A 63,387-nucleotide genomic window follows, 5' to 3' on the forward strand; every position below is an offset into this window, starting at 1 on the left:
AGGAGAATGGCGTGAACCTGGGAGGCGGAGCTTGCAGTGAGCTGAGATCCGGCCACTGCACTCCAGCCTGGGCAACAGAGCAAGATCCGTCTCAAAAAAAAAAAAAAAGAAAAAAAAGAAAATAGAGGCTGGGCTCAGTGGCTCATGCCTGTAACCCCAGCACTTTGGGAGGCTGAGGCAGGTGGATCACGGGGTCAGGAGTTCGAGACCAGCCTGACCAATATGGTGAAACCCCATCTCTACTAAAAAATGCAAAAATTAGCTGGGAATGGTGGCGCACACTTGTAGTCCCAGCTACTTGGGAGGCTGAGACAGGAGAATCGCTGGAACCCAGGAGGCAGAGGTTGCAGTGAGCCGAGATCACACCACTGCCCCTTCCAGCCTAGGCAACAGAGTGAGACTCCATCTAAAAAAAAAAAAAAAAAGAAAGAAAAGAAAATAGAATTAGCACTAGCAACACAAATATAAGGTGCTAGGAATTAATGTAATGAAATGCAAAAACCTTCATGAAGAAAATGATAAGACTGTGTTGAAAGAATTGGCAGAGACAGTTAATGCCCAGCAAAGATTGCAAATGATCTCCCACACAGCACAGCCTCCTCTGCAGTGATGCTGTGGCCTTGTGACAATGGAATATAAGAGCAAGTGATGTTCACTGCTGAGAGACGTCGGTCAGACGCAGGAATCTCATCTAGTTGTCTCTTCTCCTCCCACAATGATCTTGGAGTTGGGGATTCAGTTCAAGTTGGTATCAGCGAGGAAAATGCTGCCTGGGCTGCACAGGACTTTACCTGAGCTGGAATAAACCTTTATTGTCTTAAACCTTGAAATTTGTGGCTTTTTCTGCTGGGGCTGTTTGTGCTCATTAATACAAAGACATTAAAGAAGACCTAAATGTGGCAACAGTTATACCCTGTTCATCCATGGGAACAGACATTTCCACAACAATGTCAATGTAATTTCAATCAGAAGCCCACTGGACTCTTCATGTGCCTCGACAGATTCTAAAATGTCTGTGGTAGCGCAAAGAGACTGGAGTAGCCAAGACATTCCTTAAGAAGAAGCTGGGGGGCCGGGCGTGGTGGCTCATGCCTGTAATCCCTGTACTTTTGGAGGTCGAGACAGGTGGATCACCTGAGGTCAGGAGCTCAAGACCAGCCTGTCAACATGGTGAAACCCCTTCTCTACTAAAAATACAAAAAAAGTAGCCAGGTGTGGTGGTGGATACCTATAATCCCAGCTACTCGGGAGGCTGAGGTAGGAGAATCGTTTAAACCTGGGAGGTGGAGGTTGCAGTGAGCCGAGATCATGCCATTGCACTCCAGCCTGGGTGACAAGAGCAAGATCCCATCAAAAAAAAAAAAAAAAAAAAAGGGACTGACTCTACTCAATATTAACACACTTTATAACGCTAGTGTAACTAAGACAATTGACTGTTTGAGGATAGACAAATAAGCTAAAGTACAGAATAGAGAGCCTCGACACAGACCCAGATATGATAGAGGTGTAACATGGCATTGCATATTAATCAAGCCTCATTCAACAAACAATGTAGGAACAATTGGTTATCCATATGGGGCAAAAAAAAAATTGAACTATACCTTCACACCACACCAAAGTCAAGTAGAGTAAGGACTTAACTGTGAAAAGCAAAACTTCACAGTTCTAGAAAGAATACAGAACATATCTTTATAACATCGGGGTAAGATAGGTTTCTTAAGCAAAAAAGGCACTAAGGAAGTACTAGACAAATATATATATAGCCAAAATTGACCTCATTAAAGTGTAAAGCTTCTGTTTATCAAAAACACCCCTCCAAAAAAAGCGAAAATACAAACCATAAACAGATATTTGCAATAAATATAGTGGACACAGGATTTAGTTTTTCAAAAAGACGTGTGAAGTTCCTACAAATCAATAAAAAGGCAACAGAAAATTGGTCACAATATGTGAATAAATATTTCTCAGAAGAGGAAACACAGCAAATGAATATACAAACAAGCATCCAATCTTACTGTTAATTGGGGATTTACACATTAAAACACAATTAGATATGACTAGATTGGGAAAAATAAGAAGGCCTGATGATTCCAATTATCGGCAGGAATGTGAAGCAAGAGCAGTTCTCATACTCTGCAGGTGGGAGTGGAAATTGTTAGAACTACTTAAAACAGCTTGGCATTATCTTGTAAAGTGAAGATTAATTTACTCTGTGAGTCAGTTATTCCACTCCTAGATATAGAGCCTAGAGATCCTCTTACCCATCTTTTTCAGGAGCCACAAACAAGAACATTTGTAGCAGCAGGCCTGTTAATCACAGAAATGAGAATTGACTGAAATGTCTGTGTTCAGAAGAACACGTATGTAAATGGTGGGCTATTCATATACTGGAATGCTATACAGCAATGAAAATGAATTATCCATGCCTCAGTAGGATCTCAAAATTACAGTACTGAATGAAGAAAACCCAAATTATTAAAACATGCATGCAGCATACCATTGACGCAAAGTTTTAAAATTACAAATATATTCAGTGGTGTAGGAAGATGGTGAGTATGGCCCACCCCTAATGCAGGTAATAAAAAGGCCCATTGCTTGTAAAGAAAGTAATAATAAAACTGACCAAAATCTGATTTTTATTGTCACCATACATCATCAATTCTGGACAATATTATTGATAAAAATTCTTGCCACAAAGTCAGCTACTTCCAATCTCCACTCCCCACCTTGGTGTGCAACTGAATACATTCTTTAGAGTCATTTATTTCTATAGAAAGAGTATCATGAAAAGTAATGATAAAATTCAGGTGAGAGGTTTTCCTTGGAGGGAGGGAGAGGGACACACTTGGGCAACAGCACAGATGCCTTCAAAGTATTCCTTATGCTCCATTCTTTATGTTCCATTCCTTAAACTGAGTGATTGAGACATGGCTGTTGGTATTATTTTTTATATCTGATTTACATAATGTATCTCTTCAGTATGTATGAAATATTCCATCCTCAAGAGAAAGAAAACTAAAGCAGGAAAATCAATAAGGGGGCCAGATGGAGGAGAAGGCATGCTTTGTAGTGCACTGGAAGCTGCAAACCCAAGAAAGAATAAAATGGCCGTGGTCGGTCAGAGGAGAGTGAGGGACCCTGGAGCAGCAGCCCAGGCTGAGGCTCAGGGCATGCGGGGGCCTGAACTGGGGTAGGGGAACTCTGGGAAGCTTTCACCTCCAGGCTGGGGAAGCCACAGGCCTGGGTGAGGTTAACCCCAGGAAGTGAATCTGGAGTGAGTAGACGGGGGCCAAGGCCAGCCCAGGGAGCACCAACCTTTTGGGAGAAAGAAGAGCCCTTCAAGCTGAGGCTGAGCTTGAGAAAGGTGAAGCAGTGAGCAGAGGATGGGGCACCATGCACTGAGGAGCGCCTGGTGGAGGAGGTCACACCCTGCTAAGAGGACAGCAGGACACGGGCTGGGAAGGAGGCCCTGGATTTCACAATGTGGGCAGGTGAATTCATCAGAAATTGTCAGAGCCATGTGGTGGAGGAGGAAAGGAGGACAGGGAGGGGACACAGCTCTCCGGTGGGAAGAGTGAGGAGTAGCGGCTGGGAAGAGATGTGGAGTCCAGGCAGGGATCTTATGCATCTCTTTCAATTGTCTTTTTTTTTTTTTTTTTTTTTTTTCAGACGAAGTCTCCCTCTGTTGCCCTGGCTGGAGTGCAATGGTGCGATCTCGACTCACTGCAAGTTCCCCCTCCCGGGTTCACGCCATTCTCCCGCCTCAGCCTCCCGAGTAGCTGGGACTACAGGCGCCCGCCACCACGCCTGGCTAATTTTTTTGTATTTTTAGTAGAGACGGGGTTTCACCATGTTAGCCAGGATGGTCTCGATCTCCTACCCTCGTGATCTGCCCGCCTTGGCCTCCCAAAGTGCTGGGATGACAAGCGTGAGCCACTGCGCCCTGTCTTCAATTGTCTCTTTAAAACCCCAGTCTGGTTTAGCCCCACTAGGGAGAAAAGGTGCCTTCAGGCCTTCCCACAGCGCCAGCAGCAAGAGCACAGCAGGTGTCCCTTGGGGCTGACGCATAGGGTGCTTGGGGTGGGGGTGGAGGAGCCGTCTGCCCCTGTGCGGGGAGCATTCTCTCACTGACACTGTCTGAATTGCTGGTACATGGTGATCAGAGGAAGCAAACTGACATTTAATCACTTTTACTGTCTTTTTAAAAATTCTCTACAGTCAGCGCACCCTTTGTTGCCTGCACCAGGGCTCTAGTGGGAAGAGACAGATTGAGTCCTCGGCACCTGGGTGTGCAGCCCCGCTCCTTCCTTCTAGCTGACAGGGCTGGCAAATTCCTACCTCTCTGAGCCCCTTTCCCTTTGGCTCACTGTAACTGAGGGCAATTCTGACCTCTGGGGTGGTTGGGCGGATGACAGCAGAGGAAAGAGCCAGGGCCTAGCGCCCAGGAGGTACTTACTAGGTGTCCTTCCCGCATCAGGGAACAGAGGAGACAGTGACTGAGGGCCCCGCAGCGAATGCCCCACCCGCGCCGGCTCCCTCTCAGAGGGACCTGTCCCCACTGCTTCCCCACAGCCCCAGAGGCCAGGCCTGAGCCATTCAGACACCAGGGAGGTGATCGCAGCCCAGGGCCGCGCCCTGCCTCTGCCGCCCCCGGGGTCCCCAAGGAAGCACCGCCGCCGGGCCGCAGAGGGCAGTTGTCATGGGGACGCCGGGGCCCGCTGAGCCGCCTCCTTAGCAACGGGACTCCCCGGCCAGTTGCCATGGAAACAGCATCCCCTGGCAAGCGGTGATGGGGAACGGCTGCCGGGTTTCCTGCCCTTTTCCGAGGACTTTCCCCTCCTGGGGCGGGAGACACGGCACTCCCTATGCCGGCGGGAGCCGCGGGGACTTGGTTTTCCAGTCGCCCGTCGCCGGCCCGGGAGGGGGCCTCTGCCTGACCCCGCGAAATCCCAAGGCCTGGAGGAACCCTCTAGAGACACTGGTGGGGAAAGGGGCCACCCGGGGACCAGGCCTAGCCCCTCGAGCAGGCACAGCAGTGGGGAGTCCGTGCCCTGCCTCCTTCCAGAGGCCCCAGATGCTGCTTCTGCCCTCAAGCCCCCACCAACCCACAGAGAAGCCCAGCGCTGTGCCCCCACCCCTCTGATGCCCTCCCCATTGTCCAGTCACCTTGTGTCTCCAGCCACCCTCCCACTTCTGAGAGCTTACCTGATCACACTAAGCTGGCGTCCCCCTCTTCAGCGTCTAGCTGGATGGAGCCCAGGTGCACATTCACCACCCTCCTCCTCCTCAGCCAGCCCTGGCAGTAGGGAGTGGCAAGGGTCTCACACCTCCCCAGCTCCCGCGTTTCTCCCCTCCACTAGCAAAGGACACATGCCCACTCACTCTCACCCTCCTCCTTCATGATTCTCACCAGTCCATAATCGCGTGCACACCTGTGTCCATAGCCAGGCCTTGCACATCCCCCGTGCACACCTCTACGCACAGAATACAGCTCCATGCTCTTGCAGGCATAGGTTTGCACATACACAAGGGCCCACATGTGCCCTCTGGGCCACGTCCCCTGCCTTCCACACCCCAGTTCCCAGGACTCCAGGATTCCCCAATGACCTCACCCCCACCCCCATCCCTGGCCCCTAGAGGAAGGCAGCATGTGCTGGAATTTTTTTTATTTAAATAAAATATACAATACGGCGCATTTACCGGTTTCTGTTTTAAAAGTGGAAGATTTGAAAATTCCTTGTAGGTGACTGGGTGTGGGAGGGCCCACTGCCTGCACCTGGCTGTCCCAGTCTCTGCAGAGTAGCCAAGTTGGGTCAGAGCTATTATAAAATACATGTGTGTGTAAGTAGAGAAGAGGGTGGTTAGGCCAGGATCTGATGGCAAGCAGCCTCCTCACGGCCCTGGACCCTCCACCTTCACCCCTGCTGCCTCCAGGACAAGACTGTGGGTTTGGATCAAGTACTGCTGCCTCTCAGAGCTGCCTTCCTTAAGGGGAAGGGGTGTGTGCAGAACTCAGGTTGAGGCTAAGTCCTTCCAGTTCTCAGAACTCCTGAGCCAGCACAGTACAGACCGGTACCAGGCGGCATCTAGTCTTTACCTAAGATCCCAGGAACCTTCACCCACTTCTCTCCTGGAGTACCGCCTCCCACTCCCTGCAGCCCATCTATGGAGAAATCGGTTTTTCCCACATCCCAGGATAGCTCAAGGCAAAACTCGATCTTGCCAACATTCTGGCTTGAAGCATGGAATGTTCTGGACGGATAATGTGGGGCCAGCCCATCTCATTATTTAGGGATTGCAGCTATACCTGCTCTGGCCCTATAGGCAGGGGCAGACCCCTGACTTTGCCTCTGGCAGGATCCCATCTGGGAGGAGGGAGGATGGTGCCTCCAAAGGCATCTGAGCTGCTTTCTCGTTCCTGCAATCTGGAACCTGCTTATGGCTCCTAGTTGCCAGGACCAAGCCCAGTCAATCCCTTAGCCTATCACCCAAGGCCATCCCTCTGACCCCTCAGCCTGCGGATTCCCTCCCAAAGCCCTGACCCACCACTCCACATCCACCTCAGGAATCTCTCGGCTATATACTCCATCCCACACACCATTCCCGCCCTCTCTCCCTGTTGAAGTCTTCCCACATCTCAAGGCCTGGCTCCCACCCACCTCTGGCCACACACCTTCCTTGGGCCCTTAGGGAGGCCCAGCCACCTCCTGAGTCCTGAGATTTTAAGTCTTGGAGCCCTCAGCCAAAGCTCCCTGGGCTCTCACATAGTTTGCTGGAGCAATAGGCTGGGCATATGAGGGGCAGAAGAAATGTGATTGATTGAGCACCTACCATGGTATGTGCCAGGCGCTGGGCCGGGCATTTCACATACAGATTTTTCACATCTGGTCCTCATAGGTCCTTGTGAGGCGGTACCATAATGATTCCCATTTTACAAATGAGGTGACAGAAAAGTCAGATAACTTGCCCAAGATCATACAGCTGAGAAGTGGCAGGGCTGGGATTCAAACCCAGGCCTGACTGCTGCCAAAATCTGGTGTCTTCCTTCTGCACCACGCTTGGGGACCATCTACCTCAGACCCCCTCAACAGTTTTCTGATGCAAGGAACACAGACTTGGGCCTCAAGCAGGCGTGGATTTGAACCTCAAATCAGTCCCCACTCCGCCACTCCGAGTTACGTGATGGTGGAGAAATTACCCAGAACTGTTTCTTCATCTGCTAAATGGGGAGAATGAAAGTGCCCACCCTATGGTCTTCGTGAAACTGAAGGAGTGAACGTGTGTAAAGTGCGAAACCAGTGCTTGGCACAGAGCAGACTCAACACACAGAAGTTTCCCCTCACCTCCCGCTGTACAGATGGGTACACCCAGAGGTGGCGGGGTGTGCCTGAGGCCCTAGGAAAGGGGAATCTTCCACTTCCGTGTGGTGAGAGGTCGGGCTGGGACTGGATTTGAGACGAGAGAGGGGGCCTGCTGCGAAGTCCTGGGGTCCTCTTCCCTGAGGACTGGAGAGAGAACATCCCTAGACCATGCAGTGCACAGCCTGCGGGCCAAGGTGGGTTGCTGGGTGTAAGGTGACCCGGGCATCCTGGCAACACGGGAATAAACTAGACCGCACACGTGTGCGCACATGTGAGTGGCTATCTACATGGCTCTACAGAGCGCTACATAGCTATACATATACACATCTTACATACATATACATATATTCATATACAGATCTTGCTGCGTTTACAGTAGAAAAAAATGCTAGGCCCTCAGGGCCCTGGCCCTTTTCTCCCAAGGTCGCAGGCATCTGAGGCTCCCCAGGACACGCCCCAGGGCAGCCCCTTCCTGGGGGCAGAGTGGAGCTCCAAGTTACAGCTAAGGGGCTGATGGCAGCTGTTTCTCTAAATGAACACAATGACACATCTGCTCTAAGAACCCCCAACACTGGCCACCCCGACCCCTGCCCAGCCCCCAGACCCCGTCTGCCTTTCTCTGGCTTTTGCATTTGGGACCTGCCTGCTCCCTCCTCCCTCCCCCTCCCTCCCTCTAGTGCTGAGTATTAAAATAGTCTATAAAAGCAAGTGACCAAAAATCTATAGCTCTAAGAATACCTGGTTATTTTCTGCTGTCTTTTGATTTTCTGGTGTGTGTGGTTTTTTAAATAATTATTACTGTTATTGGTATATCTCCTAATCACAGTTAAACCTGAAGGAAGAAGGAAGGGAGAGAAAAGAAGAAAGAAGAGGGAAGGGCCCAGCTCATAGATTGGACGGCAGTTTGGAGCGCACTGGCTCAGGCCTGGCCCCAGGTTCCCTCTGGGGTCCAGCAGTCACAGGGGGCCCCCCAGAAGAGGTGGCTCTTGCCCCAAACAAAGACAGAGGGGGTGGCAAAGAACCTGAGGATGTCTTCCGAGGCAGAGTGACGTGCTGGCCGGGGATGGCACCATAGGGCCTCCCAGGGGGACCAAGGCCCCCGCTGCTCCCACTGCCCCCGCTGCCACCCCCAGCCCTGGGGAAGAGCGGGAAGGCAGCCATGGACTCCCCTGAGGAGTGCGGGGAGGCTCTGCGGAGAGTCTGTGCCCCGTCCTGAGGCAGGGCTGGCTGAGATGCAGAGATGAGCTTGAGGTCCTGGGTGAGGCGGCCGGGGGTGAGGGGGGGCGTGCCCCGGCGCTGGGGGACCTGGGGTGGTGGGGGGCTGGATGCAGGTGGCAGAAGCAAGGATCCGTGGGAGCCAGAGGCCCGGGGCGGGGCACTTGGGAAGGTTCTTGGGGGGCCTGGGCTGTGGCCAGGGGGGCTGAGACCTCCTCGGGGAGTAAAGCCCACAGGGGAAGCCCCCCCAGAGGCCCCTGCCACAAGGGATGGCGGCTCAGGCTGCCGTGGGGGTGTCTCTGGCGTGCTCGGTGGGCCAGCAGCCAGACCTAGGGACAACTCCCCGGGAGGCTGGCCCAGCTGCCCAGGGCTAGATGATGGGGATCTGGATGAGGGTGGGGGTGGCAGGAAGTGCTCCGGGAGTCCCAGGCCTCCCCGGGCCCCGGGTGGTGCAGGAGGTGGCTGGGCAGCCTGCGGGGAGCGGGCACCTGGCTGCAGCGGGGTGAGCAGGGGAGAGTCGGAGGAGGACAGGGAGCCACCCAGTGCCTTGTGGAAGTGGCCAAACCCGGCTGTGGTGGTGGCGGCTGTGCCAGCTGATGGTGTGGGAGCCGAGGGGGAGCCACAGGCCCCGGGGGGTGGGGAGGAGCTGGATGAGGGCAGGAGTGGGCTCAGTCCGGCAGGGGCAGAGAATCCAGCCAGCTGTTGGATGTGGAAGGAGGATGAAGACGGCGTGTCTACCTGGGATGGGCTGCTGGCGGGTGAGGCGGAGCCCAGCGCAGAAGGGATCAGGGACTGCAGCCGTTTCAGGTGCCTTGGTGTCTGCCCGGCGCCGAGGTTGCCCAGCCCAGATCCTGGGGGAGGGCGGAAGATGGCAGCAGGCAGGCGAGGGTGGTGGGTGAGGGCTATGGCCACAGAAGTGGTGGCAGCGGCAGCCTGCAGTGGTGCTTGTATCAGCGGGGTCCAGATGACAGGCGTGGGGGTCGGGGTGGCAGAGGCGGCGGCCTGGACGCGGTGTGCGCAGTGTGCCATCTCCCGGTCGTGCTGCACAATCTGCTGGATGATCTCGTTCTCCTGGTAGTTGAAGACGCCCGAGTTGAGGTCGTGCTGGACTTTGTGGAGGAGGATGGAGTTCTTCTTGCCTGGGCCACGGAACAAGAGCAGGCACTCAGGGCAGAGCAGGGAAGGAGATCAGGTGCAGACCCAGCTTAGGCATAGAGAAGCCCTGCCCTCCTGCCCCTCCCGCCCCCCGCCTGCCCCGCCTGTGGCCCATCCCCCTCACCGATGCGGTCCAGGCGGTCCAGCGCCACAGTCTCAAAGGCCCTTCGCATCATGGGGTACTCCTCCAGCACCTCATTGAAGTTGTCCACGCTCAGCGAGTAGAGGCGGCAGTAGGTGTCGGCCCTCACGCTGGCTGTGCGCCGGCCCCGTGTCAGCAGGCAGATCTCTGGGAGAGCATCAGGACTCAGGGTGAGGCATGCACAGCCTGCCCAAGCCACGGGGACTGCCCACCCTGACCTTGGCCCTGACTACCTGGCACAGAAACCTTGGCAGGCTCACAAGGCCCTGCCCCCAGACTGTGGCCACACTGGATGCCTCTTCCCCACCAAATGGGGGCTGGACAGTCTTTCCCATCTTTGGGACATACCCTCTGCTCTGGACTGAATGTCCTCCCACCAAAGTTATATGTTGAACCCCTAATTCCAGCATGATGGTATTTGGAGGTGGAGCCTAGGGAGGTAATTAGATCATGAGGGTGGAGCCCTGGTGGATGGAATTAGTGCCCTTTTAGGAGGAGGCCAGGGAGCTGGCTCATCCTCCTTCTGCCACGTGAGGACACAGCGTGAAGTCAGCAGTGCAGCCAAGAAGAGGGCCCTCACTAGCCCCAACCATGCTGGCCCCCTCAGCTCAGACGGTTAGCCTCCAGAACCATGAGACATACATTCCTGTGGTTTACAAGCCACCCAGTCTGCGGCACTTTTGTTACAAGGGCCCAGACTGACTAAGACACCCCTAACCCGGGCTCACAAACACTTCCCTCCAGGCTGTGGCCACGAACGGTGCTTACTGCCTCTGTCCCCTTAGTGTCTCCCCAGCCCATCCCCTGGGAGCAGCTGCCCTGTCCCCCAGGGCCCGGGGCTGCCTCACCTCCAAAGTAGGAGCCGTCGGCCAGCTTGGTCTCCTTGTTGCCCTTGGTGAGCACGCTGACCACGCCGTGCTGGATGAAGTACATCTTCTTGCCGATGGTGCCTTCCCGGATGATGTAGTCCCCAGGCTGGAAGACCTCGAAACGCAGCTTGGTCAGCATGGACGTCACGAAGTTGGGGTCCGCGTTGGCAAACAGTGGCATGGAGGCCACCAGCTTCCGGCAGTTAAAGTTGATGATCTCCTGCCGGACGAGGTGGATTGGGACACGGGAAGGAGGAGGTGAGGGGAGCTGGCTGCCAGGAAGGCCTGGCTCCCCTCCCCGCCAGGCCGCTGCACAGCTCACCTCCCGCAGGGGCTCGCTCAGCTCGCCCAGGATGCTCTCCTCGTCAAACATCTTGCCCTGGTAGCGGTGCTCGTAGTAGTCGTGGATGCGCTGCCGGGTGTCGGGCGGGAGCTTGTGGAAGGACATGTACTGCTCCACCTGCTTATACTGAGGCCGGGAGAAGGGGGCGTCATCTCCGCGCAGCCAGCCCCACCGCCTCAGCAGGCACCACATCCGGGCACCCACCCTGGGGGAATTCTTGGCTAAACTTGGTTCCTTGAGATCTGAGCTCTACAGTGTTGAAATGACCTCACTGTGCTCCAAACAACTGCCCGGGCTCCCAGCTGCTTGGCATGGAGGAGGCGGCCCCACCAGCATCTGGTCCTGTGTTTAATACTAAGGAGGTGGGTGGGGGCAGCAGGGAATGTCCAAAGCCCAGTGACAGGACACCAGCTGTATCGCCAGGGAGGTCGATCACGTTTCCTTGGAATGTTTACACTGGGGACAGGGAGGCCTCACCGACTGTGGGGAAAGAAGCTGTTTCCTCCTAGCAGTGACAATTGGCACAGTCCGGAGGCGACGCTGCGACAGCTCAGAACGCTCAGAGGCAGAAGCAAGGATGCCTGGCTGCTCTACACTATGAATCTAAACGCGGCCTCAGCTGAGACCCCAGGTCACTTCATTGAGAGCAACTCCAGGCAAGGGAAAAGCAGGGTAGACTAATTTGAGGCAACCTGCAAATAGAGGCTCGGGTGCAAAAGATTTGTGAGCCTCAGACCCTGGGGCTCAAATAAGAAACGATCCTGCCCACCCTTGCTGAGAGGAGCGGACGTTGCTCCCACCATCGTAGACTGTGGGTGGACAGTGGGATTCTCAAGAGCAGAACGAGGGATGGGAGGTATTGATTAGGCAACAACACAGACTCCTCCTGGATGGGAAGCAGAGGAAGTCCCTATAACCCCAGCAGCAATCAGAAATGGGGCAGCCTGTGTGCTCCAAAGAGGTGCGGACACAGAACTGCTGCACAGAAATACCCACAGGCAAATGAGGGCTGAGAAATGACATTTCCTAAACTTTGTCCAGCCACCCTGGCCTCTGATTGCTCCAAGTTATGCAAAGTCCCAGGGGACAGTGACTTCCCAGCTGGTTATAGGGGCGGAGGCAGCCGGAATACCTGGAGCTGTGTTTTAGAGAATCCCTACCCTGATCCCCAGAGAACAGGTAGGGGTGGGGAGGCAGGGTCTAGACATGGGGCAGGAGTTAAAAGGTTGAAGTGGTCCAGGAGAGAGACAGACATGGGGATGGAGGGGAGGGAAGACATCTAAGAGAAATTTATCGGGCAGACTTAGATATTAGCCAAAGGAAAAACATTTTAATAAAAGTCTCAAATCAAAAGCCACAGACACCTTGACTCTGGCCCTAAAATAAACTCTAATGCATTTTCTTTTACTTTTTTCTTTTTATTTATTTATTTTTGTTGTTGTTGTTGTTGTTAAGACAGGGTCTTGCTGTGTCACCTAGACTGGAGTGCAGTGATGTGAACACAGCTCACTGCAGCCTCAACCTCCTGGGCTCAAGTGATTCTCCCACCTCAGCCTCCTAAGTAGCTGGCACTATAGGCACACGCCACCATGCCTGGCTAATTTTTGTATTTTTAGTATAGACAGGGTTTTGCCATGTTGCCCCGGCTGGTCTTGAACTCCTGGGCTCAAGAAATCAGCTTGCCTCAGCCTCTCAAAGTGCTGGAATTACAGGCATGAGCCATCATGCCCAGCCTCCCCGATGCTTTTCCTTTTCTCTTTTTTTTTTTTTTTTTTGCGACGGAGTCTCCCTCTGTCACCCAGGCTGGAGTACAGTGGTGCAATCTTGGCTCACTGCAACCTCTGCCTCCTGGGTTCAAGCGATTCTCCTGCCTCAGCCTCCCTAAATAGCTGGGACTACAAGTGTGTACTGCCATGTCTTGCTATTCTTTTTTTACTTTTTTTTTTTTTTTTGAGACAGAGTCTCGCTCTGTCGCCCGGGCTGGAGTGCAGTGGCCGGATCTCAGCTCACTGCAAGCTCCGCCTCCCGGGTTTACGCCATTCTCCTGCCTCAGCCTCCCGAGTAGCTGGGACTACAGGCGCCCACTACCTCGCCCGGCTAGTTTTTTGTATTTTTTAGTAGAGACGTGGTTTCACCGTGTTAGCCAGGATGGTCTCGATCTCCTGACCTCGTGATCCGCCCGTCTCGGCCTCCCAAAGTGCTGGGATTACAGGTTTGAGCCACCGCGCCCGGCCTCTTTTTTTTACTTTTAGTAGAGATGAAGTTTCACCATGTTGGCCAGGATGGTCATGGACTCTTGACCTCAGGTGATCTGCCTGCCTCGGCCTCCCAAAGTGCTGGGATTATAGGTGTGAGCCACCACACCTGGCCCCAGATGCTTTTTCTATATTAATCCCTGATCCTGACCCCAGACTAAACCCTAGCCTTGGTCACACACTGAGCCCTGACCCCACTCACATGCTGAACCCCCACCTCAGTCACAGCTGGGCCCTGGTGCTGGCTCCAGAACGATCCCTCACCTGGGCCTGGGCTAAGCCCTGATCTTTGTAGCTCGATGCCTTCTTTACCTCCCTTCCCGTCTGCTCCCTTCTAACCCAGGACCCTGTGTTCTAGCCAGGCTAATTTCTCTGCCGGCACACCTATGCTCATGCTCATCCTGATGCCTGGCCTAGAGTTCTCTTCCACCTTCACCTTCCTCTGCCTCCCCAGGGTGAGCTCTCCTTCCCTCCCGGCTCTGCAGGCTCTCCTGACCTCTCTTCTTGGCACCATGGGACCTGGACCTCCACACCGCCTGTCAGTCATCCCACCAAAGGACAGTGCCTGGGGCAGACAGGTTGGCAATGAATCCACAAATGCTGACCCTACTATATTCCAGGCATGGGGCATAAAATGGAGAACGACATGCTGCGTCCTCCCCTCATGGAGCCGTGGCCTGGAGAGGGAAGGTGGACGTTAAACAGATGGCTGCCTAGAGTTAATAACGTCATCACCGGAGTGCCGAGTGTGGTGAAGGAGGAGAGGGTGCCATGGGGTCACGTGATGGGTGACGAGCTGGCGGGGTCACAGCAGGCTTCTCCAAGAGGTGGGGTTGGATGCGGAGAGGGTGTCAGGTGGAGAGCGGGGAGGATAGCTGAGGGTGAAAGCCCGCGTCTGGGCCCCATGGCAGGAGCGGGCATGGGGAGAGACATCTGGCCAGGCTGAAATAAAGGGTGCAGGGCCCAGGGCAGGAGCTGAGCACGAGGGCAGAGACCTGGTTTTGCCCCTCAAATGCCAGGCTGGGAAAACATGCTTAGGAGTGAATATATGTCTTCAGAGCAACACGAAGTCCCTGAAGAGTTTTAAGGAGAGGATCAGGCTGATGCGTTTTAGATGCCGCTCCAACTGCTGTGTGAGGCGTGCAGTGGAAGCAGCCAGGGCAGAACCTCCTTAGCTGATAAACACAGGGGAGCTTACTTGCAAACCCCATGGGCTGATGCCCAGTACCACCCCCGCCCTGCAGATGAGGAAACGAGGCCCCACACTGCGGAGGCGCAGGCCCACACTCCAACAGAGCTCGACAGCAGAGGAGCTGGGGTAGGACCCAGGTGGCCTGACTCCAAGCCACAGGACTCATTCTCTATGGTGAGGGGGCTGCTGTTGAGACCCCAGGGAGCGATGAAGCTGGTGATGGGCGAGGGTGGCTGGGATGCAGAGAAGGAGCTGTGGCTTTGAGGTAGGCATTGATGACAGAGAGAGGTCAGGCACGGCTCCTAGTCTCTGGCCTGGGGTCTGGGAAGAACAGAGGGTGGAGTAGAGGGGACACGGCGGACTTCTTATTACAGACAAGAGGGGCGTGACGTGTCCAGAGAGGGATGAAATAAACCACCTGGAGCTGAGAGATGAGCTGGGGCTGCTGATGCTGTACAGGCCCCACTGCGCGAGGATGGGCGCTGAGCCTGCAGGCCTGGGTGGTGAAACCGTAGCACTGGGGCCCCAGACACAGGGAGGGTCGGGGCGAGGCCTGAGCCACTGGGGACTCCAGTGGCAGTGACTGGGAAGAGAAGCCAGCAAAAGGGGACGGGGTAGTGGCCAGAGGGGCAGGAGGAACACCGCGAGAGTGTGGTCCTGCAGAACGACTGAGTGGCCGGGAAGGGCGTGGTGACTGTCAAATGCCTACCGGAGGACACAAGGCCTCAGCCAGGAGCCACAGGCCCCAGTGACACCGGAGATGGGGAAGGTGGGCACAGATAAAAAGACATGTGGAGGTGCCAGGCCAGGGAGCTGAAACTCTTCTCATTTCAGAGGTGTCCCCCTCCTCCTGCTCTTCCCTCACACTGGGAGTCCCGATCCCAGGGGGTGGGAACAGAGCGGTTCCTGCTGGGGGCCCACTGGCTGGCGGCCTGTGCTCCCTCTTGGGAGGGACCAATGTGCAGGCCCTCCCTGGGTGGACTTACCTTTTCCTGGTACTGGCGCCGGGAGGAGTCCAGGGACTGGATGAGGGCAGTGGCGTGGCCAATGAACATGGCGTAGCAGGTGGCGCCCACGATCATGCTGAGCATGGTGAGCCAGACGTCGGACATGCCCACGGGCGCCTGCCGTCCGTAGCCGATGCACAGCATGTGGCTCATGGCCTTGAAGAGCGCGTAGGAGTACTGCTTCCCCCAGGAGTTGTTCTGTGGACAGACGGATGGGTGGGGGCAACGGATGAGAGGGAAGGCCCTTCTCACTAGCAAGAAAAGTCCCTGCCACCTCCTCATCTCAACCTAACTTTCTCAGTGGCTGGGCCCAGGGCTCCCCCACCTTGCTGTTGGCCGAAAGCCTTGGGTGAGGGGCAGGAAGCCCACAGAGGCAGCCTGTGCTGCCAGCGAGTCCCCCTCTTGAGCCTTCCTCTTGCAATGGGGGCAGGGATCAGACCTGGAAGCCCTAGTAAAGGTACGGGAGCCAGCATGGCCCAGCCCCCATGGGGCAGCTTGGATCCTCCTGGCTGGGTGGCAAAGGCCCCGGGCTGAGCCACCCTGCTGTCCTTCCCTTGCTAAAACAGCTCCACCCCCTACCCCCTGAACAGCTGCCAAGTGAAGCCCATTTCCCCACTGACCTCAATTATAAAACCAGATATGCTTCCCCTGGGGGTACAAGCTCTGGCAGACTGAGCCGAAAAACACTGTCCTCATTTTGGGTGAGCAAAAGTTAAAGCTGTGAGCTAACTGGCCTCCTGCGTGAACCCTGTCCGCCTCTGCCAGGGCTGCGGCCACTAGTTCTCCTCCCACTACCCCCAAGGCAGACTCTCCGGAACACACAAGGCGTGGGGACAGGAGGAGGGAAGCTCTTGGCTATTTTTGTCTACAAAGCCAGTCGGTGTCTCAAGGAAGGCTCAGCGTGGGAACATTGGGATCGGAAGGGCCATCTCTTGAATTTAGTGCATGTGTGGGCCTGCCACCCTCACACAGAGAGGACACTGCCCCAGATGAGGGCCAGCTGAACCAGATGAATGCCAGCATCGGCCACTTCCCTGGTGTCTTTCTGTTCACAGGGCAGATGCATGAACCACAGTGTAGAAACCTACCCAGGCCTGCAGAGCACCTGCCGGAGGCCCAGCCCCCACGGGAAGGCATGGGGGCCGTAAGCCTCGAGCCATATTCAAGGTCAGCCAGACCGCCCCGAACAGAGCTGAGCTGGCTCCTTGGGTCTGGTGGCTCAGTCTAGACTGCAGCTGGTCCCCAGGAGTGCAAGGGGCCTGGGTTCCCAGTCTTGGGGAACAGGGGCAGGCCCCCAGTGGCCTCCAGTCAGGGTTTCTGGCCTTTACTGCTGAGCCTCTGGGAACAGGGAATTCAATCCATATGGCCCATTCATTTACACTTAGCTCATCAAAAGGCTGTTTTGTAAAGGCCTGTTTGATGCTGAAAGATGCCTCAGGGTCTCTTTCACCTCTTTCAAAGCCGATTTTTCCTCCCCTGGGGCCCTGGGAATTTGCCTTCAGACCAAACCAAACTGACTGGGAGGGAGCCTGGGAGAGGCAGGGGTTCACCAGAGATACAGAAAGGCTCATAGATTCAGGGTGTCTTCTGTCCTGCCTGGAGCCCACCTTTTCCACAGGGGGACTGAAGACTCTGCCCTATGGCTTCCAAGGCCCCAAGTTCAACTTCTCCCACCCACACTGACCCACTCACAAGGTTGGAGGGATAGGGTGGGGTCAGCCTCCATCCTGCCTGCCCTCCCCATCGGGACCCCACCTCGGACCAGGATATGCTGGGGGTGGGGGCAGCCCAGCTCTGCTGTTGGAGTAGAAAGTGACCACATATGATCTGGGAGTCTGCGTGGGCTGCAAATAGTACCCTCGAAGGCGTCTGCTTTCTTGGGCTCAGCTTTTTGTTTTTTGTTTTTATTAATTTTTTCATTTTGAGACAAGATCTTGCTCTGTTACCCAGGCTGAAGTGCAAGTGAGCTCAAGGGATCCTCCCGTGTAGCCGGGACACATGTGCTTGCCACCACACTTGGCTAATCTTTTAAAAGTAAATTTTATTTATTTTTTGTAGTCAGGGGTCTCCCTATGTTGCTCAGGCTGGTTTACAATTCCTGGGCTGAAGCGATCCTCCTGCCCTGGCTTCCTAAAGCACTGAGACTACTGGTATGAGCCACTGCACCCAGCCTCAGGCTCAGCTTTTAAGGCAGGAGGCCAGGAGCTGCCAGCCCAGCATTGCCACACCTGATACAACCCGAGGCCGCCCAGGTCTTAGTGTCCCTGGTAAAACTAAGATGAAATACTGAGGCTCCCAGTTGCAATGGAGGCTGTGAGAAGGTAGAGGTACCAGCTCCCAACCCAGAGCTGTGAATGGATTCCTGGACTGGAAGCAAGCCATTGGGCCTGTACTCGGTAGAGCTACATGCCCCTCAGCTCTGGGCGGCACTCAGGGTCCCATATGCTGGGAGTCCACATCTCGCCTCTCTACCTCTGGAGAGCCCGCCTATGGCTTAGAGAGAGAACCGGGCTGGGCGCACTCACCACCATGTTGTTGATGGACACCCAGCAGTCATCAGGGAAGTCCTGCAGCATGGGTACCAGGAACTGCAGGCAGCCATCCCAGTGGCAGAGCAGGAGCATCATGCCGATGAGGTTCACGATGCGCACCACGGCGCTGGCCAGGTCATAGGTCATGTGGAAGATCTGCCAGCAGAGGAGGAGAAATTGCCTGGGATAGGTGAGCAGCCAGGAGGACCAGCGGCCCCTTTCTCTGCCCTGGAGCAGGTGGTGGGCACTGCTCTGCACGGACTCTGCAGGGCACCCACTCGGTGCAAGTCCAGGCTGGGGGTGGGGTGGGAAGGCATCGGTCCAGGCCTCGGAAGAGGAAGACTGTAGGCTGCGGGGTCCCAGAGGGACATCTCCTGGCATCTGTACAGATGGGGGGTCCTCCTGAAAGGTCTAGCCATCCGGGACATGTGGAAGGACACCTGGAGCCCCTTGCAGCCCAGAAGTGGGCAAAGAAGCCACTTTCTCAGCTTGCCTGGAGTGTGAGGACGCCAGGGAGAAAAGCCTGCCAGCCTGAGGCTCCTCAGGGAACGAAGGTTGACAGACACACCAGGGGTGTGTTTCCCTAAATCTATCACTAAATTCTCAAGACCCACACAGGGCAGCCACGGAATTGCAGAGGAAGCGGCACAGGCTCACAGGCCCCAAGTTCAGGCAGACCTTGATCCCAAGCCCCGGTACTACCCAGTTCCTAGCTGTGTAACCTTGAACCTCTCTGATCATGTTTTCTCATCTGGAAAATGGTGATAAAGATTCTTATCTGAGTGGGTTGTCAAAAGGACTAAATTATACATATAAAGTGCTTAGTAATGGGTAGAGGAGTGTTCAATAAATTACAAACCATTATTAATTGATAAGTTGTTATTAATAATTAATCTTCCTGATTGGTTAATATGTATTTGGGGTAATGCTCTCCTTTACAGCACCCTTGACCCCAGCCCACTGCCACCAGCCCCTCCCAACTCCTGCAGCTCCGAGTGGGCGGCTGCAGTGTAGCTGGACAGGGCCAAGGTGGGCATATCCTGGCACCCCCCCTCCCAAACTACCATGCTGGGGTCCCCTTGGTGACAGGGCAGTGAGGGATGGAGAGGTGGAGGCAAGTCTAGAGGAAAGTCTCTCGAAGCTCTGGCCTTGCTTCTGTGGCCTGAGAGACTTTGGAGTGGGTCTAGCCACCCAGCCCCCATTCTCATCCCTCCATACTATTCCCAGGCAAAGACACCCCTCTTGGAGGGGGGCTTGGGTCAAATGTCACAGAGACCTAGTTTAAGCCCATTTCAGACACGGAAACTAGGCCCAAAGAGACAGAGCCTAGATATGTCAGCCCCTGTCTACTGGTCTTCCAGCTACGGCCCTGTAGCTAGTGGCAGGATGTTCTGATGCCAGTGACCAAAGATGAATACTTTTTGTCCACAGCTCATCACCTGCAGTCACCCCTACCTGTGGCCCTCATCAAGGGCATGACCCTGAAGGTTCCAGCTGCAAAGCTGGGAGTCTTTCCAGGATGAAGTGGACAGCGAAAGGTTCCAGGATCTGGTAGCTTAAGCTTGCCCCATCATTTCCCCATGGCCCTGGTGACAGAGGGGACAACAGTGCCACACCTGACCATGGACATGAAATTCCACAGCCATCCTCTATTTAAACTCACAAAAATCCTTTGCTGAAGATATTGTTCATCTGTTTTATACCAAGGCTCAGAGAAGTAAAGGAACTTGTCTGAGATCACAGTGGCAGCGAAAAGGCCAGATGTTGTAGCCAGGTCTGCCCAATTCTGAGGCCTGCAGCCACCATATTAGATTGTTAGATTGACCTAGTGAGGAAAAGGTAACTCTCAGTAGTTCCATTTTGTGGATAAAACAACTCAAACTGAAAGTGGCTGAATGACATGCCCAGATTCACATAGCAAGCTGGGTCTGAGGCCAGGCGGGACTTCCCAGCTTCTCGCCTCCCCAGGCCCTGCAAACAGTGCGATGGTGTAGACGGTGCTGTGTGCCCTGCAGCCCAGCACCACCGGGGCACAGACCAGCTCTGGGGCTGTCAGCGTTTGAGCTGCTGGCTAAGCTGACACTGTTCAGCATCTGCCATGGCCTGGAAGGAATGGTGGGCCCTAGAGAGCAGGCCGGTCTGTGGCTGGGCTGGAGCCTGGGTCTATGACGCAGACCAGATCTGATTATGAAGCTAGTGTCTCTGGTCCATTCTCTGCGGCTGGTCGTGCTTAGGCACCTGTATCCTGAGACCGTGAGGCTCTCCCCTGCAGGTCCCTGAGCACCAGAGCCCCCAGCACCAGCTGGGGGGAAGATCCCACTTTTGCCTCCTTAACACTTAGGTGAACGTGACATGTCTATGACCTTGGGCAAATCCTAACCTTTCTAAGTCTTGGTTGTCCAGGATGCCACTAGCTCCCCAGCTCACCCAACTCCCTGGTGTCTGAGCTAAGACACCAGGGGTTTGGGGAGGGCAAGTGGCACAGCACCATTCACAGTCTCAGAGCCGGCCATCGTCCACACCTGCCTCCCCACCACCACAACTCAGCCTCCCCCGCAAACAAGCTAGACATCTGCCCCTGCTCTGCAAGGCTGCTTGTGAACTAAACTAGCTAACAAAGTGCTCTCTGCACACCCATCACAGATGCAAGGGTGGAGTCATTATCATTAAGCTCCTTCACCTCCCAGTTGTAAGGGCTGCACCTTTGTGTCCCTCCCACATTCCTATGTTGAATTTCTAGCCCTCGATGTGATAGCATTTGGAGATGAGGCCTTTGGAGGGTCATCAGGTCATGAAGTTAGCACCCTCATGAGTGGGATGAGCGCCCTTATAAAAAGAGACCAGAGATGATCTCTCTTTGTCCTGTGAGGGCACAGGGAGAAGGCGGCCCTCTACAAGTCAAAACAAAACAACAACAACAACAACAAAAGGCCTCACCAGAAGCCCCCATTCTGGCACTCTCAACCCAGACTTCCAGCCTCCAGAGCTGTGGGAAGTAGTGTTTGTTATTCAGTCCCCCGGCCTCTGGTGTTTATGTTGTCACAGCCTGAGCTGACTGAGACACCAGCCTTCAGAACCCAGCCCTCTGCCACAGACAGGAAAGCTGTGCAGGAGGCCAAGGGCACTGCAGGCAGAGACGGGGGCCCATGGGGGCAAAACGGCAGCCTCCCCGAGGCACATGGCCTAGTGCTGAGCTGGGGTAATGAGGCAGGCCTGCCCCAGGGTTGGAGAGTCCAGGACAAGGTACAAATCAAGTTCCACAAGCCACAGATTTGGATAAAGTCGTAAGTCAAGCCAACAAAGGAGAATACATTCTGTTCTCCTACCTTGACAGAAGGCACCATCATGACGCCCTGGAGGGTCAGGCTTGAAATGAGAACTCTTAGAAAACCACTCCAGGCCGGGCGCGGTGGCTCAAGCCTGTAATCCTAGCACTTTGGGAGGCCGAGACGGGCAGATCACGAGGTCAGGAGATCGAGACCATCCTGGCTAACACGGTGAAACCCCGTCTCTACTAAAATACAAAAAAAAAAAAAAAAAATTGGCCGGGCGAGGTGGCGGGCGCCTGTAGTCCCAGCTACTCGAGAGGCTGAGGCGGGAGAATGACATAAACCGGGGAGGCGGAGCTTACAGTGAGCTGAGATCCAGCCACTGCACTCCAGCCTGGGCGGCAGAGCGAGACTCCATCTCAAAAAAAAAAAGAAAAAGAAAACCAAGAAAACCACTCCAGAGCACAGCCCACCTCCCTTCTCTTCCTTGACTGTGCCCCCAGCAGGGGACCCTGGCCCACAGCCAAGCCACATCCATGCCACTCCTGTGAACAGTCACTTGTAAGTGGGTCAAGGGGTGGGCATAGAGGCAGGATGGTCCCCTCAGGACACAGCCTGGGAAGGGCCCTGCACAGGCCCTGGCAGCAAGCTTAGAGGTGTCTGTGCCAGGAACGCTGGGTACTCAAGTGTGGTCAAGAAAGAGCTGCAAAGAGCCCCCAGACTCCTCACTGTACGAAGAGGAGCCCTCCGGAGTGTGGGCCAGTGAGGCCTTTCTTCCCTTCTTTCCTGGATCTCGGGGCAGTACCCTCAGGGAGACCCAAATGTCTGTGCCATGTCCCCTGGAAATCAGCCTGTCAGTGCCCAGGAAAGCCCCCCTCCCTATGGGGGCCAGGGAGGAAAGTCTTGCCCTTGCTTGCCCAGAGCTCAGAGTCTGGCTGGGGAAGGAAGCCACACCCAGGAAAGGGACTTGGGAACATGTATATAGAAACCCAGCAACAGAGCAAGGCAAGCAGGGCACAATGGGGAGGTCAGTAGAGAGGCTGGTTCAGGTGCTGAGCAGCCCAGATGTTGCTGTGGGGCTGGACAGCACAGCTGGTAGCAGAGCCCACAGCCACAAGCATGCCATTCTCCTCCCACCCCTGGCTTGTCAAGGCAGCAGGAATTCTGCTGAAAGTTTCTTTAGTTGCGGAAGGTATCAAAGTCTAGGGCATCTCTGGAAGCACCCTGAGTGGGGTCTCCCTGGCTAAAGGGCTCCCCAGGATGCAACTGTGTTGCCCCCATCACAAGGGGCTGTGGAGGTCGGCAATGCTCCTCCTCTGCTGGAGGCAACCTTCCCTGTGCTCCTCTTTCAAGCCCTGAGATACCCCAGTTCCTTCCTTCTGTCATGCCTGAGACACACAGGTGGACTCTAAGAGTAACACAAATTGGCTCATATGTCCAGCTGTCTTGGTCTATCTCTACCTGACACATCCAAAACCTGTTTTCATCTCACAACTGGTGCCGCTGTTCGTGAGGCTGAGCAGCAAAAACCCACCAGCCAGCTGTGAGTGAGTCTCTCACCCCTCCCCACATCCCATCCACCAGCAATCCAGGTGGTTTTGGCTCTACTGCCAAAGTGGGCATCTCAAAACCATTTACTTCCCTCCAATCCCAATATGACCCCAATCTAAACACCCCCAAGGTCACGGCCCCCATCTCTTGATGAGGCTCCCCACCCCTCCAAGCCATTCTCCACCAAGCAGCTAGAAAGACCTCTTGGAGACATAAATCAGAACATGTCACCCTCTTACCATAAATCTTTCAATGACTTCCCACTGCACCCGTGAATACACTCCAACTGCCGACTGTGGCCCTCGGCATCCTGGCTCCCAACTACCAGCCTCCCCAACTCTGTCCAAGGCCATCTCTGGCCACAGAGGTGTCCTTGAACGCCCCAGGCCAGTTCACGCTTGCCCCAGGCCCTCGGTACTGGGCTTGCTCTTCCATCTGCTTGCGTGCTGCCTCCAGCTCCTTCTTGTCATCCTGTCTTGGCTCAAAAGCCACTTCCATGGAAAGGAAGGACACTGGATCTCTGTGTGTGACACAGCCAAGGGCCCTCCCTTCCCTTTCTCACCATGACTCTTCGCCCTGATATATTTTCTTCCCAGAGTTCTCACCATCTGAAATGACATTCACTGACTTGCATGCTGCTGCGTGAGGCGGGGCTCTTCTCTATTTCTCACTTCTGTGTTCCTCCATGCTTAGCACAAACAGGCATCAAAAATATCTGCTGATTGCCTGAATAAATGTGGGTACATCTAAATGAATGAGTGGGTACAGTAACTGCTCTTTTGGACAGATCATGCTGGGCCTTAAAGACAGAGCATTGAGGGTGGCACATTTTCCTGCAATGACTTCCTTTCCTACTGTATCACCTTTTTCTTTTCATTACTCCTTTTCTTCTAAGATCAGGTCCTTGTCTAATTTTGCCTTTATCGTGATCTCAGCAATGAACATGGCACAGAGCACGTGGTAAGGTTTCAGGAACTGAGAAGGGCTTCGCGATGAAGGTGAAGGCGATGGTGACAGTGATGAGAATGATGGTGGTCAGCAGGGCTCCTGCTAGTGTAGACAGTGGAAGAACAAAAAGGTACCCGCTCTGGGCAGATGCAGCCCACAGGGAACCTGCCCTCGTCCCTGTGGGAATAACCAAGGTGCCTTCTCCTGCAGGGGACACAGACTTCCACGTCCTACTGAGAGCATGGTGGTGGTGAAGCCTGGGACTGCGGTGAGGAGCGGTGTGGGCACTGGGGTGGTGGGTGCAGGTGGGAGGGCTGGAGAGGCTTGTTTCAGATGGTTTTTAGACACCACAAAGCTGAAGCACCAATAATGCACAGTCTGAGTTGCCTGGGAAGAGCGGGTGGGGGCAAATCCATTCAGGTTAGGGGGTACCCTAGATTTGAGGACACTCACCTCACCTGCACCACTCTCCAGCACCCAGGACGTGGTTGCTGAGAACAAGGCTGGACGTTGCTGGGAGAGGCTGCTAAACACTGGTGTGTCCCCACAGTTGGCTGGGGCCACAGGCCACCTGAGAGTCAGTTGCACCAGGCAAATATTTGCCTTGCTCTTTATATTTCATTAGAACTCCCTCTTACGATGTTGGTTCTGACTGCAGGGGTTGAGCACCTTCATTTCCAGGCCACTGCAAGCTTTGCCAGTCAGGTGGTCCAGGCAGCTCACTCTGCCACACATGGAACTTGGGGAGGCCCTGCTCTCACACTTTCTGCAGTTTCTCAACTGCAGTGCAAGGACAGGACTACACATCTTTCACCTTGGGTGGAAACTGCCTTTTCCACCCCCAGCCTCAGTTTCCTCATCTGTGGAATGGGTCAGTAATTGCCAGCTCTCAGGGCTATCACAGGGGTCAGGTGAGATCATACCCACCACTGGCACATGGTAGGCACTCAGGACATGTTGGTTCCTTTCCTTCCCTCTCTTTCCCAGCCCTCCAAACAAAAAGTTGATTTCTGAGTTCCGAGAGGAGTCCAGAAATGAGAGGTCAGGCTGCTGTTTCCACCAAGGCCTCTTCCTGGGGCCTGATTGAATCCCCTCCTCTGGATTCACTTTCTCCTCATGGAAGAACAACTTCCACCTGTGTCTCAAGAACAAGCGTCTGCGTTGAAGACAACAACCCCAGGCCTGGCAGAACAGGCTGCTGCGTATGCATCCTGGGTGCAGCCTGAAGGCAGCCAGGTCCCTTCCTGGGTGCAGGAGACAGGGCCAGTACCCACGCCCCAGGACCTCTCCTCGTGTCATCACTTCTCGCAGATGCGAAGCACCTGATTCTGAGATGAGACAATCAAGGTCCACAGGATGAGGGGACTCACTGGAGGCCACACAGCAGCCCCAGCTGGCCTCCTGCCTCCAGCCCCTCTTTGGCCACTTCAGGTTGCCGAGGAAGAGAAGAGGCTTCTGGGATGGGTCATTGGAGTGCTGGGCCTTGCAGGGTAACATCCAAAGAGGGGTAACCATGGTTTCTAACAATAGCCTCCATGCCTGGAATAAGCTCACACCTCGGAGGGAGGGAGGGAAGAGACATGGCTGGAGAGGCTCAGGAGGGAGTCTGCTGACCCAGATTACCCAGGATGGAGGCAAGAGGCTGACGTCCTCCAAGATGGCAGTCCGTACCTGCCCTAGACCACTCCACCCACGCTGACTCGCATGACTGTCTGACTGCCACCAACACTTAGGAGATCTCCCGGGGGCCTGTTCTGGGCCCGGCTGAGGGAGGCAGTTGAAGCCTGGGGTCAGAAGTCTAGCTTCTTGCAGCTTCACCAGGCAGCCTGGGGCAAGCTTTCCCCAGTCTGTGGGAGGCAAGCTCCCCAGCCCCACCGCAGGGCATCCTCCTTCACATCCTGTGAGCTATAAGGTCTTCAGGATCAGCTAACGTGAACCTTGCCGAGGCAGATGGGAGCTGGGGACTGGGCCCCAGGGAGCCACGGCTTCAGAGAACATCAGCATGTACCTGACAAGTGGGGAAACTGAGGCCCAGAGGAGGAAAGAGATTCATAGAGGGACTTGAAAGAGGAGATTAGGGCAGGGTTTTCTGTGCTAAATACGTCTCTCCTCAGCTCTCACACGGACCTAGGGCTTCAAATGATCTTTCTGCTGCTGCCTCTGGGTCAAGCGGAGGTGGGATATGCCCCTGGGCTGGAGTGGCCGGCTAAGGTCCTGGAGACAGGGTTCCTGGGGCCAGCTGGGAAACTCCAGTCCAATCTCAGGGGTCCAGTGAGAGCCCTAGGCTGGGCAGTGTGCCCGGCAGAAACTAGCTCAAAGCAATTTTCTCCCCAGCTGGTAGGAGAGAGAAGGGTTTGTGTGTGGAAGGTTGAGAGTCATCCATCTGGCCTCCTGGGATCTCCCTCCTGCCCACGAGATGGGGCAGCATGTCTAGTTCAAAGGCCTGACCCAAGGTGTCCTGGGGCCTCTGCCTCCCCCAGAGAAAGGCCAGGACCAGCACCTGACCAGTTCTGGGTGCCCAAGAGGGTGGCCAGGCCAGGGTGGCAGTGGGGACAGGAGTCCTGGGCCTGACCTCCCAGGATGCTTAATGTGGGGACGTGAAAGACAAGCTTAGCTCCAACCCAGGACTCACCCTGTCCAGCCTCTGGCATCTCTGCCAACTCCTACAAAAGACCACATCCCCCAGGCCCTGGAGGAGTAAGGTTGGCCCCGGGAGGCTGAGGCCTGGAGACACAAATGGATGCCAGTGGAGGGAAAGAGCTGGCATGTCTCTGCTTTTCACGGCAGTCTAGCTGTGGGTCCACGACATGCAGAAGGTTGGGGGTTTCTCAGGGTCTGAGGGAGCCAACCTGGTCCTGTATTTCCACCTGGGACGGAAACCAGGAGACAAGTGTGTCAGGGCATAAGGGGAAACATGCCTCCATCCTTCCTTCACAGTCCCTCAGAGTGGACCCAGCCTCCACCCTCCAGAGTCACTGTCCCCTCTTAGCCCTCAGCTCAGACCATCTGCCACATCTCTGCACGTCTCTGTCCCACAGGCACCTCCAACTCGACCTGTTGCACAGATCTCCTCCCCTGCCGCTGCCCTCCCGCTCTCTGCTAGTGGTCATCCTAGTCCTTCGATCCCAGCGCCCACCCAGGACAGCACAGGTGGGTGCCCGGCAAGCACTTGCTGGACTGAATGAAGTCCAGTCCCCCATGGAGGCACCCCAGCCATGAAAGGAAACAATCATAGAATCAAAGTCACTCTCTTTCCATCTGAGAAAGCGGGAAGGGCATGGAACCGGGAGACCCGAGGCCTAGGCCAAAAGCCCTACCACTGGGGCGGCTGGCCTTTCGGATCTTCAGTTTCCTCACTTGACATATGGGGATCATAAATCTTGCCCTGTTTCTCTTGCCAGCTAGGTGTGAGGAACCAAGGAAATGTTACTAAGACAACTTGGTGGGGAGGGAGGTGTGTGTGTATATGTGTGTATAAATATATATATACACACACATATATGTATATATATCGTAAACATACAGGTGCCCACCACCACACCCAGCTAATTTTTTGTATTTTTAGTAGAGATGCAGTTTCACCATGTTGGCCAGGTTGGTTTTGAACTCCTGGCCTCAAGCAATCTACCCATCTCGGCCTCCAAAAGTGCTAAGATTATAGGCGTGAGCCACCGTGCCTGGCCAGGAGGGACACATATTAAACAGTTCTTCTGCAGCAGGCTTCATGCTAAGGCTTTATAGACATCAGGTACAACTTACACCCATTTTGCAGATAAAGAGACTGAGGCACAGAGAGGCAAAGTGGACCCAAAGCTACATGCTAGGCAGCATGAAGCCAGATGTTAACTTGGGTCTTAAACGTGCCATTCCACTACACCGGGGTGGGACAGCCCACACTATGTGCTGGGGGCCAAGAGAGCTAGCTGGATTCTGTCCCAGTTCTACCAGAGGTCTAACTGCATGACCTTGGGAGAGTCACGGCCCCTATCTGTCAGCATCAGTAATGCAAATTTTCCAAGCCAAAGAGAATTTCTGCCATGGAGTGACGCTGCCAAACTGGTGCACACACTTCTCCCGTGGCACATGTATTCATGACGCCTCTGACCTGAATCTGCCCGTGCCTCTACCATCAGCCACAGGGGCTGCCAGCCGAGGCCCAGGCTGCTGTTGGGGGTGAAGGTGGGGGGTTTCATGTCCTGAGCATGGGAACTTCTGCCCAGGCAAGCAGGGGTCCTGGAGGCTGGGAAGTTAGCCACATGGCACAGGGATGGAGCGGGAAATGGCCCTCCATGGAAGCTTGTTCCACCCACAGACTGCCCAGCCCCAAGGTGGGCTGTCTCACAGAGAGAATGGGCCCTCCAGGCTGGCCTGCCTGCCACTGCTGCCAAGTCGTGTAACCTGGGTGGGTGGCAGACACAGACCGAAGCACTTGGCAAGGTCAGCTGCTCTTCCTCCCAGCAAAGCCCTTAGCTCCTCTGCTGCAGACGACTGCTTCAGCCTGTGAATGAGTGAAGTTTGTTCAGAACGGAGTTGGCCCACCCAGTTCTTTTTCAATGTTTTATTTTCCTCCTGTAGCCAGTGTTCACAGCCCCTAGGATCCCTTTACAGTATCTGAACACAAGACTCTAGCCTGCCTGCGTGATTTCACTCTCTACAGCCAGTGGCCGCACCTTTTGTCAGAGGCCTGCCCGGGCTGCTGGAAACTGCTTTGGCTGCAAGTGCTGAGGGCTAGCAGTGCCTTGAACCAGTGACTGACAAGTAAGGGGATATAAACATTCCAACTCCCTTGCCCTGACTGGGACAACTCCAAGGTGTGGCGCACACTATCCTCGGATCCCACAGGGCTGAGGCAAACAGCCCTCCACAGGACACCCTCCAGTGTCCAACTACTGCTTGGCTTTCTGCCTTTCCCTGTCCCTTTCCCCCACCCCCTTATCAGATTTTCCTGGGAATGCATCCCAAAAACATCACTTTCATGCAAATCTTTGTCTCAGGGTCTGCTCAGGAAGAACCCAAACTAAGATAGTTGCCAACAAAATTTGTACAAAAATCCAGATTTCCATTTCTCATAATGCTGTAGAACTAGCAACCCTGGGCCCATTCCCACTTGAACAAAATTTAGCTGGAGCTGCATAGAGGCCATCCAATATAGACGGAGATGTTCTCTAGTTCTTCTCATCCACCACACTGTCTCCTGTCCCCCAACTGGCCCTTTTCACCCCATCCCTATTCCCTGCCTGTCCCCAACAAGCTTACGGATTTATAAACCCTATAACATAACGCAGTGGTTAATAATGTGGGCTCTGGAGGTGATCAACTTAAGTTCACATTCCAGGTTCACAAATTACTAATCATGCAACCTTGTATAAGTCAGTTAATCTTTCTGTCTCTCTGTTTCTTCATGTGAAAAATGAGTATATACATGTACCTATATGGTTCCCTCTATAACTGTTACAGACTTCACGGAGATACTGCATGTAAAGTATCCAGCACATAAGAAGTCAAGAAATTACTAGTATTTGTCCTCTTAGAGCAGGTGTGCCTGCCACAATCTGACAGCCCATGTTCAATTATCTGAGGTTCCCTGCCGGTTCCTCACTCCCTCTGTGGGGAGTGGCCTTTCCCCCAAGAGGTTTACACTGACCACTCACCTCTTCCCACTGGTGAATATATCGAATGAGGCGGGAGAGGCGTAACAGGCGTAAGAGGCTGAGGATCTTCGTGAAGCGGACGATGCGCAGGGCCCGGGCAGTCTTGTAGACCTCCGAGTCAATGCGTGTCTCCACAATGAGGAAGATGTAGTCCACGGGGATGGAGGAAATGAAATCTACCATGAACCAGCTTTTCAGGTACTTCATTTTAATCCGCTGCGGGTCCAGGATGATCTCTGTGTTGTCCTCCACCACGATCCCTGTGCGGAAGTTGAGGACCAAGTCGATGAGGAAGAATGTGTCTGACACCACATTGAAGACAATCCAGGGTGTGGTGTTCTCATCCTTGAAGAAGGTGATGCCCACAGGAATGATGATCAGGTTTCCCACCATCAGCAGCAGCATGGTCAGGTCCCAGTAAAATCTGCCCAGAGACACAGGGGTCAGTCGCCAGGAGGATAGAGAGGACAAGTTACAGACTAAGGGAGGAAGATCTGAGGGACAGCATCTGGGAGAGAGAAGTCTTGGGAGGTTCCGAGACAGGAAGATAGGCACGTGGGTACCAGGGCAAGACGTGAAGACTGGCACAGGGAATGACACAATAAGAGGCTCTTCATTCACTAAGGATACCCTCCGCGCTGCCCTTCTGTGAGTTCCCACAACCCCCAACAACAAGCTTCCTCCTCCCATCCCCACCCCACAGTGAGAGTCAGGCTGAAATGCAAATCAGTGACACTCAGAGAGAAGCAAGAGGCTGTTTCAGCAAAAGGAGCAGCTCACCCCACACCACCCCAGGCTCAGGCTAGGCTGCCCCATCCTCCCTGAGGGTCAGCTGTGGCTTGAGACGGGCTGTCAGGGAGACATTCCACAGACCATGACCAAAGAGCAGGGGAGGTGCAGACACAACTTGGGAGCCTGGGAGGCAGGAGGCCCAGGCTCCAGCCCCAGCTTTGTCATCAACATGTTGTGTAACATCCAATAAGGCCTCCCTACTCTGGGCCTCAGTTTCCTCACTGTGTAATGAATCCTATCATTCTGATCTGGCCCTCTCCCACACTGGTTCTCTGGCATCCCCCTTTAGTCCATTCCCCTATAATCAGAAAATGTCTGACCATCTCCTTCCCTCAGAGGTTTGCATCCTAACATGGGGGTGTGGAGGGGGAGAGATAGCTTCAGAACAAGAAGAATTAATGGGGGGATTTCAGGCACTAGTGAGGTACCACTCAATGTGATAGAAAGAGATCAGCCCAGGGCCTCCAGAATCATTTCTCCTAAGGCCTCAGGCACCTTCAAGTCATTGGTAGAGGGAGCCTCAGGGCAAAGCCTCGGAGAAGTTGAGCAGCATGAGGAGGAGGCACAATGCCAACTCACAGGTCTGCGCTGGATTTCTACCAACTCACCAAGCAGGGGGCCTTCTGGAGTGTGAAACAACACAGGTGGCCAAGACCCCAATCCAGAAGCCATGGCCAATTATTCCCAGGGACCCTGCCCAAGTACCAGCCATATCAGGGCTGGCCCCAAGACCAAAAACTTGCACTGCAGAGCTGTCTCCCTCTGCTATTAATTTAGACGTTTACACAATAACAGATAAAGGTATTAAGTCACGCAGAAATAAGCATGTCTTCTCCCAGGAGAAATAACTTTCCTACCATCTTTGATTCTTTACTGCTGGGAAGCCGGGAGGAAGGAAGTGGGAAAGAAAGTGATAAGCTTTCCTGGAGTCTTCAGAGGGTCTCACTGTAAACCAAAGTGCCCCTGCCTGCAGAGTTCCAGGTTGCAAAGAAGTTACTTCATAGCAAATTGTTCGTTTGTTTGCCAGACTCAAAATGGGGCTGCGAGTCAAGGAGAGGGTAGGACCTGTTTTGCTGAAGGTGGGTGACATGGCTGTCCTACACCACGCTGCGTGGCGAAGGGCAGTTTCCAGAGAGTCAGCTTTCTGCAGCTCCTTTGAAAGCCAAGCTCTTCAGGGCCTCAAGACAGGGCCTTATGGGGGATAAGGCTGGATGCCAAGAGGCCAACTTCAGCTCCTCTCTATCCCATGACCCACCACTCCTTCCTGTGGCCCCAGTACCCGTATGCCAGCTGAGAGAACCCAACTAAGGCCTGAGGACCCACCCTCAGCTTCAAACTTTACTACAAAGAATACAGCCCATCTGCTAATGAGTCATGGGCCCCAGGAGAATGGTTTCAGCACCTATGGGGTGCCCTAGAGCCATGCATGCTCTACCCAGCCACATGGAGCTCACTCAAAGACAGCTGTGTACACTCATTAGGTGCCACACACAGGTATCCCCATTCACATGCACAGTGCACAAACACCCCTCTATACACTCTGCTGTCATCCCTCTTCATTTAATCTCTTGGGAAAAACAAAAGAAAACAAATTTTTTAAACTGTGCATAGAAAGGCCACTGAGGGCCATGTGGCCCTCTGTACGTAAAGCTAATAATACACCCAGGCTAGAGGAGTTTCTAAAATTAACAGAGCGGGTGCAAGGCGGCTGGGAATGCTGACTCGGGCAGGCCTGCCACTCCAACGGGTTTCTACACTCTCCCCAGCACTAGTTCCCTCAATTACAGTCCAAATTTGAGACAGTAATTAACAGGAGAATGTTTGCATTTAGTGGTCTTCATAAAACCAAATTGCATAAGGCAAAAACACCCATTTCCTCGCACTCTGACTAATGGTTTCAATCTTGAGCTTCCAGATGCTCAGGGGTATTTCCAGCACTCGATCTGGGCTGGGGTCGGGATCCCGGATCATTCTTTCCCACAAACCACTACCCTGGAACATCAGAGAGCTGCTGGACAGTATAATATGGTGGGAGGAGGGATGGGCCCTGGAGTCAGCCAACCTGGGTTCGATTCCTGCTCCATGGTTTACCAGCAAGTCACCTTACCATGCCACACCTCTGTTTTCTTATCCGCTCAATGAGGATAACCACAGTACCTGACTAGCAGCACTGTCATAAGGAGGAAATCAACTGATTTCTGTCAAATGCTCTGACCTATGCCCAGCTATGTTATGAAATGAGTACATATATCATTCAAATCAATAAATTTGCAGGAAAGAGGTAAGAGGGAGGAAGATCAAATCTCCCAGAGAAGAGCCAGAGCAAAACATCTGCTAGGAGTGGGATCACAGAGGAGCCTGTAATAGACCCAGGGGAGCCAGTAGCAAGAGGCAAGGGCTTGCCTTTGAGGCCATATGCACATATATATATGCATGCACATGTGCCCCCAGCAATCAGATGACAGACCTATTTGCCTCAGCACACAGATGCCCTCACTTCCAGAGACTCATGGTCTGGTCAGAGCACAAGGCTTGGATAGAAGGCAATTGGGCAATGGTGTAAGAAACCATCCAAATGAGCCCAGGCATCCATAAAAATGGTATCGTGGTGGCCTAGAAGGGTGAGGCCAGGGAAGTGCTTCTGGAGGAGGCGAGAGGGGTTGCGTTTTGGGAGCTGCCCTTGGCTTCCTGGACTACCTTTCCTTACTTCTTGCCAGATGCTTGCACAGATCTCCCAAAGTCAGGCTCTGCCAGAACCAGATATGACATTCAGCACCACGGACAGCGCCCAGCACACCTGCCAGCCCCGTTCAGTGGGTTTAGCCAGGGGAAGCTGGCAACAGCTTCTGCACTGCATCCTCAGCTTGCTGGCCCCTCTTCATTTCTAATCCTGCTGGTCAGAAGCATCGCAAGTGACTGCTTAATATCTCTGGGCATTTTTATTGGGGGCTTCTTGGTGACTGAAAAGTCTTTATTCATAAAGACTCCAAAACACTTCACATGTATAGAGCACTTACTTTGGTTTTCCACACATTACTTCATTTATCCCTCATACCAGCACTGTGGCTGCTGTTATTTTACAGATGATGATCTTGAGGCTCAGAGAGAAGTGTCTGCCCTAGACTACACAGCTCGTGAGGGACAGATGCAAGATTAGGAGAAGTCTCTGGGACTGCAGAGTTTGAGTTCTTGGGGTTGTGGGTACCCTAGAGGGATGTGGGAGGCAGACACGCCTTTCTGACACTTTTGCATCACAGTGGAAAGGTAGCCTACCACAGCAGTGCGGCCCCTGCCTCAGAGACAAAACAGAAGAGAAGACTGCAAAGAGGATTTGGGGGGCCCATGCTCCTGATGCTAGGGCTGTATGAAGTAGAGGAAGTAGCACACCTCTCAAGTGCTAAAGGCACCTTGGCCATCAGCAGTCACTCAGTCATGGTTGCACATGTCCTACAGAAGGGAAAACGAAGGCTCACAAAGGAAGGAAGAGTAACATTTCCAAAGCCTCAAGCTGGATGCCCAATGCTCCCTTATCACCTGGCCACCCCTAGAATCACTCATGAATAAATCTCACAATCTAGGGTGTGAATCCATGGTGGTCAGTGTCATGCCCTGACAAGGAAGCAAGGAGCAGTCAGGCTCAGATATCCTGGAGTTGGCACATGCCTGAATTAGGGGCCCTAGTCTCTCCAAATCCAGAGGACCCTCCTCCAGCCCAGTGTCCTTTAAGTTGACAGAAGTCCTGCCCAGCAAGACACCAACTGGACTCTGGAAGCCCCAGCAGCCCCAGGCTCCCAGACCTGTCTTATCTCCTTACTTCCTACCTGGACCAATGGGTCCACCCAGGCAGGCTGACACTGGAGGGGCAGGTCCCATAAGCAGAAAGAATGGGGGATAGCAAAAAGTCAAGCAGCCTATTACACTGATATCTGGAAATTTCATGTTTTGGTGTGAGAGGAAGTTCACAGCCTCAAGGGAGCTGAGGAAGACACGAGGAGGTGACTGACCCTGAACTCAGGGACTCAAGGACTAGACTAAGGGCCCTGTCCTTCCCTGGAGGCCAAAGAGGATGGGAAGGGTGACAGAATGAAAGTGGGAAAAGTGGAGGTCCCAGCTGGGGATGACCTCCTTCAACCTCTTCTTGTCCACACACACCCATGCTTGCCTTTGAGGCCATATGCACATATATACATGCATGCACATGTGCACATGCACAGACATGAACATGTATACACACATGCACACCCACATGCAATACCATGAATACATTTTTTGTAAACACACTCTTGTCTTTTGCCCTCCTACATGCATCCATTTTTACACATGCATACTTTCTTGCATACATTTTGGCACAAATGATATCCATTGAGAATCCTGTCAGCTGGAAGAAGAATGTCACTGTTTTGTCATTAAAATATTTTCCACCTTTCAAGCTAGCTCTTCAACTCTGACCACTGAAGCCTCTGCACAGCCTGAGTCTTGGTTTCAGCTCTCCTAAAACACTATGGGCTCCTGGAGGACAGGGGCCTTGTCTCAGACACCCATGTCCCTGCAGTGTTGACTGTAGCCCGTGGGTCTCCATGCTTTCTCCCAGGTGAATAGCACACTCAGTGCCATATCTGTTACCCTCTCCAACTTTACAGACAGCTCCCACTCAGGGCCACTCCCAGCACCAGACCTGCATTCCCACCTGCCTGCAAAATGCATCCACGCAGAGGGCCTAACGACTCCAGAGCTGAACTCAGCATCCTCCTCCTCAAAGCTGAATGAGTCTGTATTTCAATAATCCAGGCCCAAAACTTCCCAGCCATCCCTTACTGCTGCCTCTTACCTCCCACCCACCCCTACAGCAACACCCCCAGCAGTTACCATGTCTAGTCAAGCTGCTTCCATGATGGCTTCTGCATCTGTCTCTCACCTGGACCCTTGCCCCCACCTCCTTCCTGGTCTCCAGCCTCCATTCTCTTTGTCTCCAACTCTTATGCCCTCTGGGTTATCTTTCCCGTTCCCTTGGTTTTCCAGACCAGCAAAGATCCTGATACTGAACACAGTGAGAATGGAGGATGAGGGCAGTCAATACTTTTTGGGCACTTACCCTTTGCCAGGCACTAATCTGAGTACCTTATCTGTATTATTTTATTTAATCCTCATTAATAAAAAGCCCTGTGAGGTAGATACTATAATTATGCCCATTTTACAGATGAAGAGATTGAGGTACAAGGAGTTGAGAGATTTGCTATATTTGGTGGGCCAAGTGTTCAAACCCAAAGAGTCTGACTCCAGAGGTCTACTTTCTAACCACTCCACAGAAATATCAATCTGGCTGGTGGTATTTTATTACTCCCAAACTCGGTGCCTCCTCAAGCTCCTTGTCTCCCTCCCAGCTCTCTCTCCCGTGCTCTCTTCCATGACACCTGCATCCTTAACTTCTTCACTCCCAGACCCCACTTAAGTGAACCCTAGTTGTGTCCTAAGGACACCACTCCCCCAAATCCCTCATACCTCAGGGTCAGGGGTGAGTCAGCACCCTCCCCTCTCCCTACTGCTGCTACCTCCTGCCTATGGTAGAAATGTCTACAAGATCTTTTGGGTATCCTTGTCACTTGCTGGCCATCCTTCCAGCATCCATCTGCCATCCTCAAGGACTTTGGCAATGCTGGCACCTGGTTCACAACCTTCCGTTCCACTCCAAATCCTGCCATCGTCCTGGGTGACTTCTACTTCGTATCATTGACCCAGACAACACCCTGGCCCCTTGGTAGCTTGCCGCCCTGACTCTAACAATCCCACCTCAATGGTCCATTCCAAAGCGCACCCTTGACCACGTCACCACCTCCAGGTACTGTATCTCTGCAGTCCTCTTGTACAACCTGCCCTCTTTTCCTGCCAGCTCTTCTATTCAGTTGCGCTGCACCTGTTTTTCAGAGTACTGGGAATATCCAGTCTGCTGACTCCTCTGATCCTCCCTTGCACATCCTCCCAACCACCCTTCACCCCAGACACGATGGTCCAGCTCACTCGCCTCTCTCAAACCAATGCCTTTACCTCCCATGCCCCTCCTCCTGGCACCGTCATGAAATCTCAGCCCCAGGCAAGGATCAGCATCAACCCTTTTCATGTTCACATGGGGGCTGTGTTAAGAATCCCACAACCTCAGGCCAGTTCTACTAAACAGCCAAGTTTCTTAGCTCCTCGTGCCTCAATGTCCTCATCATGGCCTCATTCACAGCCCTCACCTCCCTCCCCTGATCCTTACAGGAGAACCTAGTAAACTTTCCCATTCCCCACAGCTGCTATTTCAAATTATTTCCTGTCTCCTCAAAGCTCTGAAACCACCACTTTTTCTCTCAGAGTCAGCAGATAATACCACTTTCTACGTCACAGAGAAAAGAAAATTTGCCAGAGTGCCCCTTTCCTCTTTCTCCCACCTTGCAGCATTTCCCCCATCCCATCTCCTCCCAGTCACAAGGGAATCAGCGGTTCTTCTACCTGCCCTCTTGATACCATCCCCATTTTCCTCCCCAGGGACCTTAATCTACAGAAGATTTCCTCTCTCATCTATCTCTTCCATCTCTCCCTCTCCACTGATCCTTTCCCATCAGCTTTTCCTTCTAAGCTCTCTAAACTTAAAAAAAAATCCCTCCCTGAACCCCTGCTGTCTTATCTCTTCCCAGGCTCCTTGAAGGAGGTGTCACTGTACCCACACTCCCGCTTTCATGTGCCTCAGCCAGCGCTCCTCTCCACTCCACTTGATTTTAGCCAAAGGCCAAGAAGCGATGCTGCTCTCCACTCCTCAGCACGTCACCAATATGTACCCTGCTGCTAAATCCAATGGTCACTTTCCAGTCCATTTCCTCCCTGGCCTTTAGCATTGTCTGGCCCTGTAGACCATTCTGCCCTGCAGACAGTCTCCTCCTTGGCTTCCAAGGTGGCGCACTCCACTGGCTTTTCTCTGTTCTCACTGCCTCTCCTTTCCCTTCCCTTGAACAGCCTCCTTTCCCTCAGCATGACCTTTCCATGTTTTTGCTCCTTGGGGCCCTCATCTCTTCCTGCTCTATGCACTCTTTCCAGGTGACTTCACCGACTCCCATGGCCTTGTTATTCTGCTGCCTTGTAAACCATACCCCTCTCTTGAACTCTACACCCATGCATCCACTTGCTGACTATGTGTCGACAACTGGATGTCCCACGGGAACCTCACCCTTGCCATATTCAGACAGAGCTTCACAGCTTCCTCCACACTCTTGTGCCACCACAAGAGAAAATGGTACCACCAGGCATCCAGGCATCCAAAAGTATATCCTAGAAACCTCAGAGTTATCCTCAACTCTTCTAATCTCCCTTGCTTTCCAACAGTTCATCATGTTGGATCCAACGTATCCCATCAACCCACCATGGGGACTACTCCAACAGCTTCCCAGGGGAGCTCCCGGCCAGTCGAGGACCTCACATGCCTCAGGGTCAGGGCTGGGGCCAGCACCCTCCTCCAATCCACTCTCCACACTCCAAGCCCCAAATCCTTCTGCGCTTCCCACCAACTCCCAAGTGAAATTCAGATTCCTCACTGTCATACCCAAGGCCTTTCCTGGCCTGGACTCTGCCTCCTTCTCCTGCCTTCATGCTCCCCATTCCTCTCCTTGCACACTCTGCTGCAGACAGATTCAGCAGCCTTCAGTGTCCCCAACGCATGGCACTTTCTTTGCCTCTGGGCTTTCCTACATGCTGTCATCTCTGCCTGGAACTATTCTCCCACTTGTGCCCACCTATCCCCCTTGGTTCACAAGAGGTATCACTTCTCCTGGGAAGCTTTCTTTGTATCCTATGAAATCCAGTTAACTGCCCCTCACAGGCGCTGCCCTGGCATGGTATTTATAATGTTATAATGAAACTGTGTGTGTGACTGTCTAACTTGCCATCACTGACTCTCTGAAGTCAGAACAGTACCTTTTATACGGTAGGTCCTGATAAATACGTGAATGGGTGGAAACACACAAATGAGTGGATGGGGGATGGGTGAACAGATGCGTGCATGCCATGCATGCCTCAGGAGTGTGTGCCAAAGGCTGAGTGGCAGGGAGCCCAGCAGAAGCCACACGATGCGGGCAGCCCTCAGAAACAGACTCCTTCCCACCAGGCTTCCACAAGTCTCTGACGATCAGGGAAGAACTTGGCATATCCAAACCCCCAAGACTCACAGCAACAGCCCTCGGCAGGTGGCCCCACCAGGTGCTGAGGATCATGATGGAAAAGTGGCAGAGAAAGAGTGGAGGCATTGAAAGTGGGAGAGAAGGCAGGTGGACAGACATGGGCCAGAAGAAACAGGGGGCCTGGGGTCTCTGACAGGATGGGATGAGAAAGAACTGGTGGGGGGACCTTGTGATTAAACCAAGGCCCTGACTGCGTTTCCAGCCTGAGCTGTGCAGGCAGTAGGGGCAGAACCAACCACCCATAATAAGCCCCCTCATTATGGGTGTACCCCATCAGCCCCTCTACCCCACCTCCACCGCAGGGGATTTTAGAGGTTCTCCCTTCGTCCCAAATAGGCCTAGTATCGAGACTCAGGAGCCCTGGGGAGGGGATGAAGGAGGCAACTCCACTGCTTGCCTGGAATCCCCTCCATTCCCCAACCAGACAGACCCAGGAGGAGCCTTAGTGCTCCCCACTACTGTGAGCTTTCCAAGGGCAGAAATGATTTCTCTTCCTTTTCCAAGATGGGAACACACAGTTGGGCAATGAATGGGGAGGAGTCTCAGTAACGTTATCTTATTGTTAAATGGATGGATGGATGGATGGATGGATGGATGGATGGATGGATGGACGGACGGACGGACAGACGGATGGATGGATGGATGGATGGACAGACGGACGGACAGACGGATGGATGGATGGATGGATGGACGGACGGACGGACAGACGGACGGAAGACTGTTGCCAGAAGAAGAAAAGACTGCCAAAAATAAAACAAAGAAAGAATTCACTAAATCATTAACACTGATGATTTCTAAGGGTGGGAATATTGTGACTCTGAGTTTCTCCATTTCACGTTTCTACCTTTTCCACCTTCCCCATAACAGGCAGATATTACCTTTATAATCAGAAACATTCATCTACCTTTAAACAACGGCCTGTGCTGTGAGGGGTCCTCTAACATATGTTGGGGAGAGCACGACCCTGGTCCCCAGACTTAAGTGGTCCTAAATGGTCAGCTCCTAAGTGGTCAGACCTAAGTGGTCAGCAGAAATACGTGGCAAAGCCACTGCCATGACGGGAGGTCAGGATGAGAAGATGTTTTGGAAATCAATGATGGAGGTGGAGAGAGGGCAGTCGTCTGAAGAGCAGGTGTAATAGGCAAGGGAGGATAGCTTATCACATGCATGCCAGCCCATGACACACACGTGACACGCATGAGGATGCCTTTCCTGCCTCCCCTCCCCACACCTTGGTAATTGTTTGAAAGCACCTATTACTCCCTCTCTGCACCCCATACCTGTCTAGCTCCTCTTTGCCATTCTCTGAGGCAGAGCCACTCTCGCCCCCTTCACCATCCCATACCCTAGAAGGAGCTGCCTCTCTGGTGGTGGGGGGAGTGTTTTGTCCCGGAGAGAGCTGGACTCCTCCCTGCCTTTGTCCTAGGACTGGCATCTTAGCCTCCCCCTGTACCCTCAGGGTTGAAATCACCTCCCACAGCCTTCTTGAGCCAGGCTGGGTGCTCAGTTCAGGTCTCTGGAGGGAAATATACCCCCCACCCACTGCCTCCTTCCTGCCCATCCTGCCCTCGCTATTCTTCCCTGACCCCAGGGTCTCCCCACCACAATAGATAAATTGCTGTCTTCCTCCCACCCCGCCTGGCCACTAGGGCTCTATTTTTAACCCACCTCAAAATCTCTGACTCAGAATCACAGGGCTCCCAGGTAGCTGCTCCCTTGGCTGCCCAGGGCTGCCTCAGATACAGTCCGATTTAGAGCCAAGGACATCTGGAGCTTGGTTTATAGGCGGGTTGTTTGGATTTGGGTCTACCTTTATTTTCCAATTTTTCTATGTTTATCAATATTTAAGGAATAAAGTTTGTTTCGTTTTGTTTTTCTTAAAACCCAATTATGACCCTTTACCCCTGCCTCTTCTAAGGTACCTCCTCATCCTGGGCTGAGGTCCTGCCTGTCATGATTGCAGTGAGAGCTGGCCTCAGCCTCTCCCCAAGGAGAAGGTGAGCTATGTGAGGGTGACAGCTGACCCAATCTTCTCTTCTTGGCCTGCGATCCTTCAGCCATACAGCACAGCGCCCCTCACACTGGAATGTGCACACACATCACCTGGGGACTTTCTGAGCTGCAGACTTGGTGGACTTCAGTCGGCTGTGGGGTGGGGCCAACATCTGCACTGTTAACAACCCCCCAGGTGATGCTGAGACTGCTGGCGCCGGGACCACATTTCTGTGTGGCCAGGCTATTATAGATGTATGGTGGCTAGGTGCTCTGCTGTGAGGCCTTGGGCAAATCACTTAACCTCTCTGAGCCTGTTTTCTAATGTGCAGGATGAGAACATTAATCCCCACTTCACAGGAGTCTAGGAAGATCCAATGAGATAATATTTACAATATGCTATATGGCATAAATACTCAATTCAAGTGGGCCATCATCCCCATCATCATCATCATCCTCATCATCATTATTCTATGTCCATTAAGATGCAGGTCCTGGCCTGAGAGGTAGGAGGATCCTGAGGAATATAAAATGGTCCCACCTCAAGAAGCCCTCAGTATAGAGGATGGACAGACGCACCCCACAGGGGAGCTGAAAATCCAGGGCAGCTCCATGGGCAGATGGGGCCACAAGCCAAGGGAAGGGAATAAGAGGGTTGATGCAGAATCTCTGACTCTGTATCCCATAGGCTGGGGACAGCCAGAGGGGAGGAGAAATTCAGCCAGGCTTGCTCCAGAAAGGAGCAGGGGGCAGCATGCCCTGTTGGGTACTAAAGTGTCAAAGAGGAGGCAGGACCCAAGTAGGTCCACTGGTCAGGAGACAGCACTGTGGCTAAAGCCCAGGGGTTACAGGAAGGAGGCCCATGCTATGCGATGGAAGGTTTCCAGGTCAGGGGCCTGAGATTCTCAAGTTCTAGTCCCATCCCTGTCTCTAACTTGCTGTGTGAGCTTGAGTAAGTCCCTTCCTCTCACTGACTTTTCCTCAGTTTCCCCATTGGCACAAAGCAAGCTAGACATCTCCAAAGATACACTGAGTTCCATGAATCTCTGCAGTGCAGAGGCTAAAGAGGTCAGCCAAGGGCAGCTGGCCAGATCGACAGCTCACTCACAGAAGAACGCGCATCTCAGGGAACCCTGACACCTCAGCTCCCAGCTCTGAAGAGAATGTGGGAGACATCCTGAATGCCAGCTTGAGAACTCAGAGCTCTTCCAGGGTATACGAGGGGCTGGGAAGGTTATAGAGGAAGAGAATTCCTTGAGAAAGGGACTGCAACCGTACCTTCTCAACAGCACAGTGAGGACAGGCCTGGGCAAGAGAAATACTTTGAGATGAAAACCCACTGTTTATCTGATGGGCTAATTCCTCCTCTGGAGACCCTATGTTTGTACATGCAGAAACATACCAGTGGACATGTACATGCACATGCGCGCAAACACACACACATACCCCCAAACTGCACAGGAGGGGACATCTGCGCCACAGTGCTCCAAGTTGCCCGGATGTGCGTTCCCTGAGGCCAGGGCCTAACCTCTCTGTGCTTCACCCAGCGGATAAGACCACCAGGGAAGATGGGGGAGCGAACAAGCAGTTGGAGAACTGAACTTCTCAGTCCAGCTTACAAGAATCAAAGAAGGCTCCAACACCACTCCCCCAGGAACCTTCTGTCCTCCCACTCAGGAGATTGGAACCAAAATAGAATATTGTTGTGGAGTAGCATGGGAGCACGCCCTCTGGGGAAATTAGGTGGGAGAGCTCACCTGCTCATGCAGGAAGGCACTGCCAGCGGTGGGAGGACACAGGCTTGAGGGGCAACATGAAGCACTAGAAACGGATTTGGAGCAGAACTCCTTTGTTTTTGGCTTTTTTTTTTTTTTTTTTTTTTTTTTTGAGATAGGGTCTCACTCCATAGCCCAGGCTGGAGTGTGGTGGTACAATCTTGGCTCACTGCAGCCTCAACCTCCCTGGGCTCAAGCCACCCTCCTACTTCAGCCTCTGCAGTAGCTGGGACTACAGGCACACACTACCATGCCCAGCTAATTTTTCTTTCTTTTTTTTTTTATGGTAGAGATAGGGTCGCACCATGTTGCCCAGGCTGATCTTTAACTCCTGGGCTCAAGTGATCCTCCTGTCTCAGCCTCCAAAAATGCTGGGATTACAGGAGGGAGCCACAGTGCCTGGCCTGGGGCAGAACTTCTTAAGGTAGGCAGCATTGGTCATGGAAGGGGCTAACAAGGAGACCATAGGAAGGCTTCCCTATAAAGAGTAGCTAAATACTGACTCTGGGAGGGTCTAACCGTCCCTTTTTGATGGGATGGAGCCTGGGAGCAAATAACAAGGATTCTCTGGGGCATCTGGGGACACAGAGCTAGAGGGAACGTGCTGTGCTGCCTTCTATCAAGGAAAACACAGTCTAACAAGGAAGGTGAGTGGGGCTATGTTCTCTGAGGTCCCTCCTGGCCTCAGAATATTATGATTTTGACTCCTCACAACCCACAAGGAAAAAAAGGTGTAAAAGCTCCCTGGAGAGGGAGGCCTATTACCAATGGGGTTAGATGTTGGGCTAAGAAGGCAGGATTTTACCCCAAGCTCTGGGGAGCCACTGTAGGGTTAAGACAGATCTGTTAACAGAGATAGAGGCCTACAATGTCCAGCTCATTGGCTCCCATAGTGATGGAAGCAGAATCACCTGAGTACTTCCTAAAACTGTACCTGCCCGGCCTCACCCAGGGAGCCCGAGCATCTGTGATCACATAAGCACCCAGGTGACTCTTCAGCAGCTGCCAATTTAGGCTTTGGGATCTTGCTAACACCCAACCCCTCTCTGGTCCCATTTTCAGAGGAGGAAAGCAAGACCCAGAGAGGTGAGGCCTCAGTTAAGTCCACACAGCTGGGCGGCGGCACAGAGCCAAGTCTTCTACTGGTGGGATTCACAGGTTTGTCCCCTACACTCTGTCCCCAGAAGCTGCAGAGCAACCCAATGGGATGATGATGCCCCAGAACCTCTGGGACACGTTGAACAGCTTTTCCTGTTTCCTTCTTCTGCCAGTCCCAGAGTACATGATCCCGCTGGCCCATCCCACAGGGCCCCTCCACCCACAGTCATCCAGTGCGCCCCGCAATCTGCATGAGTCCTCACACCCTGAGCTCTTCTGAGGCCAGGTCTGAGCTTCCAGGAGGGGACTGCTCCCTAGGAGGGGAGGCTGGGAGGAGAGCATGGTAGAGGCCCTTTCCAGGATGGCATTTCAGTTCATTTTCATTAAGCTCCTGCTGCATCACTTCCTGGGAAGGATGCCCCAGAAACAAAGAAAAGAAAGCCTGGCATCCCCTCCACGGAGGCCATGACCTAATGATCCTTCAAGAGGCCTCACCAATAGGACACAACATGCCAGGAAGACCCCCAGCCCCACTCCCCAGGACAAGGGCCAGCAAAGCCTCCACAAAACTTGGCCCCTAGGTAAGAGATCTTCCACGTGTCCCCGGCCCCAAGGGGCTGCAGAACTCTAGGATCATGACTGGCTGGACCTCGGTGACAGAGCCAGAAAGAGGGAGGGAGATTCTCAAAAGCTCTACTGGCCGGCAGCGCTGTCCCTGCCCTGCTGGCTCAATTTGTGCTAATGGGGTCAGGATTCAGGGCTCAATACCTATTTGGTCAATTAGCTCTGCTCTCTTCTCGGCCTCAGACTGAGCCCCAACCCTGGACACTGAAGAGAGGAGAAGAGCTTGCTGAGGTCACCCAGAAGAACAGGATGAGACACAGGAGGGTAAACTGAGGGTGGGAGGAGTGGGCAGTTATGGGTCAGGCTGGCTCAAGATGCAGGACCCAGAGATCCGGGGCAGGCCAGCCCCAACATTGCAGGAAGCCGGGCCCCAGAGGCAGTCTCCCCTGCTGGACCAAGTTTCTTCTAAAAGGTGCTAATGGCATGGATGGGACCTGTGGATCTGAGGGTCTTTCCTGTCTTTGGGGAAGGGAACAAGTGCCCTCACATCCTCTGAGGATACTGGAGGTGGGAGAAGCCCGTGGCTGGCTTTGGCATACAGTGGCTGGGGACTCACATTAATCATTAACAGGGGCTGCTCTAGCCTCCAACGGGGAACTGCAGGGTAATTACTTCTGGGCTCCAGGCCACACGCTCAGTGACATTATTGCAGGCAACACCTGCCTTCTGGGCCTAGTACGGCAGGAGAAGCGAGTCTTCTCAAAGGCTGCACAGCTAGGATGAGGATGCACACACACACACAGGCAAACACACCACACATACTCAGATGGCAGCACAGGCAGCCTGCTCAGAGTCCTGGAGGGTAAAGGGCAGGGACTAAGGAGAGCAGGTTAAAAGAAGCAGGTTCTGAATAAGCAGCCCCCAGCATCTGCCAACACCCACCCCAGCCAGGCGGCCCTCAGCTCAAGTTTCCAAGGAAATGCACAGAATGGTTCTCTCTTTCCTTCAGATCCAGCTCAGAGTCACTTCCTCCAGGATGCCTTCCCTGACCATCAACCCACATTGATCTATTGCTCATTGGCCCTCCCATAAACCAGAAGTGGAACCCTACTCTCCACTTTGCCACCTCCAGCCCCCTTAATGGTGAAAGCAGTCTTGGAATGGGTGATACGGTATTCTGGAGGGCATGACTCCCTTAGCTTGCCTCTCCCCAAGCCCAGAGGATAATGTATTAGCCAGCCCCTATTATGTATTAATTTCTGAAAGCCTCGTTCACGCAGACATAACACATCCACCCACACAGATAAATGCTTAGACAGACACAAAATCATCAGCAGCCAATTATCAGGCCCCCGCAGCTGCCGTGATCAGACCTGGAGGCCCCGCTGCTCGCTCTTCAATTTGTGGTAGCCCAGAGCTGGGGTTGCAGTGGGTGGAGGGAGTCCCTCTATCCAGCTGGCACGGCTCTAGGTCCAGCCCTGACCCTCAGGGTGCCTGAGCTTGCTGCCTGGCTGAGAACACCAAACACCAGCCCCAAACAATGAGAGAGCAGAGTTGGGTGGGGAGCTGTCACGTGTGAGATGTGATGACTCTGGCATCGGCAGCAGTGGCACGGTTGTTTATTTATAATTTGTACTTTACCTCCCAGAGAGGACCAGAGGCAGCTGGCTCAGATACTAAGAGGTGTAGGAGGCCGGGCGCGGTGGCTCAAGCCTGTAATCCCAGGACTTTGGGAGGCCGAGACGGGCAGATCACGAGGTCAGGGGATCGAGACCATCCTGGCTAACACAGTGAAACCCCGTCTCTACTAAAAATACAAAAACTAGCCGGCCACTGCACTCCAGTCCAGGCGACAGAGTGAGACTCCGCCTCAAAAAAAAAAAAAAAAAGAGGTGTAGGAGCTCAGGAAACTTAGGGAAAGCTTCCTAAAGGGGGGCAGGGCACAAAGGTAGAGCCCCAAACCTTGGTACCTCAGGAGGGGCACCGAAATTGGCTCAAAGGTTTTGCACAAGGATGCCAGTTCCCGACCCTAGACCAAATCCTTCCCTTGGCCACAGACTTAGCCTTGAACCCAGCCATGGACTGAACCCCAATCCTGGTTACACACTGAGCCCCAACCTTTGTCAGAGACTGAGTTCTAGCCATGGTCACAGAATGAGCCCTGATTCTGGTCACATACTGAATCCTAAACCACAGATCAACTCCAAATCCTGACTTTTCTGAAGTATATAATGAATAGATCACGTGGCCATTTCTCTAGTGGATCAGAGAAAGATACCACTGGTCACTTACCCCTTCTCCTCTGAACCCCAATCACCCCCATCCAGGAACAGGGGCATTAATGGCACCCAGACATGGTCCCCAAACCCCAAAGGTCTCTAGCAGTCAGGACCTTCCCAGGAAGAGGAGGTGAGCCGGCATCCCAGCCCAGCATTCTCAGAAACAGCAACCCCAGATCTGGGGTCAGGACAGCATGTCTCAGTCACCAGACTCTGCACCTTCAGAAAGGGGAAGACTACCTTCTCATGGGAGCAGACTAAATTGTGATGGGATCCTGAAAACACCTATCATCCCAGAAAGACACGTATGAAGCTAGAGTGACGAGAAAAAGCTCCAACTGACAGGACCATTCAGGAAAGCCTTCTCTGTGAACCCTCTGGCTGGGAAGCTAGGGGTGGACTTAAGCTTGAAGACCTTTGCAGACAGACATTACACCAGCCACTTGGTCTCTGGTTTCCCTTCTGGCATACTCTGTGACCTTGAGCCAGGCGCTCCCCTTCTTTGCTCCTCTGCTCCCCATCTATGAAACAAAGGCTCCAGGCCAGGGGCTTGCTAATGCCTCTCCAGATCTGATATTCCGACACCTGATCGATTTCCTGTGCCTGCTGACTATCCCTTTCTGAGCCCCTCCTCAATGTTTTAATTCTCAGGAGAATGTTTTCTTGAACTACTCATGTAATTAAATTTTTTAAACACTAATATAAAAGAAGGAGGAGTGTCAAATTCCAGTTCTGATATTCATGGCTGCATGATTGGGGGATCTCTCTCTCTCTCTCCCCCCCCCCCTTTCCTCGTCAGAGCCTTATCTGTAAACTGGGGATATAAAACTATTTGGGGGCCATCGTGAAGAATAAATGAAAAGGGAGATATAGAGCTCCTAGCACAGCCTGGCACATGGTAGATGCTTTGTAAATGGTGGTTACTGATCTATGAACCCACCTGGCTTTTAGTCTCTGTTGATTTGAGTCTAGGGCTGTAAACTCTGAAGCCTACAGGGGTCAGGCAGCTAAATGGCATGAATGATGTGGCTGGGTGTAAGACAGTGGCCTTAGCGACAGTTGGGGACCTGTGCAACTGCAGAGCAAAAGCCGACGTAAAGGAGGCAGCCTCTAGTGTCTCCTTCAGCTCCCTGCTAGGGAGTGGGAATGTGGGGCCAGGGCTGCCAGAGTTTCCAGTTTTTCAAGAGAAGCCCAAGAGCCATATTTTCATGTTATATCTTTCCATTTAAAAACATTGGCTCAGATTTGTTATGACACACTATGCTGGCCAAACAGAGCACATCTGGGTGCTGTATTTGGTGCAAGAGATGCTGCTTGGCAACCTCTGATCGAAGTACTGCTCAGTCTTATCTTGAGCGCCCACGGTGACGGGGAGCTCACCACCTCCCTGTGCTGCCTTCCGCCTCAGACCCGAGTGGGTGCTGATGGTACAGTGTCTCCAAGTGACTTCCCAGCCCGTGGCACTGCAGACTTCTAGGGCCCTGGCAATGCTTCCTCAGGAAAGAAGCCTAGCTGGCAGAGAACATCCTCTCCAAAGCCAACACAATGCCCCTGCCGGCCCATGGCCCTCTCTGTCTGGGAAATGTGAATTCTTCAGCATCCCCTGGGCGAAAGCAAGACTGTCTGGTCAGCCTCGGTAGCCCTTCTATTAATTAGCAACTGGCAGTCGCAGCTTTGTAAGAGCCCTTGAGCCAAGTGAGTGTGTGCAGGAGCCGGCTGCCTCCTCAGTTCTATGACAAGCCCCCAGGGGACTGGGGCTGGACCTTCTGCTCTGAGTGAATTCCCCCATGGTGGCCAGTGTTGTGGCAGGCACAAGGGCCACTCAGGCTGCTATGACACTTCTCAGCCCCACCATTTGTACGGAAGTTAATGCTTTTCAGGGTAGGAGGGGGCACGGAGAAGTGACAGGCAAGCCCAGCCCTCAGGGGAGGCTTCTGGGCATAGCCTGGGGCATGGAAGGAGGACATAAGATTGGGAAGAAGGCCTGGATGCCTCTGTCCTCCTCTCAGCTGGCCCCTGTCAGAGTCACTGGCTCCCCTGCTCAGTCACCTCTGCGCTCATACCGACATCTGCTCCTTTCCAGAAATCTCATTGCAATGCAGCAGTCACAGTACTCCCTGCCCCTTCTCCCCAGCCAGGCCCACCCCTCTGGCCCTTTGGATGGGAGAGAAGCTGCAAAAGTGGTGGGACAGGATGGATTAATGAGGGTCGTCTGGTCACCCAGCTTCTTCCTGTTTACACCCATCCCAAAAGCCAGCATGCAGGGCCAGCAGGGTCCAAGCAGCAGCGCAGGAAAGGAGGAAGAGCAAGCTGTGAATTCCACATCCCCACACTGGCAGGCAGACCTCTGTGGCTTGGCTCAGCCCAGTTCACAGACTTCATCCTGCCACGCTGAGCTTGAGGACAGAGGCCACAGGCTCTGAGGCCAAAGAGATAAAATGGAGCTCTGCCCTCAGGGAGATCAGTTCGGGAGCTTGGGCTAAGCATGGAACAAGCGCATGAACAGTAACCTCAATACTCCAAGCATGGTCCTGGTCTGGGCACCAGCCACATTAGCATTCTTTGGGCGCTTATGAGAAATGCAGCATCTCAGACCCCATCCAGATCTACTGATTCAGAATCTGTATTGAACAAGATCTCCAGGTGAGTCGGATGACATTACAGCAGGAGAAGCTGCATTGTAACAAACATAGACCTCCGTCCAAATGCCACAGGGTGGTCAGCCAGGGAGAGATGGATGGCAGCCAGGGTGGCCTGAGAGGGCATCCCACAAGGCCCTGGGGACAGGGGGCCCTAAAGCATGGGAGAGGAGGGTGGATGGACAGGGAGAAAGGTCAGCACAGTTGGAAGCTCCCTGTGTGAGGCAGGCGGCTACCTGGCAGCCCAAAAGCCTCAAAGCTCACAGCAGCTAAGGGAACTGGTGTGGCAGGGCCAAGCAGGGGAGAAGGTAACCCCCAGCCTTATCATGTAGCCACCAGACCAGGAACTTGAGCCTTGCAGCAGGGAGAACCTGGAGCCAAGGTCTCTCTAGCCAGCCAGTATGGGGGTCCTGGCTCTCTGCCCCTATCGGGGCAGCTCCCAGCATCCTGGGAGCACCTCGGTCCTGAGCTGCAGCAGCCCCTGCATTGTCAGGTGGGACACATCTCATCCCCAGAGAGAGCCATGCTGTCCACTGTGCCAGCTGAAAGCACAGCCCAGGCAGCTCACCTTGGAATTCCCCTCTGCAACTAGGCACCCTTCCCCCTCTAGCACAGCCTGCGGCTCCTTTCTGCCTGGCTTTGCACACTGAGAGTCTTAACAACATTCCTGGGAAATGGCCCCAGGAAAGAAGGGGCCTCAGAACCCCCAGACCCAGAGTCAGGCTGCTGCCTCTTCCTCCTTTCCACCTCCTGCAGGAACAGCCCTTCCCAGGACTCAAAGGGAGAGAGGTGGGAGGGGGTAGGACTGAGGAAATAGAAAAGAAACCAGTGCCCAGGCAGAACCCCTTTCCTCCCTCAGGCATCTAACTCTGAGCCCTGTTTTTGTTTCTATCCTGCTGGCAATGGGAGGCCCAAGTCCCAGACTGCAAAGGGACCCCCATTGCCAGGCTCCAGAGAAGGTGAGTGCCTGCCTCTCACCAGGCCCAGGCTCTCTTCTGCGATGGCCTAGAGAGGGGTTCACAACCTTGAGCCCCCCGATGGTCCTCAACTTACGAGGCCACAGACACCAGAAATCAAGTGCCACACTCTATGTGTCTGGATACCTGGGTATCCTTCTGGATGGAGTGAAATCTCTCACCCCAAGAAGGTTCAGAACCCCTGCTTGAGCCAAGGACAGAGGTCCATGTGATCTTCCCAAAACCAAGGAAAGGAAGTTGTGAGGGCAGGGGAGGTGTGGTTCACCACAGCATCACTGCTCCTCTCTCAGCTCACTGCAGCTTCTCACCTCGGCGGGGCGACCATAGCTGTACAATTTGTGCTTGACACGGCAACAGGCAACAAGATTCCCATTTTCTAAATGGGCAAACTGGGGCTCAAAGAAGGCTCAAAACCCATGCAGGGCTCCATAGCAGTCAGGGTTGAGGAGGTGACGGGAGGTGAGTAACGGCAGTGACGGGGTGCCAGTGACCAGCAGGCAGGAGGAAGTCAGCTCAGGACACCCCTGGGACCTGCTAGGCCACTGGCCCAGTTTCCAAGATTTTGGAGCCCAGCTTTTTCTGCCCCAAGGAAAGGACACTTTAAGCACCCTCGCCTTCCCTTCCTCATGGCTTCAGGAGGCTCAGTCTAGGAGAGGGTAGGGACGGGGGATGAGAAAGGCCAAGCTTCTGCCTGCCTCCATTATTAACACTGAGCCAGCTTTGGGGATGCAGTAGCAATTCTGGAACTGACATTCCACATAGGGACTTCCCCACCAGCTTCCACATCCACCCACACAGCCCCTAGACACCCGCTCAGACAGACACCTAGATACACACACCCAGGCTGACTCCCTGAGCCTGACCAGCTTCCGGGAACACAACCAGCTACATCTGCACTTGGGGTTCCATTTCTTTTCTCTCCTCTTAGAAACACAAGATTATCCAGATACTGTTTTTGTTGTTGTTGTTGTTCCAGGTTCTCCAGGACACAGCTTGTGCGGAAGGAAGGACTCATCCAGGACCTAAGAGCACAGCCAGCCTTAGGGAGGAGCCCGGGGAGCCATGTCCTAAGGGGCTGCATCATCCTGGCCTCTTCTCTTAACATACCACAAATACAAGTTTCAAAAGGCAGATGGGGAGTTGGAGGGGAGGGGAAGCCAGAAAAGCCCAGGGAGCCTGGAGGAGCCATGGGGGTAGCCAGGGCATGGCCTCTTTTCTACTGGGGGGTGGGATCAGGGGTAGGTAGAGTAATGAGAAGCAGAGGCAGCCCAGAAAAGCCTATTATTAGCCATGGCCCAGGTTATGCTGGTCCCTCAAAGCACAGCCCACCCTTCTCCTGGAAAAGGCACCCAGCCTTCCTTCCCCAGCAAGGGGAGATGCCGGAAGCAGTCCATCACAGCCAGCCCTGAACTCCAAACCGCAAACTCAATCTATCATGGTTTGCTGGCAATTCTTTATTAAACCAATTCTGCTGGATCAATGCTTCCTGCCCGTCAAAATGATGAATAAATCCTTGACTAGCCTGAGCAATGCTTGCAGAAGCTCTTGTGAAGCCTAAGGTGGGCAATGGCAAGTGGCTACACAGAGGCCCAAGGCCAGTGGCTAAAACTCTAGAGACTGAGGCTGGGGGTGCTGGTCGGGGTAGGGTGGGTTAGGTGGGGTTGAGTGGTGGGTTTTCTAAGCTTAGAAGACTTAGCTAGGCTCTTGCCTCTTTGACCTTCTGAGGATAAGACTAGCTGTTTTGGCCTAGAAGCAGGAAAGGCATGGCCACCACTCCTCCAGACACACTCAGATGGTCTTTCTTGGATTTCTTTCCTTACACCCCACCCAGCTCCAGACAGCTACAAAGTTGTGCAAAGGGGTCGTGCCACTTGCAGCTACCAGTCCCTGTTGCTTGTTGCACAAACCCAAATTCAAAGCCCACTCTGACCCTTTTCCTGTTGCCCATTTAACAATTCTGCTGTATCCCTGCTTCCCTATCCCCCCACCCTCTCCTGCAGCCATGTCCCAGGCAGCCTGTAGTTAGTGGGAGATTCTGCAGCAGGGGGACTACAGACAGACATACCAGAATGGGGTAAGACCAGGAAGGGGAAAAGGATCCTATCCGATGAAATCGACCCAGTCGTCATTCTTCACCATCCAAGGTAAGGGAGACAGGGCCAGGCCCAGCATCCAGAAGGTCCCCAGCCAATGTTTGCTGCTGAGGGAGGCTGCGCATGCCTGGGGTTGACCTCTTGTAGGCTCCCCAGGCAAAGGGCTTGGTGATGAGAACCCTGAACAGATGCTTTCTGACAACAAAGACAGCAGGGACCTGGGCAAGGGAGGGGAGGGCCCCTCACCAATCTCAAGTGGTCGGTACTGGAACTGCCTATCACCACTACTGAAGAGTTGAGAGACAGGAGAAAAAACGCAGGACACCCGTTTTTTAGCTCCTGCTCACTCCTCTAGCTCAGCCTGGGATCCTCAGGATCCAGTACTGGCCAGAGGCAAGTCTACTCTTTAGGGACCTGGCACAGGGAACCTAGCCACCGTTCCTGATGGGAGGGTCCCACATTTACTCATACAATTTGATGACTATGGCTGTCTGTTTACCCTGCCCTCTGGTCTCCCCAGTCCTCTGGGAATGGGAACCCTGGAGATATTAGGGTTAGGAAGAGCAGTCTCTCAAAGGAAAAAAGGGGGGAGGGGCTCTGTTCACTACCTATTTTAAGCCACCGAGTGTTGTCTGACTGGTCATTCCCAGTGCGAGAAATCTCTCTCATTGGATGGAAAATGGCTTTGCTCTCATTACAAACCCAGCTTCCCTGGAGTTTGCAAAGAGGGCTCTGGGTTGGCAAAATGCTCATTTTTATAGGCAGGCAAGCAAGGTAGGCAAGGAAGGGAGATAAGTAGGGGGCAGGGCCCAGAGAAAGAGAGAACAAGAGAATTAAACCCAGCTTGAAAAGTGTTTCCCAGACCTTCATCACAATCTCACATATCAGGAAAGCCCAGAGGGGCACTAGGGAACCTCAGGACCTTGACTTAGGTAAAGGCATCCCTGATCCCAACCCTAGAGACAACCAACAATCCCTCTTTTTGCACAAATATGTCCACAAGCTCCCAGTGGTATCTGCTGTTCAGTGGCATCTGACTCAGGTGATGTGGAAGGGGGCAGGGTCCCTCTCCCTGACTGACAGTCATACCTTGTTTGGGGACCCACGAGTGGCCCATGAGAGACCAAGCAGATGCTGGAGCTTGGGTCTCCAGGTTACGGATGGGCCACTGGACAAGCATGGGGTACAGGACAGTGGCTCATCAATCAGAACACCAGGCATCTTCATCCATCACTATGAGCAAGGTCATTCTGCCCTGCCGCTCCGGATGCCAGCTGCCCAGGGTGCCTGCTCCTGGCCCACCACTCAGCATGAGGAGCTGAGCTCAGGGTTACGGTGGGTGCAGGGGGTTTTCATTCCGGCCTGAGGCCCCAGTGACCTCGGTCCTCCAGGGACCCAGCCGCAGCTTGCCAGGGCACCAGAAAGCAGATAATAATGCCTGCTGTCAGTACCCGAGGAGCTGGCCCGTTGCTAAGAGGTCTGTCTCTCTTCATGGCCCTGCTCTGCTGGCTGAATGACCCGGAGCTGCCTCTAGGATGGCCATCCTGACTCTGCAGCCTTGAAGGGGGAGGAGGAACGTGTGGCTTAAGGTGGCAGAGCCCTATCCTGGCTGCCGGCAGGGGTAGGCCAGGCTCAGAACACCTTTTTATTCTGTCTCCAATGCAGCCCAGACCCGAGAAGACCGGTGACAGAACACAGAGGAAAGTTCCCTCAGCGCGGTGCAGAAGGGGGCCTGGGGGGTGTCTCGGAGCCTAGAGGCGCCCTGCTTCTCTTGGAGCTCCCAGCGCAAGGAAGGAAAGTTAACTCCGGCTGGGAGGCAGGGTCAGGAGAAGGCATGCCTGCACCGTGCAGGGCACCCACAGGATCATCGCTGTGGCCCCTTACCTGAAGTCACTGTAGGGGTGGATAATCCAAAATCCGGCCGACTTGACCCTCTCCTGCTCGCGTTCCACGGCTTTCTGGCTGCCGAACATTCTTAGGGAGAATTTGTTAACCCCGGGTTGGAGCATGGCCCCGAACTGGCGCTGCATGAAGCCGGACTGGCCCAAGCGCACCTCGGCCTCCGGAAGGATCTGGTCGCCGGTGGCCGCGCCTCCCTCCACTTTGATAGCGGTGTCCGCCGAGGGCTGCTCGCAGGAGGAGGAGGCCGGCTGCGGTGGCTGCTGGGGCGGCGGCGGCGAGGCTGCGGGCTGCGCTGAGGCGCCGGGGCGCTCGGGCTCGGCCGCCAGGCCTGGGGGCGTCCTGTCCTCGCCGGGGGACGCGTCGCCCTCGGCGATGAGCCGCCGCTCCTCCGCGGAGTCATGCAGGTGTCCGTGACTGCTGCCGCTCCCCGTGCCGCTGCCGCCGCCGCCCCGGCTGCCCAGCGAGGCCAGGCTCCCGCGGAAGCGCCTGCAGTCGCCGTTCGTGCTGGACTTGCCCGCGCCGCGGGCCGGCCCTTCGCTGTCCGCTGCCCCGAGGGCCGAGCTCCGGGACTCCGTGCCACCCGCGGCCGCCGAAGGCGAGGGCGAGGGCGAGGGCAGTGGCCGCAGCCGGATGCTCCTACGGCTGGGGTCTTGGCGGCCCCCGGCCCCCTCCTCCTCGGCGTCCTCTTCCTCGTCCATGATCCACGCCTTGGCCCCCACCTGCTGCGGGAGACTGTAGAGCCGCTTGCGCATGGACGGTGGCAGCTTGTCCATGGCGCCAGGGGCCGGAGCCGGACCGAGCCGGGGGTAGGGGCGCGGCGCCGCGGACGGGCTCCAGGTCCGCCCGCCGGTCAGTCCGCCCGTGGGGACTCGTCCTTCGCCGCCGGCGTGGGGCCGCCTCAGGCGCCCATGCTCGGGCAGGCTGTTCGCCGCTGGGAGGCTCCCAGTTGCGCTCCGAGTCCCCGGGCTCGCTGCGCTGCGCCTCCTCCCGGGCCGGGCTGGGCGCTCGGACCCCGCGCTCCCTCCTTGCCTCCCTCCCTCCCTCCCTCTGGCGTTCAGGGGCGCGGCGCGCGGCCCGGCTCCAGGCGCCCCGCCCCCGCGGGGAACAATGGGCGCCGGCTGGAGAGGCTCTGCGGCCGCGGCGCTCGGAGAACCGCTCCGGAGCGCAGAGCGCACGGCCCGCGCGGGTCCCGGGCGTGCGTCCCGCGAGAGGGCTGGCCGTCCGTCTGTCTCGCCGCCCGGACTTTGTGGCTGGCTCCCCGCGACCTCGTCTCGCCTCCTCTGGCCCGGCCCCTCTGGCCCGTCCCGGGGCTCCCGCCGCAGCCGAGCGGAGCCCAGCGACCCGCCGGGCTTACATCAGCGGCCGCCTCCCCCGGAGCGCCCTCCGGCCGCGCTCGGGCTCCCGCGCCCCGGAATATTCATGAAGCCGCCGCAGCTCGCGGGTTGCCATAGGAGCGGCTCCCGCAGCCGGGCCTGCCTACCTGGGCTTCTTAAAGGGGCAGCGGCGCACGGGCCGGGGGCTGGGAGGGGGCGGGGGGCGGGCCTGGCGAGGGGCCCGGGTTAGACCCTCGCTAGACCTTCGGAGCCGGGGTGAGAGGTGTCCATACTGCTGCGCCCTTAAATCTCTTTCTTGGGCCAAGCTGGGAGCGCGCCCCAAGTCTAGAGCTCCGGCTTCAGTTGCGAATTCCCCATCCCAAGATGGAAGGGGGCGGGGTGGCTTCCCAAATTCTCCATCACCAAGCTCTGGGCTCGCCTTTCCCTGGCATGTTTGCCCCTCAGCTGGGTCTCCGACTCTTCCTTTTGCGAGGCGACCGAGTCTTCTGGATGCAGAGTCCCGGCCTTCCCGCAACCCGCTTGGGGAGGGGTTTCCGGAAATGCGCCGCGTCGGGGAGGCTCCCAGGGTTTTCCTGTGACATGGGCAGGGGGCGAACCCCGCGCCAGTCTTTCCCCTGCAAAGCCTCGCAGCAGCCAGGCAAGGAGGGCGTGGGGAAACAGGGAGACACGCACAGGGCGCGCGGGTGGGACCCAGCCCTTCGAGGTAAGACTTCGAGGAAATGCGCCGGCAACAGTCACGGATGCGAGATCCGAACGCCGACCTCCGCAAGCGTCTCTCCCTCGGTAGTTCCGAGAGAGGGACAAACCGGCTGCAGCGGGGAGTGGTTGGGCCGGCTCCTCGGACGCCCCGGCACTCTGGAACTGGCTTTGGAGCCCCTTCTCCCTGTGTTCCCATCCAAATTATGACACCTCCTATGTGGACCCACGCTGGGTGAGTTCCTGTTCCACCCAGTGCCCTACCTGCACCCCCAAGCAGCTGCACAGCCCCTACTCCCTTCCAGTCTGCAGCCCAGCCCCTCCCTCCCCCACCCCCCACCAAGGATCCAGCTGTGTGTCCTCTCTCCCAGTCTCTCCCAGTCTCTCCCAGTGTACAGTGTCCGGGCGTATGGACAGATTTCACTAGCTCAGCCTAAGGTATAGCCCTACCCCTCTCCAACACCCTGGGCAGCCTGATACCCCAGATTAGCTCAGAAATGGAGAGGGGGACAGATTGGGCATTAAGGGGAGGGGGTTGTCCATGGAAGGCTGGAGCCGAGGTTAACGCTGGAGCGGACACACAGCAAAGTCTCACAGGAGGGAGGCAAAAAGGTGCCCTGGCTCTGCCATCTCTCTGAGGAATAACATCAAGCTTTTCTTCAAATGATTTTTTTACTCTCATTCTTAGCCCAGTGTAACCACTTCCCCCTCCTCCATCCAGAGTAGGAATTTGGAGGGCAGGATGGGGGGCGGCAGCCTAGCAGGGGCTCTTCTGCTCTACCCACTGAACCACAGGACCTCCCACAGTGGGAGGAATGACTAGGGTGATGACATCACTGGTAGCTGGCATTTTTACTTTTGAGCAGCTCTGAGCTGACAGTTCTCTGCATAGATGCTGGAGGCCTAATCCCTGAGTGTCCTTGGGTCTCCTTGAGAAGAAGTGTTCTTAACGAGTTGTGAGCCCAGCCCGCCCTGGTCTACCAGCCACAGGAGGGAAGACCTCCATTTAACACACTTCTTTGAGCTTCTTTGTCTAGCTGGGAGTTAGTCTGCCTTAACCCCGCTCAGGAAGTCAGCCCATATAGCCTTCCCCATGACCTATGGTAGAGACATCTGCTCCTCTGGGAACCCTTTCCCAGTCACCAAAACCTTGGTCATGTCCCTGCCTTTGGTTCCCATGGTCCATTAGCTCCTGTGACCCTGAGCACTGATTACACAGTGCAGTCTGTGCCCTGAGGGTGAAGCAGGTCCACCTTATCTCAGGCACCTCTCCACCAACACAAGGGTGGACAGAAAGCAGATCAATAAGTTTCAACTCTACAAATGAGTGAGGGACCCTAGAAGTTAGCTAATGGCATTGGAGGGGATGCTTGGAGGAGATGGAGGATAAGACCAAGATTCTGCTTCCTGGGATACTGCTGCCACAGGCTGGCCAGGGGTCAGGGTCTCTTAATTCCTCCCCACCAGCACCTCACTCACCCTCAATTTCGTTAGTGGCACCCATTCACCACCGTCTAGGACCAACTTTGGGTGCAGCAATGACTATTAGATAAATACAGGCCCTTGGAAAACCCTGATGAGGTCTAGCTCCTCCTGTCTCCTTTATGTGGAAATTCTAATGGAGGACATTGATGGTATGCCAGCAGTCCAGGGGACAGAGGAGGAAGAGCCCCAGGTCTTGCCCTTGGTGGGCTTCAAGTTGTGAGGAAGCTAGACCCATTCTCAGGAATAGGGCATGAAAATAGAGCAGGAAAACTGAAGACAGCAAAGAAATGTGTACTAAATCATGTCCCCAACCATGAGAGATTTCAGAGGGAGCTATTGCTGGCCTTGGAATAGCTAGGGAGGGCTTCCTGGAGGAGGGGGCCAGACTTGATGAGAGACGTATATCCAACACTTTACAGTTTACACCTTTTTGTTGTTGTTAAACCACATGAAATTTTGATATTTGTGAGCCCAATATTGTCAAATTTTGGCGATTTCACATAGGTCAACCTAACATTCTTACTCCCATTTGCAGGCAAGAGAACTAAAGCACAGAGAGGTTAAGTGATTTGCCAAATGCCCCGTAGCAAGAAAATGGTGAAGCTGGAATTCCAAACAAGGGCTCCATAGGGCAGGCTGTGCCCTACTGCCCATCTGCTCATGCAGGTGGGGCAGGGGGCAGGCACAGGTGGAGGAAGGAGAAGGAGAGAGAAGGTGAAGAATGGAGAGAGAATAAATAGGACCCCCACATTCTGTAATCTCCCCATTGCTCCACCCGGGTCTCACACCTTCTCCTTTCCAGCACTGCCTAGAAGGCCTGGGGTCTGCTCTGGTTCCTTTGATAACATGGTAGCCAGGCCCTGGGGACCCCAGCAAGGGAAAGGCCCTGTCCCAGGACTGAAATATGGAAAAGACCTGCTTCTCTAACCATGGGTGGGGGACTAGGGGACTTTGGAGACAAGTGGGCTGCTGCAGGGCTACAGCAGGCCTGGGTATTCCTGGAATGCAAACGTAGAAAACACCTGAGTCTAAGAGAGAAGGGGACTGGGGAGGATGGGGTTCCTTCCCTGGAACGGACACTGAGTATCAGTGAAAGAAGACCTGCTGGGAGTAGAAGTGGAGAATGTAGCTGATTGTATAAATCAACCTCAGACCTTATTTGTGGGGGACCTAGATGGGCAGAGGGGGATGGGAAATTCTGGACGCTTATTTGCTTATGGGCAGAGGACATTCTTCTTGCTTGGAGAGGCAGCTCTGGGGTAGGGCAGTGGCTCCCATAGCCTGCAATGCCAAATTTTTGGCCAGTTCTGCTTGAAATGAAATGAAACACACAGAGGGAGAGAGAGAGAGAGAACAATGTAGGATATTTTAGGGTAAGATTGCCAACTGTCCTTTCTTAGAAGGCTGTCTTTATTCTAAGGTTATATCCTTGCCACATTCTCTGTGTTAAAATGCCCTTTTATGAAATCATGATGCTGGAAGATGCTGTTTTTTCAATGTCGTTGGCTAAATAAAAAGTTGGCACTGGGTTCTGTGTTTGTTCCCAAAAATTATTTTTGAAATGTTATTGATCTGTAAGTTCCAAAAGTCTGGGAACCCCTGTTGTAAACAATAGAGCATGAGACTGAAAAACAAAAGCTGGAGAATTAAATACTTCTCTGTCAGTTACTGCCTGTGTATGCCTCAATCTTCCTCGTGTGTAAAATGGGTTTAATGATATGCACCTCAAAAGTTATTGCTAAGACTATAAGAGAAAATGAATGCACCTAGCATAGCATCTCATTTGTAGTAAGTTCTCAGTAAACACTGAATGATGAAATGATAGAATGAAACCTGCATTACCCAGTGGCCAGTGGAGAAGAAGGCACCTGGCCTTTGGAATCCAATTTAGGTCATATCGTCATCTTAAAACTTTCTGTTGGGATGAAAGGGATGTTTTATACAAGAGTCTTTCCTTTGAACTCTCCATCCCTGACAACCCCTGGCTGGGTCTCCAGAAGACAGACTTCCTTCTCTCTGGGACAGAAACTTGCTGTGGTCCCAAGCTCTATAGCAAGCTTGTTCAACCCACAGCCCACGGACCTCATGCAGCCCAGGACAGCTTTCAATGTAGCCCAACCCAAACTTGTAAACTTTCTTAAAACGTTATGAGATATTTTTGTAATTTTTTTTTTTTTTTTTTAGCTCATCAGCTATTGTTAATGTTAGTATATTTTATGTGTGGCCCAAGACAATTCTTCTTCCTCCAGTGTGGCCCAGGGAAGCCAAAAGATTGGACACCCCTGCAGTATAGGCAGCTGCTAACTCAGAGGCCACACCCTTGACCCTGTGCTCAAGACCCTCTGAGAAGGCAGGGGGTGGTGGGGAGTGGTATCCATACATACATGCCACTTCATCTTTTTGCTCAGTGTAGATACAGTCCTGCCCTTCTGCTCTGCCCCAAGGCGGGTCTGCTCTGTAGAGCTGGACAGGGATCAGGGACATATAGACTTCCCGCTGGGAGTCCCGACCTGGAGACGAGGCCTCTAAGAAAGAATACTGGAATCAGCACCATACCCTCAGGTTTTCTGTCCCAAGGCTTCCTGATAAAGAAACTGGAAGAAAAGAAAAGAAAAGAGAAAGAAACTGGAAGGGGAGGGGGCATGCAGGGAGCAACCGGACTGGATGTAGATGTTCTGGGAAACAAACCAGCCAGCCAGTGTTGACCAAGCCCTTGGGTGCCCAGCCCTGTGCACAGCTACACATGGATGAAGGCCAAGAAGGCAGAGATATGCCCTAGTTTGGGTGGTACCTGGTCTGGTCAAAGCAGCAAAAGATCATCCCAGAGGTTTATAATCAAGGGTCAGAGGGAGTGGTTCAGAAGCTCGGGTCAATGATCCTCTTGAGTAGAGTCAAGGTGGGTTTCCTGGAGGAAATGGAAAGTGGTTGTGTGTGTGTGTGTGTGTGTGTATGCTTATCATGGAGGAAACAGTGAATGGAGTAGCCTGGCATGGATAAGGCCTGCAGCATTCTCACAGTGGGGTCATCCAGGATAGGGCTGGGGGCAGGTGTCCAATTCACCTGCAGCAGCTTTTGCCCTAAGCTAGCCCTAAGAGAAAGTCCTGCTGTATTATACTCCGTCCTTCTGATCCCCCCCTCCTAGCACCCTCAACCCCAGTAGGTGACACTTGCTATAAAAAAGCCCTGGGAGCCCACATGCCCATCACATTAAGGTGTTAGTGAACAAGAGACCCCCTATAGGCCCAGCTTCCTATTGGGCTTGCCTTCTGCTTTCTCTTCAGTTCTGCCTGGTTTCTTTAGGATCTAGGAGCATGAGCTATTATATTGTCCTCTTCTCTATCGCCTGCCTCTGTGCAGAACTCCACCTGTGAGCACCTGGATCCCAGCAGAGCCCAAAGCCCTTTCATCTCCAGGCCAGCCCCAGCTGCATTGCCCTTGATCTCTCTACTCCCCACCATCCCGGATGCTCGGCTGTTCCCTGGGGACTCTGCCAGGGCACCGGGTGGGACCTCTTCCCCCTCCCACCCCGGGGAGTCTGGAGGAAGATGTGCTGACAGCTCAGCCAGGTCTGGGCTGTGTCTCTGTGTCCTTCTGGGGCTCCAGGACGTCTGGGCCACCTGGACTCAGAGCCAGGCCAGAGAGGGACGCATTGGGAGGCGGAGGCCCTGAGGTGCCAACTGAGCAGAGCTGCCAAGAACTAAGTACCACAGACTCCTCTTTTCAAAGTCTGGAATTCACAATATATCAGGGATGAAGTGGGTTCAGACAGGGGCCTCTGGGGGTGGTTTCACAGCTTGGGCTGGAGGCGCCAGGAAGGGAAAGAAGGAAGAGACAGAATAGACTGGGCGACGGGGGAAGAGACTCTGCAAATGGGGCCGGGTGTGGTGGTAGAAAGAAAGGTGGTGGGCAGCTGGAGAGTTGGGGCTTTTCCTGGGACCCTGAGATAGCCCAGGGACTGGACTTGGCTCAGTCCTCCACTAACACTGGGCTCCTCCACTCCACCCAGCCTTGCCCAGGCAGTACTCCCTACCATGCCCTCAATCCTCTCCCTGACTTATCCACATTTTCTTCCTCCCCCAATTTCGCATGATCCCTTTTCTCTGTTCAACGTGTGGAGTACTTGTTATCTGATGCTATATCAACCAGTCCCTAATCTCCAGGCACCTCCAGGCTGTGGCAAGGATAATGCAGACTCAAGATTTCACATAAGGAAGCCAGGGATGAGGAGCATGTGATGTGGACAAGAGGCTAGAGAGTCGAGGGGGAAGGAGGACAAGCATGAGGATGGAGCAGGGGAGATGCTCATGTCTGAAGTAGTTTTGAAGCAAGCAGGTGTGACTTGTAGAAGTGGAGGCAGGGGGTGGGGCACGCCAGGTGCAGGGCCCAGTGTGAGCAGAAGAACGGCAAAGGGAAGCCCCTGCCCTGGAGTAGGTGAGTGCCCTGGGAGACCGCAGTCCCGGGGGTTGAGGAGTGGGGAATGCGAGGACACGAGGGTGGGTGGCTCTTGAAGCAGTGGGGAATGTTAAGGGCAACTGGAGACAGGCCAGGACTTTAGGGAGGACATTGGGTTGTGCCCTGGGAGCCCAGCGCTGTACTCAGCTCTGCTCAGAGTGAGCAAGTAAAGAATGAGACACAATCCTCACCCCGGAAGCTCACAGTAGGGTGACAGAGATGAAAGTAATGCTGTGAAACAAGTCATCCTGCCAGAAGCAGGGGTCTGGACCCCTGACTGCTACAGGGACAGGGACTGAGCAATAGCCAGGCTCGAGTTTGAGAGAGCTGCTCTCTCTGGTTCCCTACAAAGCACATCTTCGTACAGGCCCCATGGCCCAGCCTCCCTCCCACAAACCCCATGCATCAGGGGAACCTGCTATTACATGAGCCTTCCACTGGATGCCTTCCAGAAAGAGACAGCTCCACTGTGTAATGAGAGCTGTGCCCCAGGCCACCCTGCAGGATCCAGAGAAGAGGCAGAGCCAGGGAGTGGGCAATGGAGACTGCCACATAAGCTATGACAGACGTGGTGACAGGGGCTGTCATGGAGACTGTGATAGAGACTGCGGTGTGGACTGTTACACACACCATGACAAGGTCTGTGATAGACACTGTGACAGGGACTATGACAGAGGCTATGATAGGGACTATGACAGGGGCTGTGATAGAGACTGTAACAGAGGCTGTGACAGAGGCTGTGACAGAGGCTGGGATAGAGGCTGTGACAGAGGCTGTGATGGAGGCTGTGACATGGGCTGTGATAGAGGCTGTGACAAGGGCTGTGACAGAGGCTGTGACAAGGGCTGTGATAGAGGCTGTGAAAGAGGCTGTGACAGAGGCTGTGACGGAGGCTGTGATAGAGGCTGTGACGGGGCTGTGACAGAGGCTGTGACAAGGGCTGTGATAGAGGCTGTGATAGAGGCTGTGACAGAGGCTGTGATAGGGGCTGTGACAGAGACAGCGATGGAGGCTGTGACGGAGGCTGTGACGGATGCTGTGACATGGGCTGTGATAGAGGCTGTGACAAGGGCTGTGAGAGAGGCTATGATAGAGGCTGTGATAGAGGCTGTGAAAGAGGCTGTGACAGAGGCTGTGACAAGACCTGTGACAGATGCTGTGATAGGGGTTGTGACAAGGGCTGTCACAGAGGCTGTCACAAGTGCTGTGACATGGGCTGTGATAGAGGCTGTGACAGATGCTGTGATAGAGGCTATGACAGAAACTGTGATGGAGGCTGTGATAGAGGCTGTGACATGGGCTCTGACAGAGGCTGTGATAGAGGCTGTGACAGAGGTTGTGATAGAGGCTGTGACAGAGACTGTGATGGAGGCTGTGACATGGGCTGTGACAGACGCTGTGATAGAGACTGATAGGAGCTGTGACAGAGGCTGTGACAGAGACTATGATAGAGGCTGTGACAGAGACTATGAGAGAGGCTGTGATAGAGGCTGTGACAGAGGCCGTGACAAGGGCTGTGACAGAAACTCTGACCGGGACTGTAACAGGAATTGTGACAGGGGCTGTGACAGAGGCTGTGACAGAGACTATGATGGAGGCTGTGATAGAGGCTGTGA

At 54.1% G+C, this 63,387-nt stretch overlaps 1 protein-coding gene across 1 annotated transcript; it reads right to left on the bottom strand.

Annotated features, from left to right (window-relative positions):
* Positions 1-5,651: 5,651 nt before the first annotated feature.
* HCN4 (hyperpolarization activated cyclic nucleotide gated potassium channel 4) lies at positions 5,652-55,574 on the bottom strand. Its single transcript, XM_023193109.1, has 8 exons — positions 53,787-55,574; positions 29,490-29,913; positions 18,065-18,226; positions 15,519-15,737; positions 11,065-11,211; positions 10,722-10,962; positions 9,856-10,020; positions 5,652-9,715 (listed from the first exon to the last, which is right to left on the bottom strand). Exons 1-8 carry the CDS (start codon positions 54,575-54,577, stop codon positions 8,247-8,249), a joined length of 3,618 nt encoding a protein of 1,205 aa, XP_023048877.1. The 5' UTR covers positions 54,578-55,574; the 3' UTR covers positions 5,652-8,246.
* Positions 55,575-63,387: the final 7,813 nt, after the last annotated feature.

The sequence above is a fragment of the Piliocolobus tephrosceles genome, chromosome 6 (genome assembly GCF_002776525.5).
Source record: "Piliocolobus tephrosceles isolate RC106 chromosome 6, ASM277652v3, whole genome shotgun sequence".
In the NCBI taxonomy this organism is placed as follows: Eukaryota; Metazoa; Chordata; class Mammalia; order Primates; family Cercopithecidae; genus Piliocolobus; species Piliocolobus tephrosceles.

Excerpts from the sequence above, each read along its gene's own strand:
- HCN4 (XM_023193109.1), bottom strand. The coding sequence starts at position 54,577 with ATGGACAAGCTGCCACCGTCCATGCGCAAGCGGCTCTACAGTCTCCCG. Across the intron at positions 15,738-18,064 it reads TGTCCATCAACAACATGGTG|AACAACTCCTGGGGGAAGCA; the intron begins GTGAGTGCGCCC and ends GTCTGTCCACAG. Across the intron at positions 11,212-15,518 it reads GGCGCCAGTACCAGGAAAAG|TATAAGCAGGTGGAGCAGTA; the intron begins GTAAGTCCACCC and ends TCCCGGCCTCAG.